A 70,035-nucleotide genomic window follows, 5' to 3' on the forward strand; every position below is an offset into this window, starting at 1 on the left:
GGACCCCTATTACTGTAGGGGCAGGCATGTTCTGGCACCTGCGTCTCCCTCACCTTGCTTCTCTAAGGAGCGCAGTCACCAGCCTGCAGTATCCCTGCTCCCCTCCTTGCATGAGACTCTGGAGTCAGCCACACTCTCCTTCTCACACTGACTCATCTCTGTGATCAAAGAGAAGTCATCTCCTAGAAGACAGTCTCCAAGAAAGAGCTTTCTTCTTCCTCATTAGCACCTGTAATCAGTTTTTACCACTGTTGCTGAGAGGGAAGATCCTGGGAAGGACATGCAGCAAAGGGGTGCTTGCTGCAGAGGTGGAAGGCCACGTGAGCTTGGGGTGGGGGGAACGTACTGAATAACTGTTTTGGGGAGGAAGATACAAATGTTTATGTTTATGTTGGGAACAGGTATGTAAATAGGAATGTTTCTGAGGGAGCCCCTTGTCTGCTGCATTGCTCTGTTTCTTAACAAAACAGCCCCCTGACTCCATATGCTCTGGTGTGCATGTCTGCTACACAAGGGAGGCATTGCTGTCAGTGAATTGGTTAATACCAGTGGCAGGGACAGGGATGCAGGCAAGCACTCAGGCTGCCAGCATTTATACCTCCTGGCATCAGCACTGGCAATGCTTGTGGAGGACTGGGGAGGACACCAAAATAGTTTCCATTCTCTCTGCTGTGGGAACGAGTCTTCTGGGTAACAAACACTCCTTGTTCTACACAGAGCTCTGCAGCTGAGATTGTCTTCTTCCTCGCTGCTGCTCCCCAACTGTCACAGCTGAATGGGCTGCAGACATCTGCTTGAGCCTGCCTTAATTAATGCTGACAATACAATGGGACTGGCCATATGGGGGTCTGCACTCTAATGGGAGTTGTGGCAGTGTGCTCTCCCCCTTCCCCCCCCCCACGGCTCCTGCTCAAGCCATAACCATCAGTGGGAGGTGTGATGAGTTGCACCTGGACTTTGGGGGATGGCTGGCAACATAACCAAAACACTGTCTGGAGTGGGGGCCTAGACATCACCAGCAAGGGCTCCAACCACACCGCCCAAGTCACAGAAGGCAAAGGCAGGGGCTATGAGAAAGAAGAACCGCCCACTGTAGGGGAAGATCAGGTTCGAGGCCATCTGAGGAACCTGAAGGCACGTAAGTCCATGGGACCTGATGAAACCCATCCGCGGGTCCTGAGGGAGCTGGCGGATGAAGTCGCTAAGCTGCTTTCCATTATCTTTGAAAAGTCGTGGCAGTCTGGTGAAGGGGACTGACTGGAAAAGGGGAAACATAACCCCCATTTTCAGAAAGGGAAAAAAGGAAGACCCAGGGAACTACAGGCCGGTCAGTGTCACCTCTGTGCCTGGCAAGATCATGGAGCAGATCATAGAATCATAGAATCATAGAATTGTTGAGGTTGGAAGGGACCTTTAAGATCATCGAGTCCAACCTTTAGCCTACCCTGACAAGAGCCACTTCTAAACCATGTCCCTCAGTGCCCCATCTACCCTTTTTTTAAACACCTCCAGGGATGGTGAATCCACCACCTCCCTGGGCAGCCTATTCCAATGTTTAATAACCCTTTCAGTGAAAAAATGTCTCCTAATATCTAATCTAAACCTCCCCTGACGTAACTTGAACCCATTTCCCCTCGTCCTATCACTTGTCACCAGGGAGAAGAGGTCAGCCCCCATCTCTCTACAACCTCCTTTCAGGTAGTTGTAGAGGGTGATAAGGTCTCCCCTCAGCCTCCTCTTCTCCAGGCTAAACACCCCCAGCTCCCTCAGTCGTTCTTCATAAGGTTTGTCCTCCAGACCCCTCACCAGCTTTGTAGCCCTTCTCTGGACACGCTCCAACACCTCAATGTCCCTCTTGTAGCGAGGGGCCCAAAACTGAACACAGTACTCGAGGTGGGGCCTCACCAGTGCTGAGTACAGGGGGATGATCACTTCCCTAGTCCCGCTCACCACACTATTCCTGATACAGGCTAGGATGCTGTTGGCCTTCTTGGCCCCCTGGGCACACTGCTGGCTCATATTCAGCCGGCTGTCAACCAACACTCCCAAGTCCTTTTCTGTCGAGCTGCTTTCAAGCCACTCTGCCCCAATCCTGTAGCGCTGCATGGGGTTGTTGTGTCCCAAGTGCAGGACCCGGCATTTGGCCTTGTTGAACCTCATACCATTGGTCTCAGCCCATCGGTCCAGCCTGTCCAGATCCCTCTGCAGAGCCAACCTACCCTCAAGCAGATCAACACGCCCGCCCAGTTTAGTGTCATCTGCGAACTTACTGAGGGTGCATTCGATCCCTTCATCCAGATCATTGATAAAGATATTAAAGAGAACCGGCCCCAGCACCGAGCCCTGGGGGACACCACTTGTGACTGGACACCAACTGGATTTAACTCCATTTACCACCACTCTCTGGGCACGGCCATCCAGCCAGTTCTTTTACCCAGTGAAGAGTACACCTGTCCAGGCCATGAGCAGCCAGTTTCTCCAGGAGGATGCTGTGGGAAACAGTGTCAAAAGCTTTGCAAAAATCCAAGTAGATAACATCCACAGCTTTTCCCTCATCCACTAAGTGGGTCACCTTATCATAGAAGGATATTAGGTTTGATAGGCATGACCTGCCCTTCACAAACCCATGCTGACTGGGCCTGATCACCCTGTTCTCCTGCATGTGCCGTGTAATGGCACTGAGGAGGATCTGTTCCATGACCTTCCCAGGCACCGAGGTCAGACTGACTGGCCTGTAGTTCCCCGGATCCTCCTTCCGGCCCTTCTTGTGGATGGGTGTCACATTTGCTAACCTCCAGTCAGCTGGGACCTCCCCGGTTGTCCAGGACTGCTCATAAATGATACCAAGTGGCCTGGCGAGCACCTCCGCCAGCTCTTTCAATACCCTTGGGTGGATCCCATCCGGCCCCATAGATTTGTGCACCTCCAGGTGCTGAAGCAGGTCCCTCACCATTTCCCTTTGGATTAGAGGGGCTTCATTCTGCTCCCCATCCCTGTCTTCTAGCTCAGGGGTCTGGGTGCTCAGGGAACAACTGGTCCTACTGCTGAAGACTGAGGCAAAGACTTCATTAAGTACCTCAGCCTTTTCCTCATCCTTGGTCACTATGTTGCCGGCCCCATCTACTAGAGGACAGAGATAATCCTTAGTCCTCTTCCTATTGCTAATATATTTATAGAAGCTTTTTTTGTTGTCCTTGACAACAGAAGCCAGGTTAAGCTCCAGCTGGGCTTTGGCCCTCCTGATTTTTTCCCTACATAGCTTAACTACCTCTTTGTAGTCGTCTTGAGTGGCCTGCCCTTCCTTCCAGAGGCCATAGATCCTCTTTTTTTCCCTAAGTTGCAACACTAGCTCCCTGTTTAGCCAGGCCGGCCTTTTTCCCCGACGGCTTGTCTTCTGGCATATGGGGACAGCCTGCTCCTGCGCCTTTAAGACTTCCTTCTTGAAAATCATCCAGGCTTCCTGGGCTCCTTTGCCCTGGAGGACTGCCTCCCAGGGGACTTTGTCAACCAGGCTCCTGAAAAGCCCGAAGTCCGCCCTCCGGAAGTCCAAGGTAGCAGTTCTGCTGACCCCTCTCCTTGCTTCTCGCAGAATCGAAAACTCTATCATTTCATGGTCACTGTTCCCAAGACAGCCTCCAACCTTCACATCCCCCACAAGACCTTCCCTATTTACAAACAACAGATCCAGCAGGGCACCTTCCCTAGTTGGCTCTCTCACTAGCTGTGTCAGGAAGTTATCCCCAGCACATTCCAGGAACCTTCTAGACTGTTCCCTCCCTGCTGTATTGTATTCCCAGCAGATGTCCGGCAAATTGAAGTCCCCCACGAGGACAAGAGCTCGCGATCTTGAGACTTCTCCCAGCCGTTTATAGAATATTTCATCTGCCTCCTCATCCTGATTGGGCGGTCTATACCAGACTCCTACTACGATATCTGCCTTGTTAGCCCTGCCCCTGATTCTTACCCAGAAACATTCAGTCTCATTATCACCATCATTAAGTTCAAAGCATTCATAACACTCCTTAGAGAGATCCTCCTGGATCCTCCTGGAATCTCTGCTAAGGCACATGGAAAATAAGGAGGTGATTGGTGGCAGCCAACATGGCTTCACCAAGGGCAAATCGTGCCTGACAAATTTGCTGGCCTTCTGCGATGTTGCCACAGCATTGGTGGATAAGGGGAGAGCAACCGACGTCATCTACCTGGACTTATGCAAAGCGTTTGACACTGTCCCGCACGACATCCTGGTCTCTAAATTGGAAAGGCATGGATTTGATGGATGGACCACTTGGTGGATAAGGAACTGGCTAGATGTCTGCACTCAAAGGATTGCGGTCAATGGCTCAATGTCCAAGTGGAAACCAGTGACGACTGGCGTTCCTCAGGGGTCGGTACTGGGACCAGTGCTGTTTAACATGTTTGTCGGCGACATGGACAGTGGGATTGAGTGCACCCTCAGCAAGTTTGCCGACGACACCAAGCTGTGTGGCACGGTCAACACAATGGAGGGAAGGGATGCCATCCAGAGGGACCTGGACAGGCTTGAGAGGTGGGCCCGTGCCAACCTCATGAAGTTCAACCAGGCCAAGTGCAAGGTCCTGCACCTGGGTCACGGCAATCCCAGGCACAAATACAGGCTGGGCAGAGAATGGCTTGAGAGCAGCCCTGAGGAGAAGGACTTGGGGGTGCTGGTGGACGAGAAGCTCAACACGAGCCGGCAACGTGCGCTCGCAGCCCAGAAAGCCAACAGCATCCTGGGCTGCATCAAAAGAAGCGTGGCCAGCAGATCGAGGGAGGTGATTCTGCCCCTCTACTCTGCTCTGGTGAGACCCCACCTGGAGTACTGCGTCCAGCTATGGAGTCCTCAACACAAGAAGGACATGGACCTGTTGGAACGGGTCCAGCGGAGGGCCACGAAGATGATCAGAGGGCTGGAGCCCCTCTGCTGTGGGGACAGGCTGAGAGAGTTGGGGTTGTTCAGCCTGGAGAAGAGAAGGCTCCGGGGAGACCTTATAGCGGCCTTCCAGTACCTGAAGGGGGCCTACAGGAGAGATGGGGAGGGGCTCTGTCTCAGGGAGTGTAGCGATAGGATGAGGGGTAATGGTTTTAAACTGAAAGAGGGGAGATTTAGATGAGATATTAGGAAGAAATTCTTTCCTGTGAGGGTGGTGAGGCACTGGCCCAGGTTGCCCAGGGAAGTTGTGGATGCCCCATCCCTGGAAGTGTTCAAGACCAGGCTGGATGGGGCTTTGAGCATCCTGGTCTAGTGGGAGGTGTCCCTGCCCAGGGCAGGGGGCTTGGAACTAGATGATCTTTAAGGTCCCTTCCAACCCTGTTCAATGAAATACCCTCTGCTTTCCTGTGAGTCATGCTGGTTGACATAGCTTTCAGGTCTGTCCTTGGAAACTGTTCATGATATTCTGGCTCAGCTGTAGGGTTCCCCCCTTCAATGATAGCTCTCTCTATCAGCTTTCTGGGGCTGCAGACCCCCAGGGCCTTGTGCTCACCCCTAGTGCTGCCTGTCCTGCCCTGTGTGCGTGCCCATCCCACCTCTCCCTGACTGTCCTGACTCCATGTACATCCCCATCCCACCTCTCCCTGCCTGTCTTGCCCAAATGTGCATTCCCACCTCAGCTTTCCCAGCCTGTCCCCAAGGCAGCTTGGCAGTTTGCTGGTGCTCAGGTGCATCCTCCCTTTCCAGTCTCCTATAGCAGCCTCTGAGAAGCGTTGCTTCAGCCCTGGCAGGCATCCAGGGGCCATGGCCACAGCCTTTGCCCTGATGATGAGCCAGGTCCCGATGACCTGGGCCGAGAAATCCAAGGGGACCTGCCAGGACCCCCTAGCACTTGGCACCAGCAGGTCTCTGCCTCTCAGCTGGTGCATGTCCCTCAGGTTGCTGTGTGCATTTGAACTCCCACTGCACCCTTAATCTCCCCCCCACCCCTAGCCACACTGTCACCCCATGCCTTTACCTCCCCCACTGATGGGATCCACAGACACCCCCATCACCCCAGAGCAGACCCCCCCCATACCATGAAGCTGTGTTCCTTTCCGCTTCCCACATGTCGGATGATCTTCTCACAGGGTTCATCTCCAGAGCCCAGCACTTCTTTGCTAAGACCTACTCCAAGATCTGCAAGGAGGCCAGGAGCAACTTTGCCAAGCAGCATCTGAGAGCTGCCTGCAAGGAGTAGGAGTGGAGGACACGGCCACTGCTCCAGGACCCTGCACAGGAAGGTGATGGGAGATGGGCAGGACCGAGTGTGCATCTCACTGATGGTCCAGAGCTGCCCCTGGCCTCGCTCTGTGCCTCAGGGCATGTGAGGTGGGCGCTGGTGCTGAGGTGGGCACTGGTTCTGGGGCTGGCAACTGCTGTGCCCACAGAGGGCAGGGGGATGTGGGGCTGGCCCTGGCAGGCAGCCTGCCACTGGGAGGTTGGGAAGGGACCTCGGCTGGTGCAGTAACGAGGTCAAGGACCTGCACTGTTTGCTAGAGCGAAGGGTTGCTGGGTTTGGGCTCGGGGAAGCACCGAGGAGGGGTCATGCAGACAGCGTGACCATCCTACCTGCTCCCATCTGCTCTGGAGGTGCTCACAAGGCTGTGGGCCAGCACTCATCCCTCTCTCCATCTCCACCCACAGCACCCACTTTTCTGCTGCCGTGTCCCAGACAAAGGGGTGCCGAGGGATGCTGAGCTCCCTGTGCCTGGGGCTGGCTGAGCTGCCCTTCCCAGGCCAGGGTCAGCTCCAGGGCATGGCAGCACCTCTCCCTGCTCAGCCTGGCCCTGGCAGTACTCACAGTCCCATGTCCCCATCAGGATTCCACAGCTGACCCTCTGGGACCAGGCCACCATCAGGGCCACCCAAGACACAGCAGCAGCGCTGGCAGCACTGCCCCATACACATTGCCAGATGCTTTCCAGCCATGCAGGCTTCACAGGTTTCGTGCCCCATGCTCAGTTCCTGATCGGGACAGGCTATTTGATAACCACCAACTGGACTCTGCTTGAGTTTAGCCAGATGACCCTGAAGAAGACTTCAGCAGCTGCAAACCCCGTAGCAGTGACCCCAAATTCAGCCTCTCACACCCTAATTGCCCCACTACGGTCCCCCCTGCATCCAAGGCTTGTGGCGGTGTGCTCTCCCCCTTCCCCTCCCCCCCCCGGCTCCTGCTCAAGCCATAACCATCAGCGGGAGGTGTGATGAGCTGCACCTGGACTTTGGGGGATGGCTGGCAATACAGTCAAAACACTGTCTGGAGTAGGGGCCTAGACATCTTGTTCCCATGGGAATATGACTATAGGTCAATTATCTTACTCCATAAATAGCGGACAGCCCAAGAGCCCTTTGAGCTCTCCTGCACGGCAGCGGGCTGCACGCCAGGATCTCCCCTTGAGTGGGGACGCTCGCTTAAGGTTCTGCTCCTCGAGGCTGAGAGATTCCTTGCCGCAGCAGATTCTCGGTAAGTGACTGATAGCATGCTAAACTTTGAAATCTTAGCTGAGTGAGATAAGGATTGATTGCGCATATAGAATCCTTTAGACACAAACCGTTGACCAAGTCTGGGACTAGGAGTGGATCCAGCCGCCCCTAGGCTCCTCTCTGAGAAGGAGTTTAGAAAGCCAGGGGGTCCTTTCTGAACCTCGTGACTCAACGGGAGGGTCTCCCTGACAGCTTGTCTGACCCTGGCCTCTGTGCAGTAAATAACCAAGTGTGCCCTGGCATCGAATCTCGTAAAACACTGTCGCATTCACTGCTAACTTTGTTAAATCGCTGTTTTATATTAATAAATATTTCACTGCTTCTCTCTTACAAGTGAAGTTAATCACTCTGCCCACGGCAGGAGTATGTTGTTGTGACTGCTAATAGTTTCATTTACTGCAGCTTGGGTGGAACAGAGACTGCCAGGACTATTTCTGCTTGCTGTAATATCCAAGCGTGGAGGTACATCTCTCGCTCCTGCATCATCTCTGGAGCTTGTCCTTGCTGCTTGAATGGGACAAGGTTGTGGTGTAGGTCCCAAGCATCCTAGGAAAGGCAAGCAGTGGCCTGAGAAGTGTGAAATATGACAGATGGGGCATGTGCATTGGCTTCCTGGGAAGGACCTGCAGAGGTTGAGCTTTGCGACGGGCTGATGGATCATTTCCAGTGTTTGGGAGGTGAGAAGAAGAGCTGTGTCTTTGATGCTGGCTCCAGTACGTTGCTAATGGGTCGCACAGCCCACAGACAGCCCAAGGCCCTTTCTCTTTTCTCACTGTAAGGGTCTCTCTGTGCTGGGGGGAATCCTGGACTCCTGCCTCTGGAGCCCTTGGTAGCTCTTGGTGGGAGCTATCTACCAGTCACTGGATTTTCAGTCAGAAATCTGATTTGAACATTACCCAAAGAGATTTTTTAAAGATTTCTAGTGGTCTGGGATCCGAGACAATTGGCAGCCACTTCCAGTAATGAATCTAACATTTTTCTGTCACAGCTTGTTATGTTGGTCTCTCCAGAGGCAGAAGCTTCTGCAAAGTGTTGTATTGTCCAGGATATTGTATTTGTTTTATTTGGTTTCTGCTTTGAGTGCATCATGTCATAGAGCAAAAACTACTCAGGTGTGTTCTTAATTTCTTTGAACTGTGTGTCTGTGTGGCATTTCTACATATTCTCTGACTTGCCCGCTCCTCACAGAGCCTCAGTTTAGGAGATGGAGTTTGGTTTGGGCTTGTAGGGATTGCCAGCATAGACCTTTTTCCAATGTGGACACTCCATTTTCTGAGCTCTTCTTAGCTCAGAGCAGGGCAGTGGCTGTAGGAGCAGCAATGGCACCTCAGCCCTCCCAGAGGGGTTAGATGGCAAAGTACAATAATGTGAATGGTCCCTCCAGGATGGTTGTCTCAAGGGAGCTGCTCTAGCACTAGGAACATCTCCCCTGGCACAGCCTGGAGCACAGTTGAGTTTCTGGGGTGTGTGGTCATGCCCAGACTTGTGACAGAAAAACAAAAGTAGCCACATGCATTCCTTGGCAAAGCTACCTGTGCCCTGCGAGGAACTGTGCTGACTTGCCTATGGAGCAGGTTGCAGCTGCCTTTGGTGAAAAGGGGGTTATGGAAAAATCCTTTCACATGGCCCCAGGATAGCAAGAGAGCCTGGGCTTTTGCAGGTGGTGATCCCTTGTTTCAGGAAGGAAGATCTGCCATGGATTGCTTTGCAGAGATGCCCAGGTTATGGGCAGCACTTTAATCACAAGCTGTAGTTAATAGTTGCTGGGATCTTGCTTTGCGAATCCCTTTGACAGCATGGACTTCAGACATCCTATCCCTGCTAGGTGTGTTCAGCACTGGGGGAAAGTGCTGGTGGTTGCATCTCATTCTGGGGGTGGCTGCATTTCAGGGATGCTGTGTAGATTCTGTTGGTGAAGCACTTTAGGACAAGGCACTACAGAAATGTAAAAGAAGCTTCAAGAAGCTTCTTGTAGTCTTCCTGATTTCTTAGTAATAAGTCCTCCCATCCTCCTCCTCCTCCTGTGCATTGCTTTGCAGACTATAATTTTATCTCCAAGGGCTCTGGCTGCCATTATCAACTGTAGGAACATAGCACTTCAGTTACTTTTGCTTTCCTTTGCAAAGCCAGGAGAAGAGATCAGACAGCTTGCAATCACGCAGCATCTGAAACCAAAGCTCATCACAGAATAAGATGCTGCAGCTCTATTTTACAGCATAGGCTTTAGTCTGTATATTTCTCCTCATGCTACCTTCCTGATTTCACAGTTCCTGTAAGAATCAATCCACCATCTTCCAGCTCGACTTGTTCTCCCCCCTCCTCTCCTTCTCTGCTCCCTCCCATCCCCTGCCTTGTCTGAGGTACCGCAGGGACTGATTGCAAGCCGGAGTGGCAATGCTGTGGGCATGCTTGCTCCTTCACATGCAGCAACGTCACAACAGCAGCAGCAGCAGGAGCATTGGAGATGTGATTGCGCAGACCCTCTGCATTGCCAGGGATGCAGCTGTGAAAAAAGAATAAAATAAAAAATTGACTCTGTGTTTCCCATGGAGCCCACTGGAATCTGAGTGCTCAGCAGTGCCGGAGCAGAGCGTGTTCAGTGAAAGGAGACAGGGAACAGAGGATCTGTGGAAAGGTGAGACGGAGAAATGATCGGGGTGGGCATTAGTCATACTGATGGTTTTCAGGACATTCATTGTCCTGCAAAGTGGATGGTTTGTTTTTGTAGAGATTGCCAGATACCCAATGAAGCTTAAAGATTTTAGGATTGCTTTGTTTCTTCAGAGGTTGTGTTGCTTTGGAGCTGCTGTGATTAAAATTGATGGAAGAGAATGAGGAGGCTGGTATTACTGTGCAGAATGTGTGTTTGTCCATTGTAGCTACGAAATAGTGGTTGTCATGTCTGGGGCTGGTTGTGCAGAGGCAAGCTGTGCTTCGCTTCGACAATGCAGTCGCACAGCTCTCCGTTGTGTCTGCCATGACAGCTGAGCCTACACGGATTGTTTTGGTCCCACAAACTACCTATGCTCTCTGTGCATCCCTGGTAGTGATGCTGCTGTGCAGCTCAAAAGCTGTTTTGACAGACAGCGCTTCCATGAAAAGTCAGAAACAAGACACAGAGGAAAGGCTGCTGTCAGTGTGGCTTGTAGCTTTTTTTTTCTTTTTTTTTTTTTTTAAATACTGGTAAATCAATTGCTCAAAAAGTGTTAGGATAAAATAGTGTGGCAGGTAAAACCCTGCTCTTCTGCTAAGAGATACGCTGAGCTCTGTGCAGCCTGGAGTCCTTTGTGTTGCCCAGGGCACGTCTGTGCTGACTGTGTAAATTAATGCTTTCTCCTTGCCTCTTTTTCACAGATCAGATGAGAAAGGTTATCTAGGAATGGAGGAATTACTACTTTTAATTACTGAGATGAGTGTTCCAGGCTGGGTACCAGTTACTAGAGCTTAATTACATGTTCTTTTTATAGCCAAATCCCTCTTTTCCCTCCCCGCCTTCCTTCTCTCCCCCACCCTCTGCACAAATCCTTCCATCAAATTGCATCTGCAAACACAAAGGGAGAAGGGCTTGAACAAAGAGAAGGATATATGTGGAATACGGATATAGATGCTGGAGAGGCAATGTTCAGGATGGCAGTCAGTGAGAACAATAAGGCAAAGATAAAAGAATGAGATTTTTCTATGTGTGATACAGTGATGTAGCTGTAGGGGGATGTACACATGGGAATGTAGTAACAAAAGGAGATAGTCAAATAGAAGATGCAATCTTTTGGGGTTATGGAAAATGCTGAGCATGTGAGGTTACAATTGCAGGTGTTTGGGGGGAATGTGGTGTTAATGGGAGTTATATTAACATTGGCTGTTGAGGAACAGATCATACAGGGACTGTATTGATGGGTGTTGTAAAGGTGTATGGAGTATGGGGGAAATAGAGATCTACTTTTTTACCTCCAGACATCTAGAGCCTTGTATACTGGTGGTATTAATGAGCAAGCTTGGCAGGTCTAACCTAGTCACAAAAGCTTTCTGTAGTTTGCCAGTGACCCAAGAATAATTCAGATAAAGCATTTTTAGGCCTGTCAGGAGCAACAGGATGGTAGGAAAAATATAGATTAAAATGGTAAATGTTTGGCAGAGCTGAAGAGTAACGTTGGAGCAGGAGGCAGGTGTGAGGGGCATTGAAGAGCTAGAGGAACAGGGGGTTGTGGGTCAGAGACCAGCAGTAGACGGCACAGGGGAGTAAAATCAGGGTTGTCATTGTCAGGGAATGTAAATATATCATTTTTACCGTCATTCTCCAGCTTCTCGCTGTGTTCCCTGGGATGGTCAGTGCTCTGTGCAGCCCCAAGAGGTTTGCAGATGTGGGAGTGATCCTCAGCACAGACTTTTCTGCAGCAGTTTTCTGAAGGAACCATTTTGCTGCTTCAGATTCTCAGACGGTTGCTCCTTCTACATCCCTATGCAGTGGCAAGGCTCTCCAGCCTTTACACCTGGTGAAGAAGATAAACCCAGAGTTTCAGTGCAGGGTGCTGGGTGGGAAGGACAGGGCTTCCAGCAAAACCACAGAGCAGAGTGCATTCTGCTCACAGCTCTGTGACAATGTCCTGGAAGCACCATAGGGCTTCCTGAACTGCAGCTTCTTCTCATCCCTATCTCACCCTGGGACCTGGGAACCCTCTCTGTCTCTCCAGGTCTTTGTCCTATTCAGCCCAATGGGAGCAGGTAGCAGGATATGCTCCTGTAGGTGTGAGAAGTGGGGACTGTACAGCGAGACACATGCTACCAGACTGCATTTTGTGGTGCTGCTGCAGAACAGGCTCCTTCAGGAGGTTGGTGGGGAATAACAACAACACGTGTGTGTTTGTAGGTGCATCATGGGCTGGAGGACAGGACATACAACAGTACATATCTATGCAGCGTACACATATTTGTATTGGGGTGTGGAAGAAAAATTGCATATAGTTTGTCTGTACAATGCTTACCTAAAGGAATAAAAACGTGATGCAGCCTGCTTCACTGCATGGGATGGGAACACTCCCCAGGCTGTGCCTAGCTAGTAGGTGTCAACTCTTACAAGACCATCTATTAAGCAGTGAGAGTGCACAGATAATCTCTGCCCTGAGATGCTTAAAAGATGGGCAAGAGCTTCTGGCAACTGGAGCTGACCGAAATGATTCACAGGAAGGAGATAAAATTGCTGCCATGTGTCGTCTTCGCTGAATCAATGCAGAATGCAGGGGACAAAGTGCAGCTGGATCTCTGGATACAAGGGACTCTGGACCTGCATTGCAGAAAGTGCAGGTGGCCCAGGAGAATATGCCATTGACTCAGAAATGGCCTGCCCATGGCTCCATTACTACCTCTCAGGTGTCTGAGGCTGTAATAGCAAACAAAAAATGAGTTCTCTGTCCCAGAGACCCTAATCTTCTTCCAGTCTAATGCTCCTGGTGAGTCAAGACCTCACTCTGGTATTCCTGATAGCCAGACAGTAACCCACCTTTAGTAACCCCATGCTATGTTTTTCCCTATTTTTCATTTATTTCCCAGTCAACTTATTATTTTCCAATGTTTTGTATTGTGTGTAGTATTAAGGGCAGGTGAACAGATCTAATGTGGGTCACTTCCCTTCCTCTTTCACAACAGGTACAGGTTTACCTTTATTATTTGTCACCTACACGTCTTCCCCTCCTTCCTCTCTCTTTCTTCATGGATATTTTTATCAAAAGCCCTGTTGCCAGCTGCAATCATGCGACTACGCATAGAATCATAGAATTGCCTAGGTTGGAAGGGACCTTTCAGATCATCTAGTCCAACCATCAACCTAACTCTGACAAAAACCAGCACTAAACCATATCTCTAAGCACTATGTCTACTTGTCTTTTAAATACCTCCAGGGATGGTGCCTCAACCACTTCCCTGGGCAGCCTGTTCCAATGCTTGATAACCCTTTCAGTGTCAAAATTTTTCCTAATATCCAGTCTAAACCTCCCCTGGTGCAACTTGAGGCCATTTCCTCTTGTCCTATTGCCTGTTCCTTGGGAGGAGAGACTGACCCCCACCTCTCTACAGCCTCCTTTCAGGTAGTCGTAGAGAGCGATGAGGTCTCCCCTCGTCCAGATCATTGATCAAGATATTAAAGAGAACCAGCCCCAATACCGAGCCCTGGGGAACACCGCTCGAGACCGGCCGCCAAGTGGATTGAACTCCATTCACCACCACTCTCTGGGCCCGGCCCTCCAGCCAGTTTTTCACCCAGCAAAGAGTACTCCCATCCAAGCCATGGGCAGCCAGTTTCTCCAGGAGGATGCTGTGGGAAACCGTGTCAAAGGCCTTACTAAAGTCCAGGCAAACAACATCCACGGCCTTTCCCTCATCCACCAAGCGGGTCACCCTGTCATAGGAGGAGATCAGGTTTGTCAAGCAGGACCTGCCTTTCATGAACCCATGCTGACTGGGCCTGATCGCCTGGTTGTCCTGCATGTGCCACATAATGGCACTCAGGATGATCTGTTCCATGACCTTCCCAGGCACCGAGGTCAGGCTGACAGGCCTGTAGTTCCCCCGATCCTCCTTGCGGCCCTTCTTGTGGATGGGCGTCACACTTGCTAGACGCCAGTCAACTGGGACCTCCCAGGTTTGCCAGGACTGCTGGTAAATGATGAAAAGTGGCTCAGTGAGCACTTCCGCCAGCTCCCTCAGTACCCTTTGGTGGATCCCATCCGGCCCCATAGACTTGTGCATGTCCAGGTGTTGGAGCAGGTCCCTCACCATCTCCCTCTGGATTACGGGGGCTTCATTCTGCTCCCCGCCCCTATCTGCTAGCTCAGGGGGCTGGGTACTCAGGGAACAACCGACTCTACTACTAAAGTCTGAGGCAAAGCGGCATTAAGTACCTCAGCCTTGTCCTCATCCTTTGTCACCATGTTACCGCCTTCATCTGATAAAGGATGGAGATTCTCCTCAGTCCTCCTTTTATTACTAATATATTTATAGAAGCTCTTTTTATTGTTCTTAACATCGAAAGCCAGGTTAAGTTCTAGTTGGGCTTTGGCCCTTCTAATTTTTTCCCTTCATAGCCTCACAACATCTTTGTAGCCTTCCTGAGTGACCTGCCCCTTCTTCCAAAGGCCATAAACTCTCCTTTTTTCCCTGAGTTGTATCCATAGCTCTCTGTTCAGCCAGGCCGGTCTTTTTCCCCAATGGCTTGTTTTTCGGCACATGGGGACAGTCTGCTCCTGCGCCTTTAAGACTTCCTTCTTGAAAAACTTCCAGCCTTCCTGGACTCCTCTGCCCTTCAGGACTGCCTCCCAAGGGACTCTGTCAAGCAGGCTCCTGAAAAGACCAAAGTCTGCCCTCCAGAAGTCCATGGTGGCAGTTCTGCTGACCCCACCTCCTTGCTTCTCTGAGAATTGAAAACTCTATCATTTCATGGGCGCTGTCCCCAAGATGGCTTCCAACCATCACATCCCCCACAAGTCCTTCTCTGTTCACAAACAGCAGGTCCAGCAGGGCTGCTTCCCTAGTTGGCTCCCTCACCAGCTGCGTCAGGAAGTTATCCCCAACACACTCCAGGATCCTCCTGGACTGTTCCCTCTCAGCTGTATTGTGTTCCCAGCTGATATCTGGTAGGTTGAAGTCTCCCACCAGGACAAGGGCCAGTGATCTTGAGACTTCTTCCAGCTGCTTGTAGAATATTTCATCTACTCCTACATCCTGGTTGGGGGGTCTATAACAGACTCCCACCATGATATCTGCCTTGTTGGCCCTCCCCCTGATTCTCGCCCATAAACACTCAACCCTATTGTTACCATCATTAAGCTCTTGACATTCATAACACTCCCTAACATACAGGGCCACCCCACCTCCTCTCCTTCCTTGCCTGTCCCTTCTGAAGAGTTTGTAGCCATCTAATGCAGCACTCCAGTCGTGCGAGTCATCCCACCACATTTACGTGATGGCAACTACATCATAGCTTTCCTGCTGCACAATGGCTTCCAGCTCCTCCTGTTTGTTGCCCATGCTGTGTACATTAGTGTAGAAGCACTTCAGTTGGGCTATTGTTTCTGCCCCTGTTTTGTTGCGAGAAGCCTTAATTCCTACCTGTGAGATTTCCATCTCACTCAGCCTATCATCTCTGCTGGCAAGCCCCTCATCCCTGACCTGAGCAGCTCCTTGCTGTCATGTGTGCAAGGGCTGTGATTGATCATCACATGCTGCAGATTCCATTTTGAACGCATCATAGTCCTATATAGTTCTGGGATGTAATGATACATTAATAATGAATGGGCTTAGTCAGACTGTCCTGGAAACCACTGTAAAAAGCACTGGCCCAGGCAGCATCTTGCTGTGGAGAGAAAAGGGAAGTGGTCTTTTCAGGAATCACTGTTTTCTCAGGACCACAAGAGGAACTAGCCTGAACTGAGGCAGAAATTTAGGAAGTATTTAGCCTTTCTGTCTCGTGGCAGCCCCCTTTAAACACCGGGTGCTGGAATATTTACCCTGGGACCAGACAGACCACCCTCACTATACTCCCTGTTCTCTGAGGCAGGGGAGGGGAACTAGAGGTTTAGGATGTGTCAAACAACTAGTATTTCTTTTTACACCTTTTCTTTCATTAAACGTGCTGGATGATTTAATAAAGCATTTAATGAAGGCGTGAATTTGGCAAAGATGTATTAGATGGTGAGGAATGAATGTCCAAACAAATACCACTAGCTAGTCCCACCCTACAACAACTTACAGGCTTCCTGCATCCTCACATCCATCCTCTTCTTACTCACCCAGATCGTTCAGTCCCATCCCCAGTACACTCATCCTGTGCCCTTCGACCCATCCTATTCACTCACGCTGCTCCCTGAATGTCCTCCAGCTTGCTGGAATTTTCCTGTTGAGTTTTTTAAAAACCATTCAGTACTTTCTGGAAGCTTTTGGAGTGGCAAATCTGGGGCAGGGATGAACTGCATTACTAGGATCCTGGAAACTGGTGCTGGAACCAGTGAGCCCTGAGATCCCTCACACTGCCTGTCCTGTTGAATGTCAGAAGAGTGGCTTTCAGTTTGGACTCTTCTCCCAGCCCTTTTGCATGGAGGTAGACTTACAGGGAGTAAACTGAATCTCTCCCTGTGGAGAAAAGGAGATGTCTGTATTGTGCCCATGTCTGCAAGCTCACACAAACCATTGCTTTTTGCAGCATTTCTGCTCGTGCTTGTTTTGTAGAGCTGTGTTGGTTTCTTTAAGCATGTTAATGCAAATGCTCCATAGGGCTCAGGGATTTACATGGAACAACCCTCAAAGAACAAGCAGCTCCAATACAAAAGGATTTTTGCTGATTCATCTATGAAACTGAATGCCCAGATTTTAACTCTGTTTTTCCATCTTTCACTCTTGAGTGACTTGATGGATCTTGGTCCATCTGAGGAAGATGATGATGACAGTGAAACCATAGCCATTCAGAAAGAGGCAGCAAGAATCCTCACAATTAAAGGTTTACATTGGGCATTCAATTTCATAGATGAAGTGTCTGAGATTTGTAGGAACAGTAATTTGTTCAGAAAAGCCACCCTCCAAAAAGCTAGCATTGCCTCCAGCTGGCAGTTCTGATGATCTTGCTCCTGCCTCTTCATTCTCCGTGCTATATGTGCAATCTTTTTTGTATTTAAATCACATTTATTTCTTAAATCTCTGCATGCCTCCCCCACTATTGCATTACATTTTATGAGGAAACTTGTGTCATTGCGTGTTGAACCCAGTTGTCCCACGTGTGCAGCTGAGAGTGCTGAACAGAGCAGGATATTAAGCAATCAGCGATGGACCTCCAAAAGCGTGGCCAGAGCGGTAACAGATAGCAGGGTATCCCTGGTAGTATGTGACTGACACACCTAACGCATCAGCACTTGTAGGCAAGGCTGGTGTTTGCACCAGCCCTCTCTTAATTGAAGCAGAGCCTTGCAGGCCAGTTTGGAGCTGCCTCTGATAGCTTCTGCATCTTCTCAGCAACGTTGCAGAGGCAGGAGGCTGTACTCCAGAAGCCATGAAGCTGCACCAACCACCCTTAAATCAGCACATCCACAGTCTTTGAGGGTAGGAAAGAGGAAAGAGAATTTTGACATTTGCAATCAAAATGGCTGTTGTACTGATGTGTCTAGAGTCATTGTGCTCCCTGCGTGCCTCCCTGCCTTGCACTGCCACAACACATTTTTCTGGGCAGGGATCATTGCTAGATGCTATGTTTGCTGATGTGTGTATAGGGTTGAGCAGTATTCAGCACACTGTGGGCTCGCGCTATTGCAAATGATAAATAAGAATGAACTGATTTGGCAAAAAATATTTAGGTACAGACTTCCTATCTCCACATCTGGAAGCTTCCTCTTGCAGAGGAGTGTGAGGGCTTTACAAGGAATTGATCAAAGCCAGCAGAATCTGAAACTACTCTGCTTGATGGGTTTTATGCGCCAGCATCAATCCCAGCCTACCAGATCCTAAATAGAAGAGGGACGATCCTTCTACAGTCTTCCAGAATCAGGGAGGGAGAGCCAAGGGACAGTATGGCCACGGAGGGTGCTCTGGTGTTGGGAACTGAATAATCCCTATGTTGACAGTGCCACCGCCTAACCTCTCTGCATCCCTGAGACAGGAGGAAGCCAGGAGAGGTGTCCCAAGGGAGAAAGATGCATCTAAGGCAGAAAAAGCATGGGTCTGCTGCAGCATCTGTGATAGCCAGTGAATCACAGTCCACCCGGGGAGCCTGTGCTGCCACTGAAACCAAATAGCTGGGCAGAGTTGCATGTTGCAGCCAGAGTTCTGGAGAGACAACTGGGAAATGGCGGTGTGTCAGCTCTCTTGACATTTTACTGTCAAATGTAAAAGTGTGCCTGTGCAAAGCTTGTTGTTCCACAGCATCTGCACCAATGTGAAGTGCATGTTGCTCAGCAGGGTTTGTCATCAGATCGGTGCTGGAAGCTGACTTCAAGCAGCCATTTCCCAGAGGCAGCATAGACCAGGTGCTTCAGCAGTGAAGCATGCTGTCATCACAGAATCACAGAATGGTAGGGGTTGGAAGGAACCTTCGGAGATCATCTAGTCCAACCCCCCTGCCAAAGCAGGTTCACCTAGAGCAGGTTGGACAGGCAGGTTTTGAAGATCTCCAGAGAAGGAGACTCCACAACCTCTCTGGGCAGCCTGTGCCAGGGCTCTGTTACCCTCAAAGTAAAGAAGTGCCTCCTCATGTTGAGATTGAATTTCATCTGTTCCAGTTTGTGCCCATTGCCCCTTGTCCTGTCGCCAGGCACCACTGAGAAGAGTCTGGACCCATCCTCTTGACACCCACCCTTTAGATATTTATAAGCATTGATGAGGTCCCCTCTCAGTTTTCTCTTCTCCAGGCTAAACAGCCCCAGGGCTCTCAGCCTTTCCTCATAAGAGAGGTGCTCCATTCCCTTGATCATCTTCCTAGCCTTCTGCTGTACCGTCTCCAGCAGTTCCCTGTCCTTGAACTGGGGAACCCATAAATGGACACAGTACTCCAGATGTCGCCTCTCCAGGGCAGAGTAGAGGGGGAGGATGATCTCCCTCGACCTGCTGGTCTTGGTTTTGAAGACTGGAGTGACACTGGCTTTCCTCCAGTCCCCAGGCACCTCGCCTGTTCTCCAGGACCTTTCAAAGCTGATGGAGAGTGGCTTCGCAATAACATCCACCAGCTCCCTCAGCACTCGTGGGTGTTTCCCATCGGGGCCTGTGGATTTGCGGGTGTTGAGTTTGCCTAAATGATCTCTAACCTGATCCTCCTCAACCAAGGGAGAGTCTTCCTTTCTCCAGACTTTTTCTCTTACCTCCAGGGTCTGGGATTCCTGGGGACCGGCCTTAGCAGTAAAGACTGAAGCAAAGAAGGCATTCAGTAACTCCGTCTTCTCCGCATCCTCCATCACCATGGCTCCTGTCTCATTCAACAGTGGGCCCGCATTTTCCCTAGTCTTCCTTTTGCTACTGATATACTTGAAGAAGCCCTTCTTATTGTCCTTGACATCCCTTGCCAGGTTTAATTCCAAGTGGGCCTTAGCCTTTCTCGTTGCATCCCCGCATGCTCTGACAACGTTCCTATACTTCTCCCAAGTGGCCAGTCCCTTTTTCCACATTCTGTAAACTTCCTTCTTCCATCTGAGTTTTTCCAGAAGCTCCTTGCTCATCCATCCAGGTCTCCTGCTTCCTTTGCTTGATTTCTTACTCATAGGGATGCACTGATCTTGATCTTGGAGGAGGTGATGCTTGGATATTAACCAGCTCTCTTGGACCCCCCTACCTTCTAGAGCCTTATCCCATGGGATTCCTCCAAGTAGGTCTTTGAAGAGGCAGAAGAGTCAGCTCTCCTGAAGTCCAGGGTTGTAATTCTACTTTTTGCCCTTCTTCTTCCACGCAGGATCCTGAACTCCACCATCTCACGGTCACTGCAGCCAAGGCTACCCCCAACCTTCACATCCCCAACCAGACCTTCTTTGTTAGTACAAGGTCCAGCAGCACACCTCTCCTCGTTGGTTCCTTTACCACCTGTGTCAAGAAGTTATCGTCAATGCTCTGCAGAAACCTCCTGGACTGTGCGTGTCTGGCTGTGTTGCCTTTCCAGCAAATGTCAGGGTAGTTGAAGTCCCTCATGAGAACCAGAGCCTGTGATCGTGAGGCTATTCCCAGCCACCTGACGTGACCAAACCATGACACTGACTTAACAGATCATCAACGTGCACACCGTGTGTCATGGTCTGTATTCTCAAAATGATGCTTTTCAAGCAGTTGTATTGTGGTGACACTCAAAGTATAGCAAAGCCTTATGGAAAGATGTGATTAAGTGTTACAATCAACTACAGAGGCAGTAAGAAAGGCAGGGGAAGTCTGAATGAGTAGATAGGCACTGGGGGACCAGGGCCAGTTTTTTTTTTCCCATAGTCCTGGGGGGTGGATGAGACAGGATAAATAGGAGCTCCTACTCCTATGTGTACCATCAATGGTGCGCAAGGTTCAAAATGGGACATGGACACTGACCCAGCTGTTGAACGCCACTTCCAGCATGTGTGTGTAAAATTCAGTAAAATTACTGAACAGAAAATTGTTTCTGTTTTACCTCAAACCAGGACAGTGTGTGCCAGGCACAGAGCTGCTGTTATCCACGGTGATTCTTGAACAATGTGATCTTGGGAATCCCTGATGTAAAGGATCTTCTCCCAGGAACTGGGCTGAGGACAGACTCATTCCTTTCAGCCTCTGCAGCAGAGACTGTGGGAAAGGAGACAAAGGCTTGGAAGACAAAGGAGTCACTGAAAGTGGAGTGAAGGTGATATAGGACTGTCGTGGTTTGGCCTCAGACAGCAACAAAGAACCACGTGCTGCTCTCTTGAGCTTCCCCAATATGGGGAAGAATCAGAAGAAAAAGGCAAAACTCTTGGGTTGAGACAAAGGCAGTTTAACAGAACAGCAAAAGGAACAAGAAAACAACAACAATAACACAGACAGAGGAATGTACAAACATGATTAGGGAACCACTGCTCACTGACCAGAGACCAGACCCCAGACCCGGGATGCCCCAGCCCACACCAAGCCACGACTTCCTGCCCCCTCCCCCGGCAGCTCAGACTGGGCCAGAGCCTGCAGAAAATTAACCCTATCCCCACCGGAACCAGGACAAGGCATTAGGGAGACTATAGGTTGGGGGAGAGTTTAGGGTCACATGGTCTTCCAGGTGGATGTGGTCCAAGTGGACCAGGTGGCCTCTCTACTTGCGAGCCTAATCCTGGGTGAAACATCCCAGCAGAAGCAGGTATGAGGGTGTGTGAGCTGATGCAGGCAGGGCACAGGAACAACCACAAAACCACGGATAAAAGGCAAAGAACAAATTTAATCTTGATACCTCATGGATTGGGGAATCTCCGAAGCAGCACCTGGGCAGAGGCATGCAAGCAGGGGACGCAGGCACCACAGAGCAAGAGAGTCCTTATTAGCAAGAGACTCCTCGTTAGCAAGAGAGTGAGAGAGCGAGAGCGTGCAGACTCCCTGTTCTTGCTGGTATTTCAAGGGTTCAAGCAGGCCTAGTTTTCCCACTGTGCTTTGATCTTCTTCCACAACAGGCCAGGATTCTCAAGCGGCTAGATAAGGTGTCTCTGAGTCCATCACAGACTTACAGTATCTAAGTGCAGATGTTCTACTTGCAAGCACCCGAGACTGAACAACAATTAGTGTGATATGTGTTTTCCAGCACCCCAGGTGCGAGTCATTTGAGCATATTTACAATCCTCCTCACGAATCTTCTGTTACTTTCCCACAAAGGGTGTGTGTGCCCCCCATGTAGGTCTCATGACGATCTCTCATAGAGTCTACAACAAAGCTTGTCTGCTCGCTGATGCTGGTGTTATCATTAACTTGTACATCATTGTGTGTTTACTATACACACCAGGTCCGTTTCTATCTTTCTATTTTTTTTCCAGCATTATCCTGTGTCTGTGAGAAGCACTATTATGCATGGGAGGAAAGCACTTCTTTTAATCTTTTTTTTTTTTAGCATCTTTTAATTGCTATTCTTATGCCACAAAGCTGGAAGAACTGAAGTTCTTGATCTTTCTGTGGAGCTGTCTCATTGCTTACACTGTTATTCTGATTTCACTTATCCCACATTTCTTAATTTCCCTTCTGGGCTCCCACATGCCTTTGCAGCTCTGCTCCAAATCCATTATCATCCCAGTATGCAGTGTCAGGGTGCTGTGAGCACTGAGGATGCCTGGATGAGATATGGGATGTGGATTGCTGACCAAGGGTTTTTGGGCCAGGGTTTTCAGAATAAGGGATTGATCTATGAGCCCTAGATCATTTTCTAATCCCTCAGGATCATCATGGATCATTGTCTTTTGTGGTTTCTCCCTCTCCTTACTGCCTTAGCTGCCCTCCAATGTACTTCTCTGCATTGGCTTCTCTGATGTGTAGCAGGGAAGGCAAGAGGGAAAACCCATTCCAGACTGTCCTGGAGGTGCTTGCAGGTTGGACCTCTGGGTTAGATGGGGAAGGAGGAATGAACATGTTCTCTGCTCTTCCATATCAAATGCTGGTGAATATCTTCCTCTAGCTTTATGACAACCTGATATTTACTGAACAATGAGGGAGTTGGGCTCTTAGTGTCCTGCTTGTACAGTTCCTGGGACTGTGGGCTGTGGCAGTGGTACTGTTGTGAAGTTCTCATGTCCCACTCTCAGGAAAGAGGGGGGGTACGTGACTCAGATTCGTAAATCCCCAACGGCGTGGACTAAGGTGAGATAAATCTCAAGGTCCGTATACAAACATTTATTAGTTTCCCAAAATGATTATCAAGTCCATGATAACTGGTTAGGTATATAACAAATTATGGCAAGTGGTGAGGTATGCATTGTGTTACTTAACAACAGGTATAGGACAACTTATGGCAAGTGGTACTTAAGGTCATTACTTAACAACTCTAACCATTACTTAACAATTCTAAGAGAAAAGAGAAACTGAGGGAAAGAGAAAGGAAAAGACAGAGAAAAAGAGATCACTGGTCCTGGTTCCAGTGTCTTTTTCAGGGAATCTTCCCAGGCATAATCTTATTCTTTCTTGGAAAAATCTTCGGAGGTACGGTCTTCTTTCTTGGAAAAATCTTCCGAGGCATGGTCTTCTTTCTTGGGAAGAATCTTCCCAGGCACTACCTTCTTCTTCTGTTTCTTCTTTGTTCCCCCCCTCATTTTCCCCTTTTCTGTTTGCTGAATTAGCACGGTCCACCCCCCTTGCCGAGGACAGCCTCGTCTCAGGTTTCTCCCTTCTCCCCAGGTGACGTGTAGCATGTGGAGAGTGGAGAGTGGAGAGTGGAGAGACGAGTGCCATAGTCATACATGTTTAGCATGATCTCTATAATCTTCATTAGCATATGCAGGGTGTGCGCTTTCATATGCATTTCGCAGATAATGAAGCAAAGGTCACTCATCGGACGCAACGGCCTTGAGAACTGAGAACTAGCGAGCTCACCACACGAGTGGCAGAACTATCCTGTCTTCACAAGACAGTTCTCCCACGCTTTCAGGCGCCAGAAGTGTTAGCCTTATCAGTTCTTTGAAGGCCAGGCCTGCATTATTTATTTCCTTGCGAGTGTTTGAGGCATTCCATTGAAGGCTTGGAGGGCCTTCTGCCCCTCCTCAGGGAAGTTACAGTCCATCTCTTACACCAACTCTCCAGCCTGTCTAGGTCTCTCTGTATGGTGGCACAGCCTTCTGTGGGAGCTTCCCATGAGCCTTCTTTCTCATGGGACATTCAGGAGCATCCGTATGGATGCCCTGTAGCCTGGACTCGCACAAAGAAGGACCATCACAGGCCAGCCAGAGACTTGACTTCCCCCATGGCCGGGGTGAAGCAGCATCCACCCTCCCTCCCCATTGCCTCCCACCTGGGAACCTGCCTCCCCATCCGGCTTGTCTCATGGCCCTGGGTACGTGAGATTTCAACTGGCCAAAGGGGAATGGGCCAGGCTAAGTGGGGATTCCCCACAGGAGGTTGTTGCATGAGGTAGGACCTTCCCTTTGCCCCCAAGTCAGCTGTGGCACTGCTGTAGATCTGCTCAGGATCTTCCCCTTGCCTTGATCCTGGGCTGGAAATGCATGTGACTTTATGCATGTATTTATACAACAAAGGGCAGCTGCTCCCTGGGCTCTGGGCACTGTGCCATCCCCACCACTCACACTGACTTACCAGGACACAGTGCCCTTCTCCCCCCTTCTCCTCCACCTGCCCAGCCTTTGTGGGGAACAGCATCACACCACAACAAGCCTTGGTCAGAGGCTGAAGGCTAGGGGAGCCAGCAGGGCTTGTGGGGCCAGCATATGGGATTGGGTGGAGCATTTGAACAGGAGCAATGCAGAGGCTTGTGCAATGAAGGAGCGGCAGGGCAAAGGATTTGTTTAGGAGATAGAGAGCTGCTCCACTCAGGCAGTGAGAGAGACCACAGGCACAATATGCCACCCCTGCCAGAGGGTAGAAAGAGTGATGTTGGTATGAAACATGGGAGCAGAAAGAACAGGTCAGAAGTATTGGTCTTGGTGCAGAGAGCCTTCCCTGAAAGTGGCACCTTCAGGCAGCAGGGTTTGGGGGGAAGCTAGTCTGGCCTGAGATGTCACTCCAAATCTTACAATTCCCACCTCCTGGGCTTAGCCAGGTTCCCTGTCCAACAACCAGGGTGGGATGTGCTGAAGATGGCCCTGGGGATGGGAGCAGGAACGGCTGGACCAGATGTTGAACTGCTTGGAGGTCAGAGCTGGAAACCCCATTTCTGAGCACATCTTCCTCAAACCAAAATGCAACATCCCGCATCCCTCCAGCCTTACTCCACCCTGCTCCCAGCTGTGACCTGCTTATGTCCAATTTTGTGTGCTAAAAATATCTTTCTGGGCAGTCAGCAAGTGCACAGACAGATGGAAGAGGGTTGCAGTCTGAGAGCGAAGGGGAGTGAGGGTGTATTTGGGAGACGTGTGGGCTGCAGCACAAGGTCAGACAGGCCTGGGCAGGCTGGGAACGGGGCCGTAGGCTGGCTGGTACTGCAGAGGGACACGCGTCAAGGTGGCAGTGCCAGGGCAGAGAGTCTTGCTTGGCTTGGGTTCATGCTTCTGAGGAGAGGGGCATGGCGGGGGGGCATGCACAGATGGACTCAGAAAGGTGGGGAGATGCTCACTATATAAAGCAAGCAGCAGGTCCTGCTCCCTCCCCTGGAAAGAGGTTGCTGTAGCAGTCAGAGCAAAGGGGAAGGAGGGATGGTTATCCAACCCCCAGGGCCTGCCACAGCTCTGCCCAGCACCCAGGATTGACCCCTGTACCCTGCTGGGGTCTTCACCCTCACACCTCCGCTCTCAGCTCACCTGTCCTGGGGGAGGCCAGGCCACGGGTAGAGTTTGCGGCTCCATAAGCTACCTTGGGAGCAGAGATGGCAGCCTTGGATGGCCAGTGCCACAAGAGGGAGTCCCTGCCCCGGCTGCTGCCACCAACCGGGTGACAGCAAAGATGCCCTAATGCCACCCCTCTCCCAGGCCAGCACAGCTCCCTGCAGACCTCCTAGATGTTTTGCTGGGCCCAAGGAAGACTGTGATTACCCGTCATGCCCAAGCTGTCACCCTGGAGGGATCCCTCTTCACCCCAGCTCTATTGGGGCTCCCTTTACCCTCCTTCTGCCCATAGGTCTGGGGTTCTCCCCCCAGCTCTGGGGGAGATGTGCTGTAGGGGACTGGGATGTCTGGGTTTTATCATCACCTCGGGAAGGGACTGGGGGGGTTCCTAAGGTCAGGGTGGCATGGTGCACTGGCATTTGTCCCCCTGACGGTGCTGCAAGATCCCTGCGTGGTAGAAGGTGCAGGGCTGGTGGGGTTGGGAAGGTTGCTAGACGGGTGAGGAAGACCCCACAGCAGGGCTTGGGGCTGGGCTCTGGCCGGGATCCAGCGGGCATTTTCCAGCTCTCCCTGCCAGAAGAGCCTCTGGGCTCCGGCAGCACAGGCTGCAGCCCTGACTGAGGCAGACACTGCATCTTGGAGATGAAGCAGCAACATGTGGGGAGCCAGCCCCCCAGATCACACGGGGTCACATGCTGGTGCTGTGCAGGAAGAAGATCCCTGCCCAGCCATCCCAGGGCTGGGTCTGACCGGGTTATCCTCCCCAGGCCTGATCTTGACACACACCCCCCACGCACACCTGTGGGATGACATCCCAACCTGGCCTCAGCCCACCCCTATCCCTATGGCTGTGTCTGATGATCTGTAGGTACGCCCCACACTGAGGCCCCTCAAAGACAGGTATGGGATAGGGACAGGGGTAAGCCCCAAATATATTTCTGTTATTTGTGAGGTCTGACACAGGAATAGACTTTACTGTAGGGGAACATGGTAGATATGTTAGCAATGCTTTCCACGAAGCCTGATCCTCAAAAGCTACTCCTTTCCTTGTGGTTTTGTGGATGGTTTTGAGCCCTCAGTGTTCTTCCCTATCAGAAATAAAACTGATTGTAAATTGCAGGTGGTTTGGGGTTTTCTCTCTTCAGTCCAACGGTCTGAGTCCTGTTATTTCATTGATGATCAAATTGGACCTTCAGGAAACAGTCCATCAATCATGTTTAGGATGATTAAATCAACTACCTTGAGGCCTCAGCCTGACTGAGAGGAAGGTATGTAGCTTGCTGTCTTTATTATGGGCAAAATGTACACATCTGCTGTATGCTATAGCAGGAAATCTGTATTAGAAAGCATTTAAGATGTGTTGAGATGACTCTATGAGACTTAGTCCTGCTGCAAGGACTAGAGCAGTGTATGCAGAGTACGCACAGCCCACACATGATGTACTCTTGGAAGCCTAGAGAATGGTCTCACAGAGCTAGAGCTCATCACCTCCCATAGATCATGCCATGTCGAGTTTGTATTCATGAGTCCTTGCACCTTTGCTGGCTTCACAGGGACAAAAAAAGTGCCTGGTTTCCAAAGCCCAGGAAACTGCCAAGGAAACAGGGAGGACGTGACAGTGCTGCTGCTCCTCTTGCTGCAAGTTTGCTAGAAGGCTTTACCCCATTAAGCTCACAAAAGCTGTATGGAAGACAGCTGGACTTGGTGTACTGATGTTCCTGAATAGATCTTAGGAGAGACCTAGCTTCCAGAAACCCATCAGTGTTGCTCCTCTACTGGGGTAATACAGATAGATACACCAAGCACTGTCCTGTAGTGCTGAGCATAGTGGTTCCTGGGAAGGGATCTGCCATGGAGCTCTGGGCCAACTGGCCCCAGTCAGGTGGCGAAGAACATCCTGGGTGACAGCACCCATTCCCAGAACACCGATTGTGTTGGACTGTAGAGCAATCACTCTCCTCTGTCCAGAGAAGCAGAGAGAGAGAGGACGTATAAACCACAGAGTTGAAAGAACGTCTGCCCAGGAGAGCTGCAACAGCACAGGGAGCCAGGACTCATGGAAGCTTGAGGCCACGCAACAGTGTGTGAGCTGGAAAGGAGCTCAGAGAAGAGCTTGGTGGTGGTCTCTTCAGGGACAGGAGACTGGAGGAGTGTGAGCGAGCCAGCCTTGGGGTTATGGACCAAAATGAGGAGTACCCAGGGAATTCCCTCCCATACACAAAGACCCTGCCTGACCTAGCCAGGGACAGGAAGGTCTTCTCCATCCAGCTCCAAGAAGACCCTCTTACCCCCAGTACTTTGTACACTGTCCACCTCGAGGTGCTTCACATCCTAGAAGCCACTGAGAAAGTGGAGCTCAGAGCAGGGTAGAAGGAAAGGTTTGGAGGAGAAACCAAATGAGCCAAATCTGGCTGGTTCAGGAGCTTGTCAGATCTGGAAGGTGGGGTTCAACAGCAGGATTGTTGCAGCTGGGTCAGTTCAAGGTAGTAAGTAGCGAGATTTCAAGGCAAAAGGGATGCATGATGAGAACACCCTGGGGTGGGCTCGGGCAGCTGAACCAGGGGTGTTTTACTCAATATCTACCACTGGATCTGGAGGGAGAGAGGAGTGAGGAAGACCTGAGAAGGTTTTGGAGGTGTTTGTGGGAGCAGGGCTATGGGGGCCTGAGGCAGTGTCATGGTCAGTCTGACTTGGGTGCCTGGGAAGGTTATGGAACAGATCATCTTGAGTACCATCACGCGGCACATGCAAGACAGCAGGGTGATCAGGCCCAGTCAACATGGGTTCATGAAAGGCAGGTCCTGCTTGACTAACCTGATCTCCTTCTATTGCAAGGTGACCCGCTTGGTGGATGAGGGAAAGGCTGTGGATGTTGTTTACCTGGGGGGACATGTTTGTCCTACATTGTGCTTTCCCTGAAGAAGGAGAACTCGGGACCTTGTGCTCAGGTACTTGTGCTGACGAGGACCAGTCTGTTTAGGTCATGAAGTCTCCAGTCAAACCAATGATGCTTTAAATAGTCACTGCCTTTCCTGAGACGTGACTTCCTTTGTGTTTTTGTCTCTCTCTAGGTATCTGAATTCCCCCATGAGAAGTGTCCTCCCAGCCTCTCATGCGCGCCCCTACCTGTCCATGGGTAGCACCAGCTTAACTGATGTCCTGAAGAGCGTTCCTCACCATGGATAGTTCACCCAAACTGGCTGGCGAGACACTGATTGTCCATCACATTCCCTTGGTGCATTGCCAGCTCCCTGATAGACAGTGCTGCTCTGTGAGCAAAAGGACCGACTCCTTCTGCCAGCCAGAGCTAGGCCTTACACAGACCTCTGCCCTTCTGGGCAGAAACCTTTCACAAACTGACTCCTTGGTGTACAGCAGCTTTCTCCAGGCCTCCGAAACCTCAGCAGAGGCCTCAGACAGCAAAGGTGGCAAAGCGAGGGACTTGATTGTCCGTAGTATCAGTAAGCAACATAACCCTTTCCTGCTGAATGAGGGTGAAGACCTCAGCATCTTTGGGGATGACTTGGGTCAAAAATCTTTCCACCTTCACAACTCCCTTGTGGCTGGAAAACCTCCCTTTCATCTGCATGAGTTGGCCTTGCCCCCTTTCCACCTCCATGACTCCAATCACATTGTGAAATCCTGGAACATGGCCAGCCAGTCCGGTGTGGTAGACGGGCAAGAGGACAAAATCAGCAGTGATGACGTCCAGAAGAGGAACAATGCAAACCAGTGCCACCAGGCCTCAGAATGCATGGAGCTGGATGAATGCAGCTGCCATTGTGGCAGCTTCTCCTTCGATGGTGGCAACCAGGAGTGGAACCAGAACACGGGTGAATCGCCGGGGAATCAGGATGCCCTGCACAGACAGACATGCAGCTGTTCCAGGTCAGAGCTCCAGCATTGTCACTGCTACAGTTCATCAAGTCAGTCCGAAGTGATTGACCAAAAGATGGGCTACATAAGTGACTCTTCCTGCAACAGCTCCGATGGAGTGCTGGTGAACTTCAGTGCTCTCTACAACAAAGTGAACGGCCATTCTCAATCTAACCTGAATTCAGCCAACCTGTCCTTTGACTCTTCCTTCTGCAGCCACTCAGACACAGGAGCTTTTTACTTGGATTTGCATTCATCGCCCACAGAATCCAAAATGTCTTGTGGGTCACATCACCCGGAGAGTTCGGGGAAGGTGTGTGGGTGTCAACACTCCTCCTCACCTGTCCTTGATGCTAACTGTAACTCCTGCCACCTCCACTGTGAGCCTTGTACTTTGGAGAGCTCAGATCTCACTGCCTGCTTCCGAAGCCAAGCACGGCTTGTTGTGGCTACTCAGAATTATTATAAGTTAGTCACGTGTGACTTGTCTTCCCAGTCATCCCCCAGCCCAGCAGGATCTTCCATAACTAGCTGCTCGGAAGACCATACCAAAGGTAGCCCAGCCCAGCCCACTGAATACTATCTGTTTAGAAGACCTGACCTGAGACAAGAAGAAAGTAATGTGGAGTGCAGTGAAGAGGAGGCAAAGGGAGAAGCCACCCAGAACATGATTAAGGGTCAGGTCTATGTGAATGTGTCACCACCTAACCTCAACACAAGCTGTCAGCGCTCCAGGAGCTATGATCAGAACCTGGATAGGAGTCCTAGCAGCAGGCTGGGCTCTTTGGAGCGCATGGTGAGCTGTCCAGTCAAGCTGAGTGAAAGTCCAGCAATACCCATCCAGAATTCCCCCCCAAAGCGAGTGACATCTTTTGCTGAACTGGCTAAAGGCAGGAAAAAGAACGGCACCCCCCTGCCACTCCAGTCCAGTGGCGATTCCTCCTTGGAGTTCTCACCTATCCCCGAGAATCAGCGAGATTGCCCAACCTTCCTTGAAGAAAGAGCTCGCCGCAGCCAGGGTCTTCCACCCATGCCCTTTGTCCACAGCCTGAAACAGAGCTGCGAGGGCTTCTGTTTGAATCACGCTTTTGGGGACAGCCAGGCTTTGTGTCCCACCAAAGACTCAGGCTCCAGTGAGATCGTCCCCAGTGGGCATGGGGAAGGTGAGCAAGCCTCTCTCTCCCTGCTGATGGAGGCAGATGCCAGCTTCTCAGGTAGCTCTGCCAGTGGCCACGGACAAAGAGACGTTAGAGCCCAAGCAGATGGTAAGGAGCCCAACTAGGCAGAATGGAGAAGTAAAAATAAAGTCTGCTTTTTGGGACATGAGGGGAGCAGCAGAGGAACCTGCATGGTGATGGGAGACCAGTGCCTGTGCAGTTTTGTTTCCTGGTCTGCCACTCCTTGGGACAAAGCCCTGCTGTGCTTATTTCAGACCCAGATCAGTGCAAGTGTCCTGTCCTTGTATTTCTAAAGCCTTTTGAGGTTTTGTGCAAACCTCTCATATTGTATAAGGGAGGTCATGGCATTAGCACTTAGGGTCTGTGCAGCTTGGAGAATTGTCTCCCTTCCAGGGCGTTGTACTCCCCCAGTCCATGAGAGCCACCTGCCTTTAGCTCCCAAGACAGAGATTTGAAGATGCTCAGCAGAGCCATGTTCCCAGCAGACGAAGGGAAGGGAACCGTTGAGGAGTTTTTAGCCTTTCGTCTTTGGAGCCACATGGGGCAGAGGTGGGGAGGGAAGAGGCATAGCCAGCAGTCTCCTCTCAGTGCAGGGTCAGGGAGCTCACACAGTCTCTGCCAGGACTTACAACATGAGTCCTGCAGAGATTAGAGAAGCTGTGTGTCTGCTGGAATATCCTGGCCATATCCTCCACAGAGCATTGGATTGCAGCAAAGGTTCCTCTGGAGGGTAATTGTCCCAGCTCCCTCTGCAGGAAAGTCTGTAATACATTAATTGCTTTCCACCTCGATATTGCCGTTACATGTCCTGGTGAGGAAGCTGCGTGACAGTCCCATCAGAGGTACGCGACCATTTCTCCAGCATGGCAGGAGACCTCCATCTCTGCCCTAGACAGTTCTTGTACCTGTTTCACAGGTAAGAGCCTATCTAAAATGGGGCTCTGACCAGACTGCTGCGGTAGATAGCCCCTAACATGCCAAGGACTTGACTGTCTCCATTTAATGCCCTGAAAATTTCTTGTGAGAGATAGGAAGAACATGTCATTCATTGCCATGGAAGGTGTGTGAGAGATTTTGGCCTTTGGAGCAAGAGGTTTTGGTGTATTGTCCTGTTTGTTTATTGAGCCTTGAATATGCACTCGGTGTGGGATGGCAGGGAAGGCAGGTCTCTGCTGGGAGAAGGCAGCTGTGGGAGCAGCCCTCTTGGTTTGCAGAGGGAGTGCTTGGAAGCAGCAAGAGCTGCTCAGGGAGTGGAAGGAGGGGGCAGGCAGGAGCTCTCAGGGCAATATATACCAGCAGTTCCTGCACCCCCTGCTGCGGTCCCTTCCTCTGCACTGTGGCAGCAAGACAGGCATTAGTGCTGTGTGGAAAGCTCCTGCTGCAGCTGGAGATAGAGGCAGAGCTGCCTCATGCCAGCTGAGAGCAGCATGACCCCTAGAGTGTCTGAGACCCTCTAGGGTCTAGCATGAAGGGGTCTGAGGGTCTAGAGGGTCTAGGGTCTGAGAAGGGACGAGAGGGAAAGCAAGACCTGCTAAAGACTAGCTATAGGGAGAGAGGCCTGGCACACCCCACAGGCAGAAAGTAACACCAGGGCTCTGCTTGGGATGGGTCCTTTGTCCCAGGATTTGCTGTGGGCTGGAGAAGTGGTGGGGAAGGCAAGCCAGAAGCTGCCATGCCATGCTGGGATGCGGTGTAGCGATCAGGGATCCCAGTCAGACCCGTGTGTGCATCCAGTGCTGTGTGTGTTGTGCACTGTGTGCACAGCGTGTCACGCTTCAGCTGTGTGCCTCAGGATATTGTGGCCCCACCAGGAGCTGCAGGCATGCATGTGTAGGAGATCACCCCAGCACATACCCTTAGGAAATCCCTGACAGTCATTTGCTGAAGCAGACCTGCCTTTTCCAGGGTTGGAAGCTCTTCTTATTCTGCTGTCGGCCTGATTCGGTTAGGAACGGCCTGCTTGGGTCTGGTACAGGCAGGGGGAAGAAGGGAGCTGTGTGCTCAGAGGGGGAACAGTTACAGGAGAAAGAGGAGGGAGGGAGAAGAGGAAGCAAGCGGCTTTTCCGACAGCACTGTGCAATGTGGGATGCAGAGCTGCGGTGCTATTGCATGTAATGCTTGTGCTCCGTTGGGTGAGTCGGGTTAAGAAATCTTTCTGTACCACAGTGCATTGGGCCATGTCTTTGTGGTACTGCCTGGATGGAGGCAGGCTGAGGGCAGGCGCTTGGGGCCATGGCTTGTGCTGTCCTGGGAGCAAGGGATGGGGAAAGGATGGGAATCTGGTGACCCTATCAGGAGAGAGAAGCCCCCAGTGCAGTGCCCTACTCTTACAGACAGCTGTCAACAGCTGGAAACTCTGCATTTGGGGCCACATGTCTTTACCCTGCCAGCTCATGATGTGTGTAACCCATTCAGACCTGAACTACTCTGCTTGTGTCCCTGGCCTCTAGCTCATCCTCTTCCCGCAGCTGAGAGCAGGGTCCCTTTTGCCTGTGATCTGATAGGCTGACGATGACTGTCCCTCTGCCCATCCTTACACTCTGTCCCCCTTTCTCTCCCTGAAGGTGGTGGCACAGACAGCAAACCTGTGGTACGCTACAGCAAGGACCAGCGTCCCACGACTCTGCCCATCCAGCCCTTTGCTTTCCAGCACCATTTCAGCAAGCCACCCAAGGCCCGTGCTCTGCACAGCCATTTTGCCTCCAGCCTTTCCCAACTCTACAACTTGTCCAGCAACTGGCCTTCCATCCAGCAGATCTCCTCCAATTCACGGTCCTCATCCTCGGCCACCTCGGCAGAGCAGTCAGCATCAGCGGGGAGCCAAGCCCACAGCACGCTCCTGACCCAACGCTCAGTGGATGGAGCTGCCTCCTGCAATGGTGGCTGCATTAAGAAACCTGCCCCCGAGACAACCCGTCCATCCCCCCTGGGGAGTTACTCTCCTGCGCAATGCAACGTGCCTTTCTTTCAAAGCGTGGACTCCTCTTCCTCACCCACCACAGAGAGGTCTGGAGAAAGTCAGCCTCCCATGAGCAGATCCTGCCCCATCTCTGCCAGCCTCCTTCCTATGAGGCCTTCCCCTGCTGTCAGTGCCACGCAGCCCTCCCAAGCCAACAAAGCTGATGCCCTGAGGCAAAAGGAGAACCCCAAACCTGTTCCCAAGAAGGAGGCATCGCTGCAGCCAAGCCCACCACTCTCCGAGTACCGACTCCACAGTGAGTCCTTCCTGCCCCTCTCGGTGGACAGTATGCCCGTGAGCAGAGTGGGAGGCCATGCAGATCCCCACTGGAGGAGTGGCAGTGAGACCAGCAGCTCTGGTTCCCTCAGCAGCATGGGAATGCGGCCCCTCAGTGGTAGGTTCCCATCTGCCAGGACATGCTAGTCTGGAACATCTCCTGCTCCCTATAGTACCACCCTCCCTTATAGCTGCAGCCCGGGGCAAAATTGCATCTGGGTGCTGCAGCACCCAACAGCTCCCATCATCACTCTGCCTGCAAAAGAAAGTCGTATGCTAAGAGCATGTCTGTCCAGTCCTGACTTCTACACTGTGTCTCTGGAGAGGGCAGCATGGGGCTGCTGATCTTACAGCACCCCACACCAGGTGCTTGTACCCCAAACCTGCTCCCTCTTTGCCTGCAGCCATGAGGCTGCCCAGGCTCCTGCCCTGCTCTGCCAGGCTGTGGCCTCCACCTCCCTTCATGTATGTATGTGAACGTCCTGAAACACTGCTGGACTTTTAACTAACTTGCTGTCTCTCTTTCTCTGTCCTTCCTCTTTCTCATCCTTTCTCTCTCTGTTTCTCCTCCATGTCCTCCTGTCTGCTCACATCCTCCTGTCTGGTGCTGCGGTGTTATAGCAAACCACCTCTCCCCCCAAGCGTTGAAGTGGCAGGAGTACAGGCGGAGGAACCCTCTGGGTCTGGACCGCGTTTCAGGGCTGCCCGGCTTAGCAGGCAGCCTAGACAAGAGGCAGCAAGAGCCCCGGCCGAACCCCATCTTTGAGCTTCCTGGCACGCTCAACACTAGCCATTTCCACTGCAAGCTGAACGGTGTGCACCACCTTTCTGCTGGGGGGGTCTTGGGAGATGACCTTGGGGCTCAGGTTCAGTATCTCAGCTATGCCTGGCTTCATCACTGCTCTGCCTGCTCTGCTCTGCATCTGCTCACAGTGGGGCTGAGGGGTACAAGACGAAGGTGAAAATTGCCTCACTGATGGGTACACCCTGTGTGGAGCCTCCCTTCTCCACAAGGTGAGAGTAGTCAGGTCCAGCTCTGGGCTGGATTGAAGGGGAAAGTGAATGGCCCAAGAGCCAGCTCAGACCTCAGCAAGTGCTCCTGGACTGTGTCCAGCTTGTAGTTCATGTCTCATACAGGAGTTGTGTCCCTTGGAGATCTCATGTCTGTGCCCCACAGTGTCTGCCCATCTGCCCCAACCCTGGCAGCATGCTAGGTGCTGGTCTGTAGCTCTCATGGGGCAGCTGGCAACACTGTAGGGCTCTGTCTTCTCCATGCTCTGCCCTTAAGGTCTTCTCTGTCCTCCAAAACCTGTGTAGGAAGGGCTGAGAGTGGCAGGCTGCTTTTGGCTGAACCTTTGAGAGTCCTCCAGGAGGAGCAGAGGGGTCTGTCTGTGGGAAGGAGAGCATTCTTGAGGCCAGCCCCAAGTCATGGAGTGAATTCCCCAAAACTCTACATCTCACTGCCAACCCAAACAGTTTCTTCATACCTCTTTCACGGGAAGATGCCTAGCCCAGAGCTGGGGAATCAACCAGATGGAAATCGAGCACATGAAAGAGCTCCTGCAAAAGTCACCCCTTGAAAATAGAGACCATCTCAGGGGATAGGCAGAAAGCATGTAGTTTGTTGCCTGTGGATGCCTGTGTGTGACAAGTAGGGATTCTCTCTGTGCTCTACTTTTGACCCCACTTGCTGGGGCTATCTGCACAGCAGCCCTGAGAGTCTGGTGCAGCAAGGTTTTCCTTAGCACCAGCTCATGAGGGTGAACCTTTCACAGTATCTTCCAGTGCCCATGGGCCCCCAGTCAAGCTGGAGCCAGATGATGGGTGGGCTGCGGGGTTGAACTCTACAGGCTCATGTTGCAAACCATTGCTGGAAGAGCAACAAGCCTTGCTGTCTTGGACAGGCTGGTGTGAGGACTCCTGCTGGTGCAGGTTGCTTCTGGGAAAAGCAAACAATGTGGGAGAGGCTTTGGTATAAGGGTTTGGGGCTGATCCTTCTCCTCCCTGTCTTGGCCCTGCAGGGCAGTCTATGAGGCAACTACAGCTTACCTACACTGACTTCTTCCCTGACTACTTCTCACTAGCAGAGAACCCCCCTGCTGAGTTCTGCCTCTCCCCAGATGGCAACACAGAGTCCATCTCCATCGACCTGCTGCAGAAGAAGGGTGAGTCCGTGCGTCTCATGTCAGTGGAGGAGGGTGTGGCATAGCACAGCATAAGGCAAATAGTGCTTCTCTCTGTCTCATCTCTGTAGACATAATGGTTTCTTTCCTTGCCCTTCTCTGCGTAGCATCGTAACTACACGTCCCCCTGGACTGATGTCTGTTTCCACGGCAGGTTCTTGTGTTCTCTGCACCATGCCACGTGCCAGAGTATGTTTGAGTTGCTTGTCCCAGGAAGTATGATTAGAAAGGATCTTAAGTCCACAAGAAAGGGCAGAGAGAGCAGGCAGGCACAGGAGTATGACCCTGAGGCAGGGCATGCTGCCACCCCTGTCTCAGTATACATGGGTAGATCTGTGAATCTGTGTGATGTTGCAGATGTGCTAGCCTGAGATTTTGTAATTTAGGTAAAAGGTCTGTTGGGTCCTCCATGGTAAAGTGTTTATGTAAAAGGGCGGGAGAAAGGATTCCAAAGCAGGACAAGATATGGCTGTGATGAGACCCATGGTAGAGGCAAGCTTTGGGGACTGGGTTGTTGACAGCTGTCTCGGTATCATGTCAGAGGCAAGGGATGTGCAGAACGGTTCCCATGCCTTTGCCAGCTATGTGTTGGTGATTACCAGATGGCAGCCTTCTCCTCTATTCCACTTTTGTTCTTGCATCATACCGATGCAGATGTCAGCTTACCCACCACTGGCTTGTTACTGAAAGTCATTACATAGTTTCACAGAATCACAGAATCAGAGAATGGTAGGGGTTGGAAGGGACCTCTGGAGATCATCTAGACCAACCCCCCTGCCAGAGCAGGGTCACCTAGAGCAGGTTGCACAGGAACGCGTCCAGGTGGGTTTTGAATGTCTCCAGAGTTGGAGACTCCACCACCTCTCTGGGCAGCCTGTGCCAGTGCTCTGCCACCCTCAAAGTAAAGAAGTGCCTCCTCATGTTGGGATGGAACTTCCTATGCTCAAGTTTGTGCCCGTTACCCCTTGTCCTGTCGCCGGGCACCAATGAGAAGAGCCTGGCCCCATCCTCCTGACACCCACCCTTTCAGTATTTATGAGCGTTGATAAGGTCCCCCCTCAGCCTTCTTTTTTCCAGACTGAAGAGACCCAAGTCCCTCAGCCTTTCTTCATAAGAGAGGTGTTCCAGTCCCCTCATCATCCTGGTAGCCCTTGATGTTTGCCAAATGCATGGCTTCTGCCATGCCACCCTGTAAGATAAAAGCAGCTAAAGACTCATTGCCTCAGACCCCATCTCTGCTCCCTCAAGGGATGGTGCGTGGAGGTGATGGTCCATGTCCCTTGGGAACACTGACAGGGTGTCTTACGCTTCAGCCACTTCTAAAGGTTGTCATACTGTTGGGCTGATATGTGAGTGTTGGAACCAGAAGGGATAGATTTGGTGAGGAGTTAGGAGGGGTTCTGCATGCTTTTGGCAGAGACTCGACATGAGCTGATCACGTCGCCAGAGAAGGCATGTGTGCTGACATGGGCTTGAAATGCCCTGCCCGATTTCTTCATGAAGTGTTTGGTCAGGGTCTGTCCTAGAAGCCCCTCAGGCAGCTCTTTGACTCTGTCTTTCCCTCTAGGTCTGGTGAAGGCAATCAACACTGCTGTTGACCTGATTGTGGCTCACTTTGGAACCAGCAGGGATCCAGGGGTGAAGGTAAATCTTGCTTTCAGTATGGCTTCTCAACATCATGAGTGACATGGAGAGGATGGAGAAAGATTGCCTCTCCATTCTCTTCCAGTTAAAAAACTACAGGGTATCCAATGAAGCTAGTAGTACCAAGAACAAAACAAACAAAGGCAATGGTACATCATGCAGTAGATAGTAAATCTGTGACAATTCTTGCTGTATGATGCTGGGCGTGCTAAAAGGTTATGTGAATTTAAGGGAAGATCAGAAAAATACAGGGAAGAGAAATTCATTGAGTCAACTAAACACATAGGAATCATGTCCAGCTTAGGTAGTCTCTGAGTTGAAAGTAGTTGTAGGCTGGGAGAGTATTAAGGGGAATTATTATGTATGTTTGCTTTGGTTTGACTCTTTCTTATGTACTTTCTCATGGCTCTTTATAAGAGAGAATATCAGGCCAGCTCAGGCCAACTGGACTTCTGGTCTGATGCGGTACACCAGCTCTTTTTTCTCATATAGCGGAGAGCTGTGTTTCCCTCCTCCACCCATCCAGCAATTCTGTTCTGGCACTGATGCCAGGGCACAGCGCAGTGTCCCCAGTCCCTTGATGTCTCACAGGGCTCCATAATGATAAAAAAGTGCATCAGTCATTGCCCATCTGGGGCAGTTGGGCTTCCCCTATAGCCCTTAACACGAACCCACTAGCTTCAGAGTTCATCAAGGTTTCCCATGGGGTTGGCTGTCTTTGGCCTGTGCTCCCCTCATCTCCCATTTTTGGGGAGAGCAGGCAGAGCAAGCTCACTTCTGTTTGCACCAGTCAGTGTTTGCAGTCCTGTGACACTCAGCATCTTTGTGGTGCCTCCTCTCAAAGCTGAATGCTCTGCTTCAGTCGCAGGGACTCTGGGGCAGCAATGTGACACCATTTGGACATGACAACTGCCCTGGAGTGCCATCCCCAAGGAGAAACCTGACTGGGACAGATTCCAAGCCCATTCAATCTTATCTCAGAGCCCAGGGTAATTTGCCCCTAATTACAATTGTTGCTGATGCAGAGATTGCTGTGCAGCATAACTGGAGCTGTTTGGATTTCCACAGCTTTTGAAAGCTTCACCGTGAGTTTCCTGTTGGTTTGGGGAATAATCGCAACATTCCCCCATTACTTTACTTGCCAGACAGCACTGTGGTTTTGATCTGGGATTTCATTATGTGTCAGTGTGCCAAGGGCTGAGCATTCACCTGTCAAAAGGCAGCACCTGTCCCTGATGCTCCCAAAGCTCAATGAATCTGGCAGGATTATTCCTGACCCAGAAGTTCAAGTCTCAGTTCAGGACCTTCGTGGACCTGTGCCAACTGGCCAGTGTAATTCCAGCTCAGCTGGTAAAATCTGTGCCCTGAACACAACTGCCTGGGACCACTGATGTGATGTGCAAGATCTGGGGCTGACCCTTTTGGATAGACCCCTTGGCAGCTCAAGGACTGTATGCAGCAGAATATGTCCCTGCTCTGTTGATGCTGGGCTCTTACATGCTTCCTCACCTCAACCTGGGCTCTGTCCATCCATTTTGCCCTCGCCCTGTTTATTTATAGTAATTCCTAGGAATCATAGCTCAGCATGTCACTGAGTTAAGTACCCTCGGTACTGGAAGTTCCTATGTCGCTTGCTGCTTCCTACTTCAAAAATAGCAACAAGAAAATCTACAGCAGCAGAAAAAGCTCCTACTCTCTTCTTCCTCCAGCAGGAAAGCCTTGTTATACCCTTAGGGAGAACTGGGCATCCCTTCTAACTGGGATATCCTCTTCTCAAGCTGGGATATTCTTTTCCCAAGCTGTTGCCTCATCCCAGCCTGGGGCAGACCTTGCAGGGATCAACCCAGAATTGGTGTATGAGGCAGCAAGGGTGAAGGGGAAGAGCCTGCCTGTTCAAGGAGCTGCTGAGCATCATTGTAGCCTGGATATTGCCTGCTGGGTATCTGTAGTAGGCAAGTGGGACTGGACTGTTCGCATGCGTCCGTACCTTATAGAGCAGTTACTCAACCCTCTCCCTGTTGCCTGTTCTCCCTTAGGCCAAACTTGGGAATAGCTCCGTGAGCCCCAACGTGGGGCATCTCATCCTGAAATACCTGTGCCCTGCTGTCCAGGACATCCTGAGTGACGGGCTCAAGGCTTATGTCCTGGACATGATCATTGGCCAGAGGAGAAACATCCCCTGGAGCGTGGTGGAGGCATCCACCCAGCTAGGTATGGAGGGTGTGCAGCGATGCCCATTGCTCTGCGGTACTCCTGTGTTGTGGCTGGGAGGTGCTAGGAAGGTTGACTATAAGGATGGGGATGCAGAATAATACCTGTCTCCCTGTGCGGAACAAGGTGCACCTTGACCTGCTCTTGCAAGGTGGGAGAGCCACTGCTCTATTCTGTCCAAATATTTATTGTAATTTTTCCTGAAATTTCTAAATTGTCCTATAACAGACCCTAGCAATGAAAAAAAAAAAAAAGACAGAAATAAACCCTAAAAGAATGCCCTTTTCCCTCCTCTAAGTTTCCAGGGTGTTTCTAGACCTTCATCTTTAGTCCTGCACAGCTACGGTATAAGGCAGAACTGTGCTCTAGCCTGGTCTGTAAGAAAATTTGCACACACGGCTCATTTGGCTCAAGCATGCCCGCATCACCTGCACCCTCTGCTAGTACCAGTCTGCACCCTGGATTGTGGCAGTGGCTACCATCCAGGAGAACTCCTTTCTGAGGTTACAGATGGCAGGGCCACACTGATTTCTGCATCATGAAGAGCTTACATCCAGGGCTGGGAAGCCTCCTAGCCTGTTTGTGGCAAACCTCCAACTCTGGGGTTATCTCTGTGATTGCAGATACCCCAAATTATAACCACTCACCATAATATTCTGTTTACCTGCTGATTTTGAGCTGAAGGCCGTGATTGTCCCTGAAGTGTGGGAGACAGGTCTCTGGGGTACTTTCATCCATTGAAACTCTCCCAAAGTTTTGGAGTGGCAGTTTGGGACAGACCACAACTTCACCCCTTGTGAAGTCTAACTGTTGGGATGGAGCGAGCTCATCTTGATGATTGGTGGAGGGGCAATGCACATATGGGCATGGGCACCCAGCCAACTTCTGTCTTTGCCTTGATGCTCCTTCCCGTGATGCCGTTTTGGCTTTGCTGACCACAACTAATCTCAACATTTCACTTCTCTCCATAGGCCCCTCTACCAAGTTGCTGCACAGCCTAAATAGCAAGATCAGCCAGTACACAGAGCTCACCAACCACACCATGAGGTTCAATGCATTCATCTTTGGCCTCCTCAAGTAAGCAGGCTCCCCGGGCTGACTGCATGTCACTGTCCAGGGCTGGCAGCAGGTGCTGGTCCTTGACTGCAAGCAGGCACAGTTGCCAATGAAAAGACTTAAGGAACCTGGGAAGCCACTCCCCAGCTGTGGGTGAGGGAAGGAAGAAGCTGTGAGCCTCAGGGAACTCCAGAAGGATCAAAACCTACCCCTACCAGGCCAGAACTGAGAAGGGCTGGCTGTAGCCCACTGAAGAACATTGTCAGCTTGTTTTAGCCCCAAAACATTAGGAGGGAAGAGTCTGTCTGTCAGGGTTCATATAGGGATAGACATAACATATGCATAAATTACTCCTGAAAATCCCTGCTTAAATCACTGCTTCCTGGAGCTGCAGTGAATCCCAGTGCATGAGGCTTTGAAGGAGTCCTGGTTCAGGACTCAAGGCTGACCCTCCCAGATTGGATAAGGAGTGTGCACACTACACTCTGTGTTGAACAGAAGGCGGCCGCGATAAAGGGATGAATGGTGTTAGGATGGTATTTCCCTTCTCCTCTCCGGTGGTCAGCAAGAGCTCTGACAGTGGCAACAGAGTCCCCAATATCCCCAAATGTTGGGGGACCCCTACAAGCAGGAGCAAGCTCTGCCCTGCTCTCCCCACCCAGGATGGCTCAGCTCTCCCCTGCTGGCACAGGTTACCAGCATATTTTGGGCCAAGCCTGCAGCAATGGTCTCATGTTTGTAGATGATTTACCTCTCATGAGCCCTTCTCAGCAAAGCTAAGCTCTGCCAAGAGCATAGGAGCTAAATGGTGAGGAAACTGGATGGAAACATGGTTGTTAGGGGTTATGGTTATACAGTGCCTCATGTAAAGCAAACTGGCTCTGTGACAGGCTGGCCGGCTGTGGTCAGTGCATGCTGATGGAAGTGAACGACTGTCCTTTCACTAGGTCTTGAGGTTCACAGGGATATGCTGTGTAAATGCCCTTTTCCAGCCACGCTGCTTCTTCTTGTAGAACAGCTAGGATGAAGGGAGTGAATTGATTTTCACTTTTTCTTTCCTTCCCTGCTTGTTTTCCCTTCCTGCAGTATCCGGTCCTTGGAGTTCTGGTTCAACCACCTCTACGACCATGAAGGTAAGAGCCTAAGGGCTGCGGGCTGCAGTGGGGGCCAAATTCTGCACAATATAGAGCACAGATCTAAGCTCTGAGGCACGCATGTCTCTTGTTGGTCTCTCAGCCTAGGCTGCTCCCCTCTGCTCCCAATGTACGTGTTGCTGGAGGGCTGCTCAGCTAAAGGGAGTGAGGTGGAAGTCAAAGCTCCGTGCAGCTCCCTCCACCTGAGCTGTGGCGAGCCTGGCCAGCCATGTCCTTCCCAGCTGCAGCTAGTACCCAAGGTTATCACCCCCAATGCAGATCCTTGAACCTACCTGCAGGAGACCAGATCCAACCCTCCTCAAATTTCTGCATTCCCTGCCCAGTGCCTGAGAGCTTCATCTGTCTGGAGGTGCGCACACTTAGATGAAACCCTTCAAGCATGGGAAATGGAAATGAAAACCTTCTGACAAATTAAAAGCAGATTTTACTGGATGTACCTGTTTTTTTCAACTAGAAATGTTTCTGGAATGTACAGATAACCCAGCAGCAATGGCCAAGCTGCCAGATGCTTAGAAGCAGCATGACTAAGTGTTAAGTGCACAGTGAGACAGACACCCTTGACCTGCTGGATCCTTTGGGAGTGCTTCTGGCTCAGCCTGTGCTCAGCCCAGGGCCCCATGCACTGCAAGAAGTCCAGCCCAGTATCTTCTGGCAGGTTTGGGGGCTGACAGCAGACATTTCTCGGGTCTGTGTGTGCAGTCAGCACTTCTCTCTGGAGCGGACAGGAAAATAGACTTGCCTTTGTACTGAGCAGTGTGGCAAGAGAAAGCACCCTGTTTTTCTGGAGCAGAAGACAACCATCTGTTTCAAGCCATCATTAAGAGCTGGAAGTGTGAGCAATAGCTAGGGCTGTCAGGATGCAGAAGGCTAGGCAAAGGGGTTGGAGATAAGGTGCAAGTCCTGTCTATGGTGTAAGATTGTTATCTCACTGGAGCCAAACAGCCACAAATCCTGTTCCAAACTCTCTCCCTGGGAGTGAGACCTGACAACAAAGCTGGTGGGGGAGGGCACTGCAGATGTGGTCAAATTAAGTGAAAGATGAATGCTGCAGGTAGAAATGCTAGTTCATTTTGTTAGGATCCACAGTTCAGCCCAGCCAGATCCCTGGAAAGACTGTAACCTGCAGGAGCAGGCTGTCCCCATGTCCCCATGTGCCGAAAAACAAGCCATTGGGGAAAAAGACCGGCCTGGCTGAACAGAGAGCTATGGATACAACTCAGGGAAAAAAGGAGAGTTTATGGCCTTTGGAAGAAGGGGCAGGTCACTCAGGAAGGCTACAAAGATGTTGTGAGGCTATGAAGGGAAAAAATTAGAAGGGCCAAAGCCCAACTAGAACTTAACCTGGCTTTCGATGTTAAGAACAATAAAAAGAGCTTCTATAAATATATTAGTAATAAAAGGAGGACTGAGGAGAATCTCCATCCTTTATCAGATGAAGGCGGTAACATGGTGACAAAGGATGAGGACAAGGCTGAGGTACTTAATGCCGCTTTGCCTCAGACTTTAGTAGTAGAGTCGGTTGTTCCCTGAGTACCCAGCCCCCTGAGCTAGCAGATAGGGGCGGGGAGCAGAATGAAGCCCCCGTAATCCAGAGGGAGATGGTGAGGGACCTGCTCCAACACCTGGACATGCACAAGTCTATGGGGCCGGATGGGATCCACCAAAGGGTACTGAGGGAGCTGGTGGAAGTGCTCACCGAGCCACTTTTCATCATTTACCAGCAGTCCTGGCAAACCGGGGAGGTCCCAGTTGACTGGCGTCTAGCAAGTGTGACGCCCGTCCACAAGAAGGGCCAGAAGGAGGATCGGGGGAACTACAGGCCTGTCAGCCTGACCTCGGTGCCTGGGAAGGTCATGGAACAGATCATCCTGAGTGCCATTATGTGGCACATGCAGGACAACCAGGCGATCAGGCCCAGTCAGCATGGGTTCATGAAAGGCAGGTCCTGCTTGACAAACCTGATCTCCTCCTATGACAGGGTGACCCGCTTGGTGGATGAGGGAAAGGCCGTGGATGTTGTTTGCCTGGACTTTAGTAAGGCCTTTGACACGGTTTCCCACAGCATCCTCCTGGAGAAACTGGCTGCCCATGGCTTGGATGGGAGTACTCTTTGCTGGGTTAAAAACTGGCTGGAGGGCCGGGCCCAGAGAGTGGTGGTGAATGGAGTTCAATCCAGTTGGCGGCCGGTCTCGAGCGGTGTTCCCCAGGGCTCGGTATTGGGGCTGGTTCTCTTTAATATCTTGATCAATGATCTGGAGGAGGGGATCGAGTGCACCCTCAGTAAGTTTGCAGATGACACCAAGTTGGGTGGGAGTGTCCACCTGCTTGAGGGCAGGAAGGCTTTGCAGAGGGATCTGGACAGGCTGGATCGATGGGCCGAGGCCAATGGTATGAGGTTCAACATGGCCAAGTGCCGGGTCCTGCACTTGGGTCACAACAACCCCATGCAGCGCTACAGGCTTGGGGCAGAGTGGCTGGAGAGCTGCCCGGCAGAAAAGGACCTGGGGGCGTTGGTTGACTGCCGGCTGACTATGAGCCAGCAGTGTGCCCAGGTGGCCGAGAAGGCCGACAGCATCCTGGCCTGTATCAGGAAGAGCATGGTGAGTTGGACTAGGGAAGTGATTGTCTCCCCGTACTGGGCACTGGTGAGGCCCCACCTCGAGTACTGTGTCCAGTTTTGGACCCCTCACCGCAAAAAAGACCTTGAGGTGCTGGAGCGGGTCCAGAGAAGGGCAACGAAGCTCGTGAGGGGTCTGGAGAACAAGCCTTATGAGGAGCGGCTGAGGGAGCTGGGGGTGTTCAGCCTGGAGAAGAGGAGGCTGAGGGGAGACCTTCTCGCTCTCTACAACTACCTGAAAGGAGGCTGTAGAGAGGTGGGGGTTGGTCTCTCCTCCCAAGGAACAGGCAATAGGACAAGAGGAAACGGCCTCAAGTTGCACCAGGGGAGGTTTAGACTGGATATTAGGAAAAATTTTGACACTGAAAGGGTTATCAAGCATTGGAACAGGCTGCCCAGGGAAGTGGTTGAGGCACCATCCCTGGAGGTATTTAAAAGACGAGTAGACATAGTGCTTAGAGATATGGTTTAGTGCTGGTTTTTGTCAGAGTTAGGTTGATGGTTGGACTAGATGATCTGAAAGGTCCCTTCCAACCTAGGCAATTCTATGATTCTATGTATTCAGCTGTCCTCGACACCTTTCTCTCTGCAGGGGACTGGTACTGGCCAGATTTGCAGCTCTTGTTCATCTCCAGGAGGTGGGGAAGAGAATCTTAATGTGTGCCAACCCTCTTTGATGCTCTTTATTTGCACCCTACTCACATGGCATTTGTGGCAGAGGTCATCCTGGTGGACAGTCTGACAGGCAGGTCCTGGCTGCAGGCATGACTGGAAGCAGGACCTGGGCCAGTTTGTCCAGAGCTCACAGAACATCTGGTGCTCCCTGACCCAGTGCTGAGCCTCACACTGCAGCCACAGCTGTGACCAAAAACTATTGTCCAACTCCTTTCCCCATAGCTTCAGCAGCTTCTTGGCGGCTTGACAAAGGTGGCAAGGGTCTTTCATCTAATTAAATGTCTCTTGCCCTACAGATATCATCCTGTCACACTACCAGCCGATAGGCTTCTTGTGCCTGTCTCATAGTGTGTGTCAGCCTCTTTTTGAGGAGCTCCTGCTCCTGCTCCAGCCTCTCTCCCTGCTACCCTTCAACCTAGACCTCCTTTTTGAGCATCACCTGATGCAAATGGGCAAAGAGCAGCAGCAGCAAAAGGAGCTGCTGCGTGTGAAGCAGGACCTGCTGCTTTCCACACACTCCACCCTGCAGCTAATGCGGACACGGGGCAGCAGTGATGATCCTTACGACTGCAGCACTGCCCCTGAAGCATGCAAAGTGGGTGCCAGAGATGATGACATCTCACCAGGCCACAGCCCCCAGCAAGCTGCGAGTGAGAGGGTCAAGGGGGTGGGGGCTCCCAACAGGGAGGAAGAGCGGAGGAAGGTGCGAGAGAGCACGTGGGAGGAGAAGGACAAGCAAACAGGCTGGTGGTACCAGCTCATGCAGAGCTCTCAGATTTACATCGAGGGCTCGTCTGAAGTCTCGAAGTTCATCTGCTATGAGAAGAAGAAGGCAGCTTTGAATGCTGTGCCCAGGTCAGCAGAGACCCGCAAGGCACCACCCCCCCGCGAAGGGGTGGTGGAGGGTGCAGAGGCTGAGTGTACCTTGGAGGAGAGGCCCAAGGCTGCCAGCAAGCCAAGTCCTAAAGCTGCGGAAGAGCCCTTGGAAAAGCCCCAGCAGGTACCCATCGGCGAAGAGGTGAAAGAATGGAGCAGGCCCTTCTGGATGGGCAGCCCCCCAGACTCAGTGCTTACAGAGCTGAAGCACAGCAAGGAAAAGGAGACTGGGACTCAGCAAAGAGTGGGAGTAGCAGTAGCAGCCCCCCAGGAGGAGAGCAGCATCAGTGCATCAAAGGGCAGCCAGCCCATCGAGTGGGGACACTTGTTTGGGTCCAGGAAGGTGCAAAAAGAGCCCAGGCAGCCTAACAGGTAAGGATGGGGCCGGGGAGGGCTGGTTAACCTGGGGTTGCAGCAGTGCAGGTGGAAGTCAGGTCAATAGCCGACCACTGGGCTACACCATGGTGGTACATCAGAGGCAATGTGTGAACAGAGAGATCTGTCACCCCTGCCCAGCCCTGCCTGCCTGCTCACACCACCGTTTCCCTCCTCAACTCCTACCCTTGCTCAATCTTCTGCCTGAGCTCTACCACTGCCTTGGCTCCTAAGCCCCCTCTCCACAGGAAGGGCCCCTGCTGCACTGCCCCCATCCCTCCCAAAAACACGTACTAAGTGAGAGCAAAACATGGAGCCATCCCCGTTGCTCACAACGGGTGAGGAGGAGGCGTGAAGTTGCCCCGTGTGGCTGGGCCCTCCCCGCATTGCCTCTCCATCTGTACCCTTCTTGCTTGTATGGCCACTGGAAATGTCCTTCCCAGTCTAGGCCACGGTGTGTCTGCAGGATGCTGAGACCTCCCTGCCAGGAGACAGTGCACTTTGTGCATGGATCCAGACCTCTAAGGCATGACCTTGCCATGAGAGCAGCTGCTTCTTGCCCCCCGGGTACACTTCCCTGCCACTACCTGCTTCTATCTCCTTCTTGCAGGTTGCCCTCCGGCTGGCTGAGCTTGGACAAGTCCATGTTCCAGCTGGTGGCCCAGATGGTCGGAGCAAGCATGTGGCAAGAAGCAGTCCCTGAGCCAGAGCCCCCCCGGCCAGAGCCACCTGAAGTGCCCCCCGAGGCATGGCCAGCCTGGGGCCTGTCTGCCCACCCTCCCTGGTGAGCGGTGCCACGTGGCCGTCCTGCAAGTGCTGGGACATGGTGGGTTGGGGTTGGCACGGCTCTGCCTGTTGCGGTTCACCTGGTCCCCTTTGTACTCATGGACCAGGAGACGAATCAGGGCAGTGACACAGCTTGTGCATCCGTCCACCCCAACTCTGCAATCTGTAGGCAATGGGGAGCTGGGGGGCAGTTGAGATCCTGGCTGGGGAGGGAGGCAGGGGGTGTTTTCCTCGCTCCTCTGTGCCTGTGGTGGTCCCTGGGCTTCAATGGAGTGTGTGTGCTGTGGCAAGTTAACCCTTCCTCCCCTCCCTCTGCCTGCAGTGAAGTGAAAGCTCTTTGCCATCACATTGCCACCGAGGCAGGACAGCTGAGCTTCAACAAGGGGGACATCCTGCAGGTCATCTCCAAGGTGGATGGTGACTGGCTGCAGTGCAGCCTCGACTCCAAGAAGGGACTGGTGCCCATCATGTACGTCACCCACCTGGAGGACGAGGACTATTGACGTGGCTGGGAGGCCAAACACAGTACCGTGAGCTGCTGAGGCTCATCTGGGGAAGCCCACCCTGCCAGAGAAACAGACACAGCTTCTTGCTAGTTTCTTACCGTTACAGAATGCAGTAACCGTAGGTGGTTCCTTCTTGCTCCTCCTTGTGCAGCTGCCAAAGGCTGACTTGTCCCCTGGGGCCTTCTGCAAGCCACACCAGGGACCGTCTGAGCCCCCTCCACTCCATGCCATCTCCAGCACCCGTAGGCCATAGACTCGTACACAGCAGGAACCCAAGAAGCTCCTGCCAGGGCAGTGCTGCCCCACTGCATGGCTCAGTTTCATGCTGGAGGGTGCAGGATGCTGGCCATCCCCTCCCCAGGGATGGCAGTGCAGTCTGCAGCCTTCAGCATCCCTGGCATCATCAGCCGCAGGGGTGGAAAGGAGCACCATGTGTTGGCAAGGTCTCTGCAAGGCTGGGCTGATGGGTTGCGTTGCAGCTTGAAGGGAGGCTGCAAGGTAGGCTCCTCCACACTGGAGCAGCCCTGTCCTGACATGTAATAGTGGTGCCTGGTGGATTGTAGCGGGCCAAGTGGCCTGGCACTACCACACTGCAGGGCCTGGGGCCGTGCCTGGCCACAGCCAGGGGAGGAGGACAGGGTACGTGTGTGCGTGCGGAGCAAAGGGGTGCGTGGAATCATGACGAAGGAGCATGGATGTTCAGTGTTACATAGGTCCAGGATGGGTAGAGCCACCCTGTGTGGAGATGGATGCTTTGGGGGGTGTCCCTGTGCCCTCCATGCTGAGCAGGAAGCCAGTGCCTAGGATGCCCTGGGATGCTCAGTGAAGAGTGGGTAGGAGGTGAGGGGGTGAGGGCAGGGTCCCTGACTGGGCTAAGGGTGCTCTTTGGAGTTGGGAGCAGCGCTCCCAGCAGGTAGAGCAGGGGGGTGATCCCAGAGGGAGCCGGGGAGATGGGGAGGGAGGGGTGGTGCTCCCCTTGGCATAGGGTTTCTGGTCTTGCTGAGCAGTGTCGTGGGGTGGGGAGGGGGCGAGTGTTGCGTATGAGCACAAGGGGGGGGTCCTGGGGTCCTCGGTAGAGGCAATGCCAGTCAACCCCTTCCTTGCCATGTTCATGCTGCCCGCTGTGCGTCGAGTGGGGAAAAGTGTTAATGAAAGGCCATGCCAGCATTTGGTGCCTTGGCCGGGTTGACGCTACTTGCAGCATCGTGCCTCGGCTGGCTTCCCCATGGCGAGGGGCCCTGGTCTTGCAAGGTTACCACCTGCTTGTACATTGCTTAGCAGACGTTGCACCATATTTAATTTGTATTTCCCTGTTAGAACAAAGTGTCTCGCATTTATTTATTTATTTATGATGCATATTAATAAAAAAGGTGCTGATTGAGCTCCCTGCTACACAGCCTTGTGATTTCAGACCATCCCTGGGAAGGATCTGAGGAGTACCTGTGCTGGGACACTGCACTGCAGGCTTTGTCCTGCCTCCGGCCACAGCCAACACCAGACCTTCAGAAGGAGATAGATTGTCCCTAACTATCCTTGGCTCATGGCAGACCATGGGAGAAGGAAGGAGACAGACCCACACCTGGCCAAGAGTAGTTGATTCACTCCCCATATGGTCCAGTCAAAGTGCAGGACCAGAGGTCCTTTCCTCATCCCTCTGGTGTATTCCCAGACCCAGGCTGGATGTGGCTGCCCCTGCCTGGATATTTCTCTTCTCTGCTGTCCTGCATGAGCCCATGTTGTTTTGACCCTTTCCAGCTCTGGCAGTATTTGGCCTCAGGCCACAGGCTCAGAGGCTCTGCCAAGACTTGAGGCAGTGTTGCATGAAAAGGGGCCAAGCGGTTTTGGCAGAAGATAAACCCCCTTGCGTTCTAACACTCCTCACCGAGGTGGGAGGCCAGGTGCGGTAGGTTTAAATTCTGAGCGATGCCCAATCCAGCACTATCAGCCCAGTCGCGTTTAATGTGTATGAAACTGTTACGATTTGGATACACTAATAGTGGACTGCACCTTCAGTCTAGTCGTGCTCCTGAACTAGCACGGCCACTCTCCAGTCTTTGGTCGCGTTCAGTGAGAAACCGAAACGGCTAGCTACTGAAACAGTGCAGTTTATTTGAACAACAGATATACAGGTTCTTAGGATTGCCGGTGATAAATACACTGTCTGCAAAGCACGTGCAAATGAAAGGATTGTTAAGTACACAAAACGCGCGACAAAGTTATAAACGATACAGCCTGGCTATAAATGTAGGAAAGAGAGTCTCTAGGGAGATTTCTAAGTTCCCCAAGGAAGCACTCGGTATAGTCTGAGTCTTACCCAAAGGTGTCCCTATGAGGGGGAAGAAAGGCTCAGCCCGTCGACTGGTCCCGGAAGTCAGTGATGGAGTTCTCCTCGACTTGTTCGCGATGGTGTCTTCCCCGATATCCCCCCTCTCTCAGGCTATTTTTATACTTTTTTTTTATCTTCAAAGTGGAGTTATGCAGAATAAATCTTACGAGGAGCGATTGAAGGAGCTGGGACTGTTTAGTTTGAGGAAGAGGACGCTGAGGGGAGACCTCATCGCTCTCTACAACTACTTGAAAGGACATTGTAGAGAGGTTGGTGCTGGTCTCTTCTCACAGGTAATTAGCGATAGAACAAGAGGGAATGGCTTCAAGCTGCAGCAGGGGAGGTTTAGGCTGGACATTAGGAAAAAGTTCTTCCCAGAAAGAGTGGTCAGACACTGGAATAGGCTGCCCAGGGAGGTGGTGGAGTCACCATCCCTGGATGTGTTTGAGAGTCGTTTAGATGTGGTGTTGGGGGATATGGTGTAGGGGAGACCTTTGTAGAGTGGGGTTGATGGTTGGACTCGATGATCCCAAGGATCTTTTCCAACCTAAATGATTCTATGATTCTATGAGGAGTGGTCGCACCTTGGGGGCGGGTAGCCTCCGGGACGGAGGTGTGTTTTGGTACATTGTAATGAGCAAAGTTCACACAAAGGACAGCATTTCATCAACATTTGACGAAATGTTGGCTCGGGTAGCGTGTAGGCCGCTTATGTGTTCCGTAGTACCATCTCGTCCCCATATCTGCTATTCGTCACAAGGGAAGGCCATGGAACAAGCGCGTTCCGTTCCATCCCTCGTGTAGTTTCGCAAACAACCTTGTACAGGGAATCGCAGATGTGGCATTCTTCGTGTGCCAGCTGCGGCTGTATTCTACCTCAGAAGCCTCTTGATTTTATGACTTTCCTTAATGTGTGAACAATGCTGTACTTTTGTATTCTTGGCCAATTTAGTAATTATTCCACAGGCAGGGAAGAAGGAGCTGGCCATTAGAGGCACCACTCCTGAGCATCTCATAAACCTGTCCCATCTTTTGTTCTTGCTGAAAATGGGTTGCTTTGACCTGTCAGTTCATACTGGGGGGGTCTACATCACATCATCAGATGGTGCTATGTCTCGGGGAGGCAGCGTTGTTCGGGGTTCCTTGTCTTTATTCCTTGTGCATGCTCGTGGGGGCCAAAGCAGGTTTCAGACGGGAGTTATAGAATCATAGAATGATAGAACGTGTTGGGTTGGAAGGGACCTTTAAAGGCCATCTAGTCCAAGCCCCCTGCAGCAAGCAGGGACATCTTCAACTAGATCAGGTTGCTCAGAGCCTCATCCAGCCTGGCCTTGAATGTCTCCAGGGATGGGGCCTCCACCACCTCTCCGGGCAACCTGTTCCAGTGCCTCACCACCCTCATTGGAAAGAACTTCTCCCTAATGGCTAATCTAAACCTGCCCTACTCTAGTTTAAACCCATTGCCCCTCATCCTATCGCTACATGCCCTTGCAAACAGCCCCTCCCCAGCTTTCCTGTAGGCCCCCTTCAGGTACTGGAAGGCCGCTATAAGGTCTCCCCGGAGCCTTCTCTTCTCCAGGCTGAACAACCCCAACTCTCTCAGCCTGTCCTCATAGGAGAGGGGCTCCAGCCCTCTGATCATCTTTGTAGCCCTCCTCTGGACCCCCTCCAACAGGTCCATGTCTTTCTTGTGCTGAGGGCTCCAGAGCTGGACACGGTACTCCCGGTGGGGTCTCACCAGAGCAGAGTAGAGGGGCAGAATCACCTCCCTCGATCTGCTGGCCACGCTTCTTTTGATGCAGCCCAGGATGCAATTGGCCTTCTGGGCTGCAAGCACACACTGTTGGCTCATGTCCAGCTTTTCATCCACCAGTACCCCCAAGTCCTTTTCCGCAGGGCTGCTCTCTATCACATCATCCCCCGGCCTGTATTGATAACGAGGATTGTCCCGACCCAAGTGTAGGACCTTGCACTTTAAAGGTCCCTTCCAACCCAACACATTCTATGATTCTATATTGATAATGAGGATTGTTCGCACCATTTCAGTCTGGCATCTGCTTCACCAGGGTGCTCAGGGCATTGTGAGTAAGGTGTCCGTAGGTGCGGTGTGGTGGGTTGACCTTGGCTGGATGCCAGGTGCCCACCAAGCCACTCTTCACTCCCCCTCCTCAACTGGACGGGGGGAAGAAAATAAGATGAAAAAAACTCATGGGTCGAGATAAAGGCAGTTTAATAAAGAAAAGCAAAGGCCACGCACAGAAGCAAAGGAAAAAAAAAAATTATTCTCTACTTCCCATCAGCAGGCGGTGTCCAGCCACTTCCTGGGAAGTAGGGCCTCAGTGCACGTAGTGGTTGCTCCAGAAGACAAACACCTTAACAACAAATGCCCCCCCCCTCCTCCTTTCTCTTAACTTTTATTGCCGAACACAACGTCATATGGTATGGAATATTGCTTTGGTCAGTTTGGGTCAGCTGTTCTGGCTATGTCCCCTCTAAACCTCTTGCCCGCCTCCAGCCTACTGGCCTTTGGGAGTGGGGGGGGGCGTTTGGAGAGACAGCCTTGATGCTGTGGGAGCACTGCTCAGCAATAGCCAAAACATTGGTGTGTTATCAGCACCTTTCTAGCTACAAATATAAAGCACAGCACTATGAGGGCTGCTATAGAGAAAGTTAACTCCATCCCAGCCAGACCCAATACATGTGGCCAAACTGGAACTTGTAACCTGTGGGCAGTGGGAGGAAGTCCTGAGTAGCACGGCAAGGAGACGTGAAGGATGGGTTGTGCATCTGGGACCCAGAGCCTGGGACAACCTGGCCATGAGGCTCAGTGGCTGCAGATCACTCACAAGGAAGGGCTCCAGGGTTTTTAAACTTAGACTAGCATGAGCGTTGCGTTGGACCTCCAAGTGCAGCAGGAATGAGCCCATCCATTCCCTTTACACCTTGGTAGCCCTCAGGAGAAGGGAAAAGCTCTGCTTGAGGCTCCAGCCTGGAGGCTCCAGCCCCGCACCACGCTGGAGCTTGTTGCATCCATGTGGACAAATGGTCTGCAGTGGTGGACTGAGTCAAAACGGTTGGAAAAAAAAACAGAAATGAAGCAGCATAAGCCCCTGTCCTAGCTTAGAGAGGCACGGAGCAGCCAGGGCTTGCACATGGGCTGCTTTAATAAACCTCTTAGAGGGGATGGTGGTCACAGCTGTTTACAAATTGCATGGGGCCAGGCTGCTCTCCCCACGTGCGCAGGCTGGCTCAAATGGGGAAGGGGACTGTGTGCTGCCAAACTGCTGAGTGCTGAGTAAGCCCCGGCGCAGGAGCGAGGATTTCCAGCTGCCTGCGCTACTGACGCTGACACTGAGTGGCTCTCAGCTGAGTTCAGCAACAGGGATGGGTGCTCACTGCCAGGGCAGCCTTGTCGCGGGCAGAGTGGTTAACTTCACTTGTAAGATGAGGAGAAATAACTGGACTCCAGACGATCCAACGTGAATCAACAGAAGCCGTTTATTAAGCACAGATCATCATCTTTTATACCCTGCGTTGTAGCCGTACACGCGACTCGCTTATTTCTGATTAGCTCGTTACACTGTCCACGCGCTGTCCATGCAGTTCGTTCACACATCAGATTGGTTACAAGAATTCGCATAGTCAATTGCTTAGTCATTAGCACAACATGTTTTCTACCTTCTCAGTTCCCGTTTTTCCCATGTACTAATTCCATCTTCTACCACCTGTTTTGCTCTTAATCTAATCTCTCATAGTAGGGAGGCTGGCTCACATGGCCATTTTCTCTCAGACACATTCCTATAGTAAGAGAGAAGCAGTGAAATATTTATTAATATAAAACAGCGATTTAACAAAGTCAGTAGTGAATGCGACAGTGTTTTACGAGATTCGATGCCAGGGCACACTTGGTTATTTACTGCACAGAGGCCAGGGTCAGACAAGCTGTCAGGGAGACCCTCCCGTTGAGTCACGAGGTTCAGAAAGGACCCCCTGGCTTTCTAAACTCCTTCTCAGAGAGGAGCCTAGGGGCGGCTGGATCCACTCCTAGTCCCAGACTTGGTCAACGGTTTGTGTCTAAAGGATTCTATATGCGCAATCAATCCTTATCTCACTCAGCTAAGATTTCAAAGTTTAGCATGCTATCAGTCACTTACCGAGAATCTGCTGCGGCAAGGAATCTCTCAGCCTCGAGGAGCAGAACCTTAAGCGAGCGTCCCCACTCAAGGGGAGATCCTGGCGTGCAGCCCGCTGCCGTGCAGGAGAGCTCAAAGGGCTCTTGGGCTGTCCGCTATTTATGGAGTAAGATAATTGACCTATAGTCATATTCCCATGGGAACAAGATGTCTAGGCCCCCACTCCAGACAGTGTTTTGACTGTATTGCCAGCCATCCCCCAAAGTCCAGGTGCAGCTCATCACACCTCCCACTGATGGTTATGGCTTGAGCAGGAGCCGGGGGGGGGGAGGGGAAGGGGGAGAGCACACCGCCACAAGCCTTGGATGCAGGGGGGACCGTAGTGGGGCAATTAGGGTGTGAGAGGCTGAATTTGGGGTCACTGCTACGGGGTTTGCAGCTGCTGAAGTCTTCTTCAGGGTCATCTGGCTAAACTCAAGCAGAGTCCAGTTGGTGGTTATCAAATAGCCTGTCCCGATCAGGAACTGAGCATGGGGCACGAAACCTGTGAAGCCTGCATGGCTGGAAAGCATCTGGCAATGTGTATGGGGCAGTGCTGCCAGCGCTGCTGCTGTGTCTTGGGTGGCCCTGATGGTGGCCTGGTCCCAGAGGGTCAGCTGTGGAATCCTGATGGGGACATGGGACTGTGAGTACTGCCAGGGCCAGGCTGAGCAGGGAGAGGTGCTGCCATGCCCTGGAGCTGACCCTGGCCTGGGAAGGGCAGCTCAGCCAGCCCCAGGCACAGGGAGCTCAGCATCCCTCGGCACCCCTTTGTCTGGGACACGGCAGCAGAAAAGTGGGTGCTGTGGGTGGAGATGGAGAGAGGGATGAGTGCTGGCCCACAGCCTTGTGAGCACCTCCAGAGCAGATGGGAGCAGGTAGGATGGTCACGCTGTCTGCATGACCCCTCCTCGGTGCTTCCCCGAGCCCAAACCCAGCAACCCTTCGCTCTAGCAAACAGTGCAGGTCCTTGACCTCGTTACTGCACCAGCCGAGGTCCCTTCCCAACCTCCCGGTGGCAGGCTGCCTGCCAGGGCCAGCCCCACATCCCCCTGCCCTCTGTGGGCACAGCAGTTGCCAGCCCCAGAACCAGTGCCCACCTCAGCACCAGCGCCCACCTCACATGCCCTGAGGCACAGAGCGAGGCCAGGGGCAGCTCTGGACCATCAGTGAGATGCACGCTCGGTCCTGCCCATCTCCCATCACCTTCCTGTGCAGGGTCCTGGAGCAGTGGCCGTGTCCTCCACTCCTACTCCTTGCAGGCAGCTCTCAGATGCTGCTTGGCAAAGTTGCTCCTGGCCTCCTTGCAGATCTTGGAGTAGGTCTTAGCAAAGAAGTGCTGGGCTCTGGAGATGAACCCTGTGAGAAGATCATTCGACATGTGGGAAGCGGAAAGGAACACAGCTTCATGGTATGGGGGGGGTCTGCTCTGGGGTGATGGGGGTGTCTGTGGATCCCATCAGTGGGGGAGGTAAAGGCATGGGGTGACAGTGTGGCTAGGGGTGGGGGGGAGATTAAGGGTGCAGTGGGAGTTCAAATGCACACAGCAACCTGAGGGACATGCACCAGCTGAGAGGCAGAGACCTGCTGGTGCCAAGTGCTAGGGGGTCCTGGCAGGTCCCCTTGGATTTCTCGGCCCAGGTCATCGGGACCTGGCTCATCATCAGGGCAAAGGCTGTGGCCATGGCCCCTGGATGCCTGCCAGGGCTGAAGCAACGCTTCTCAGAGGCTGCTATAGGAGACTGGAAAGGGAGGATGCACCTGAGCACCAGCAAACTGCCAAGCTGCCTTGGGGACAGGCTGGGAAAGCTGAGGTGGGAATGCACATTTGGGCAAGACAGGCAGGGAGAGGTGGGATGGGGATGTACATGGAGTCAGGACAGTCAGGGAGAGGTGGGATGGGCACGCACACAGGGCAGGACAGGCAGCACTAGGGGTGAGCACAAGGCCCTGGGGGTCTGCAGCCCCAGAAAGCTGATAGAGAGAGCTATCATTGAAGGGGGGAACCCTACAGCTGAGCCAGAATATCATGAACAGTTTCCAAGGACAGACCTGAAAGCTATGTCAACCAGCATGACTCACAGGAAAGCAGAGGGTATTTCATTGAACAGGGTTGGAAGGGACCTTAAAGATCATCTAGTTCCAAGCCCCCTGCCCTGGGCAGGGACACCTCCCACTAGACCAGGATGCTCAAAGCCCCATCCAGCCTGGTCTTGAACACTTCCAGGGATGGGGCATCCACAACTTCCCTGGGCAACCTGGGCCAGTGCCTCACCACCCTCACAGGAAAGAATTTCTTCCTAATATCTCATCTAAATCTCCCCTCTTTCAGTTTAAAACCATTACCCCTCGTCCTATCGCTACACTCCCTGAGACAGAGCCCCTCCCCATCTCTCCTGTAGGCCCCCTTCAGGTACTGGAAGGCCGCTATAAGGTCTCCCCGGAGCCTTCTCTTCTCCAGGCTGAACAACCCCAACTCTCTCAGCCTGTCCCCACAGCAGAGGGGCTCCAGCCCTCTGATCATCTTCGTGGCCCTCCGCTGGACCCGTTCCAACAGGTCCATGTCCTTCTTGTGTTGAGGACTCCATAGCTGGATGCAGTACTCCAGGTGGGGTCTCACCAGAGCAGAGTAGAGGGGCAGAATCACCTCCCTCGACCTGCTGGCCATACTTCTTTTGATGCAGCCCAGGATGCTGTTGGCTTTCTGGGCTGCGAGCGCACGTTGCCGGCTCGTGTTGAGCTTCTCGTCCACCAGCACCCCCAAGTCCTTCTCCTCAGGGCTGCTCTCAAGCCATTCTCTGCCCAGCCTGTATTTGTGCCTGGGATTGCCGTGACCCAGGTGCAGGACCTTGCACCTGGCCTGGTTGAACTTCATAAGGTTGGCACGGGCCCACCTCTCAAGCCTGTCCAGGTCCCTCTGGATGGCATCCCTTCCCTCCATTGTGTTGACCGTGCCACACAGCTTGGTGTCGTCGGCAAACTTGCTGAGGGTGCACTCAATCCCACTGTCCATGTCGCCGACAAACATGTTAAACAGCACTGGTCCCAGTACCGACCCCTGAGGAACGCCAGTCGTCACTGGTTTCCACTTGGACATTGAGCCATTGACCGCAATCCTTTGAGTGCAGACATCTAGCCAGTTCCTTATCCACCAAGTGGTCCATCCATCAAATCCATGCCTTTCCAATTTAGAGACCAGGATGTCGTGCGGGACAGTGTCAAATGCTTTGCATAAGTCCAGGTAGATGACGTCGGTTGCTCTCCCCTCTCCAGCAGTTCCCTGTCCTTGAAGGGATCAGAGCCAGCCAGCACGGGTTTAGGAAAGGGAGGTCCTGCTTAACCAACCTGATCTCTTCCTATGACCATGTGACCCGCCTTCTGGACGTGGGGAAGGCTGTGGACGTTGTCTATCTGGACTTTGGTAAGGCCTTTGACACCGTCCCCCACAGCATTCTCCTGGAGAAGCTGGCGAATCATGGCACAGACAAGTGTACTCTTCGCTGGGTTAAAAACTGGCTGGATGGCCGTGCCCAGAGAGTTGGGATTAATGGGGTGAAATCCTCTTGGTGGCCGGTCACCAGTGGTGTCCCTCAGGGCTCAGTTTTGGGGCCGGTTTTGTTTAATATCTTTATCAATGATCTGGATGAGGGGACTGAGTGCGCCCTCAGTAAGTCTGCAGACGACACCAAACTAGGTGGGAGTGTCGATCTGCTTGAGGGTAGGAAGGCTCTACAGAGGGACCTGGACAGGCTGGATCGATGGGCCAAGGCCAACTGTGTGAGGTTTAATAAGGCCAAGTGCTGGGTCCTGCATTTCGGTCACCACCCACCCAGGAGAGCAGACTTTGGCCTCTTGAGGGACCTGCTTGGCAGGGTAACATGGGAAAAAGCACTGGAGGGGAGAGGGGCCCAAGAAAGCTGGTTAGTATTCAAGGATCACCTCCTCCAAGCTCAGGAGCGGTGCATCCCAAGAAAGAAGTCATCAGGCAAAAAAGCCAGGAGGCCTGCATGGATGATCAAGGAGCTCCTGGACAAGCTCAAAAGCAAAAAGGAGGCCTGCAGAGGGTGGAAGCAAGGACAGGTAGACTGGGTGGAATACAGAGAAACTGTCCGAGTGGCCAGAGACCAGATTAGGCAAGCTAAAGCCCAGACAGAATTAAATCTGGCCAGGGACATCAAGGAAGGATTGCAAGAAAAAATTCTATAAGTATGTCAGGGATAAAGGTAAGACTAGGGAAGATGTGGGCCCTCTCCGGAAGGAAACGGGAGACCTGGTCACCCAGGATATGGAGAAGGCTGAGGTGCTGAATGACTTTTTCGCCTCGGTCTTCACCAGCAAGGGCTCCAACCACACCGCCCAAGTCACAGAAGGCAAAGGCAGGGGCTATGAGAAAGAAGAACCGCCCACTGTAGGGGAAGATCAGGTTCGAGGCCGTCTGAGGAACCTGAAGGTGCGTAAGTCCATGGGACCTGATGAAACCCATCCGCGGGTCCTGAGGGAGCTGGCGGATGAAGTCGCTAAGCCGCTTTCCATTATCTTTGAAAAGTCGTGGCAGTCTGGTGAAGGGGACTGACTGGAAAAGGGGAAACATAACCCCCATTTTCAGAAAGGGAAAAAAGGAAGACCCAGGGAACTACAGGCCGGTCAGTGTCACCTCTGTGCCTGGCAAGATCATGGAGCAGATCCTCCTGGAATCTCTGCTAAGGCACATGGAAAATAAGGAGGTGATTGGTGGCAGCCAACATGGCTTCACCAAGGGCAAATCGTGCCTGACAAATTTGCTGGCCTTCTGCGATGTTGCCACAGCATTGGTGGATAAGGGGAGAGCAACCGACGTCATCTACCTGGACTTATGCAAAGCGTTTGACACTGTCCCGCACGACATCCTGGTCTCTAAATTGGAAAGGCATGGATTTGATGGATGGACCACTTGGTGGATAAGGAACTGGCTAGATGTCTGCACTCAAAGGATTGCGGTCAATGGCTCAATGTCCAAGTGGAAACCAGTGACGACTGGCGTTCCTCAGGGGTCGGTACTGGGACCAGTGCTGTTTAACATGTTTGTCGGCGACATGGACAGTGGGATTGAGTGCACCCTCAGCAAGTTTGCCGACGACACCAAGCTGTGTGGCACGGTCAACACAATGGAGGGAAGGGATGCCATCCAGAGGGACCTGGACAGGCTTGAGAGGTGGGCCCGTGCCAACCTCATGAAGTTCAACCAGGCCAGGTGCAAGGTCCTGCACCTGGGTCACGGCAATCCCAGGCACAAATACAGGCTGGGCAGAGAATGGCTTGAGAGCAGCCCTGAGGAGAAGGACTTGGGGGTGCTGGTGGACGAGAAGCTCAACACGAGCCGGCAACGTGCGCTCGCAGCCCAGAAAGCCAACAGCATCCTGGGCTGCATCAAAAGAAGTATGGCCAGCAGGTCGAGGGAGGTGATTCTGCCCCTCTACTCTGCTCTGGTGAGACCCCACCTGGAGTACTGCGTCCAGCTATGGAGTCCTCAACACAAGAAGGACATGGACCTGTTGGAACGGGTCCAGCGGAGGGCCACGAAGATGATCAGAGGGCTGGAGCCCCTCTGCTGTGGGGACAGGCTGAGAGAGTTGGGGTTGTTCAGCCTGGAGAAGAGAAGGCTCCGGGGAGACCTTATAGCAGCCTTCCAGTACCTGAAGGGGGCCTACAGGAGGGATGGGGAGGGGCTCTGTCTCAGGGAGTGTAGCGATAGGACGAGGGGTAATGGTTTTAAACTGAAAGAGGGGAGATTTAGATGAGATATTAGGAAGAAATTCTTTCCTGTGAGGGTGGTGAGGCACTGGCCCAGGTTGCCCAGGGAAGTTGTGGATGCCCCATCCCTGGAAGTGTTCAAGACCAGGCTGGATGGGGCTTTGAGCATCCTGGTCTAGTGGGAGGTGTCCCTGCCCAGGGCAGGGGGCTTGGAACTAGATGATCTTTAAGGTCCCTTCCAACCCTGTTCAATGAAATACCCTCTGCTTTCCTGTGAGTCATGCTGGTTGACATAGCTTTCAGGTCTGTCCTTGGAAACTGTTCATGATATTCTGGCTCAGCTGTAGGGTTCCCCCCTTCAATGATAGCTCTCTCTATCAGCTTTCTGGGGCTGCAGACCCCCAGGGCCTTGTGCTCACCCCTAGTGCTGCCTGTCCTGCCCTGTGTGCGTGCCCATCCCACCTCTCCCTGACTGTCCTGACTCCATGTACATCCCCATCCCACCTCTCCCTGCCTGTCTTGCCCAAATGTGCATTCCCACCTCAGCTTTCCCAGCCTGTCCCCAAGGCAGCTTGGCAGTTTGCTGGTGCTCAGGTGCATCCTCCCTTTCCAGTCTCCTATAGCAGCCTCTGAGAAGCGTTGCTTCAGCCCTGGCAGGCATCCAGGGGCCATGGCCACAGCCTTTGCCCTGATGATGAGCCAGGTCCCGATGACCTGGGCCGAGAAATCCAAGGGGACCTGCCAGGACCCCCTAGCACTTGGCACCAGCAGGTCTCTGCCTCTCAGCTGGTGCATGTCCCTCAGGTTGCTGTGTGCATTTGAACTCCCACTGCACCCTTAATCTCCCCCCCACCCCTAGCCACACTGTCACCCCATGCCTTTACCTCCCCCACTGATGGGATCCACAGACACCCCCATCACCCCAGAGCAGACCCCCCCCATACCATGAAGCTGTGTTCCTTTCCGCTTCCCACATGTCGGATGATCTTCTCACAGGGTTCATCTCCAGAGCCCAGCACTTCTTTGCTAAGACCTACTCCAAGATCTGCAAGGAGGCCAGGAGCAACTTTGCCAAGCAGCATCTGAGAGCTGCCTGCAAGGAGTAGGAGTGGAGGACACGGCCACTGCTCCAGGACCCTGCACAGGAAGGTGATGGGAGATGGGCAGGACCGAGTGTGCATCTCACTGATGGTCCAGAGCTGCCCCTGGCCTCGCTCTGTGCCTCAGGGCATGTGAGGTGGGCGCTGGTGCTGAGGTGGGCACTGGTTCTGGGGCTGGCAACTGCTGTGCCCACAGAGGGCAGGGGGATGTGGGGCTGGCCCTGGCAGGCAGCCTGCCACTGGGAGGTTGGGAAGGGACCTCGGCTGGTGCAGTAACGAGGTCAAGGACCTGCACTGTTTGCTAGAGCGAAGGGTTGCTGGGTTTGGGCTCGGGGAAGCACCGAGGAGGGGTCATGCAGACAGCGTGACCATCCTACCTGCTCCCATCTGCTCTGGAGGTGCTCACAAGGCTGTGGGCCAGCACTCATCCCTCTCTCCATCTCCACCCACAGCACCCACTTTTCTGCTGCCGTGTCCCAGACAAAGGGGTGCCGAGGGATGCTGAGCTCCCTGTGCCTGGGGCTGGCTGAGCTGCCCTTCCCAGGCCAGGGTCAGCTCCAGGGCATGGCAGCACCTCTCCCTGCTCAGCCTGGCCCTGGCAGTACTCACAGTCCCATGTCCCCATCAGGATTCCACAGCTGACCCTCTGGGACCAGGCCACCATCAGGGCCACCCAAGACACAGCAGCAGCGCTGGCAGCACTGCCCCATACACATTGCCAGATGCTTTCCAGCCATGCAGGCTTCACAGGTTTCGTGCCCCATGCTCAGTTCCTGATCGGGACAGGCTATTTGATAACCACCAACTGGACTCTGCTTGAGTTTAGCCAGATGACCCTGAAGAAGACTTCAGCAGCTGCAAACCCCGTAGCAGTGACCCCAAATTCAGCCTCTCACACCCTAATTGCCCCACTACGGTCCCCCCTGCATCCAAGGCTTGTGGCGGTGTGCTCTCCCCCTTCCCCTCCCCCCCCCCGGCTCCTGCTCAAGCCATAACCATCAGTGGGAGGTGTGATGAGCTGCACCTGGACTTTGGGGGATGGCTGGCAATACAGTCAAAACACTGTCTGGAGTGGGGGCCTAGACATCTTGTTCCCATGGGAATATGACTATAGGTCAATTATCTTACTCCATAAATAGCGGACAGCCCAAGAGCCCTTTGAGCTCTCCTGCACGGCAGCGGGCTGCACGCCAGGATCTCCCCTTGAGTGGGGACGCTCGCTTAAGGTTCTGCTCCTCGAGGCTGAGAGATTCCTTGCCACAGCAGATTCTCGGTAAGTGACTGATAGCATGCTAAACTTTGAAATCTTAGCTGAGTGAGATAAGGATTGATTGCGCATATAGAATCCTTTAGACACAAACCGTTGACCAAGTCTGGGACTAGGAGTGGATCCAGCCGCCCCTAGGCTCCTCTCTGAGAAGGAGTTTAGAAAGCCAGGGGGTCCTTTCTGAACCTCGTGACTCAACGGGAGGGTCTCCCTGACAGCTTGTCTGACCCTGGCCTCTGTGCAGTAAATAACCAAGTGTGCCCTGGCATCGAATCTCGTAAAACACTGTCGCATTCACTACTGACTTTGTTAAATCGCTGTTTTATATTAATAAATATTTCACTGCTTCTCTCTTACTATAGGAATGTGTCTGAGAGAAAATGGCCATGTGAGCCAGCCTCCCTACTATGAGAGATTAGATTAAGAGCAAAACAGGTGGTAGAAGATGGAATTAGTACATGGGAAAAACGGGAACTGAGAAGGTAGAAAACATGTTGTGCTAATGACTAAGCAATTGACTATGCGAATTCTTGTAACCAATCTGATGTGTGAACGAACTGCATGGACAGCGCGTGGACAGTGTAACGAGCTAATCAGAAATAAGCGAGTCGCGTGTACGGCTACAACGCAGGGTATAAAAGATGATGATCTGTGCTTAATAAACGGCTTCTGTTGATTCACGTTGGATCGTCTGGAGTCCAGTTATTTCTCCTCATCTTACAAGTGAAGTTAACCACTCTGCCCGCGACAAGGCTGCCCTGGCAGTGAGCACCCATCCCTGTTGCTGAACTCAGCTGAGAGCCACTCAGTGTCAGCGTCAGTAGCGCAGGCAGCTGGAAATCCTCGCTCCTGCGCCGGGGCTTACTCAGCACTCAGCAGTTTGGCAGCACACAGTCCCCTTCCCCATTTGAGCCAGCCTGCGCACGTGGGGAGAGCAGCCTGGCCCCATGCAATTTGTAAACAGCTGTGACCACCATCCCCTCTAAGAGGTTTATTAAAGCAGCCCATGTGCAAGCCCTGGCTGCTCCGTGCCTCTCTAAGCTAGGACAGGGGCTTATGCTGCTTCATTTCTGTTTTTTTTTCCAACCGTTTTGACTCAGTCCACCACTGCAGACCATTTGTCCACATGGATGCAACAAGCTCCAGCGTGGTGCGGGGCTGGAGCCTCCAGGCTGGAGCCTCAAGCAGAGCTTTTCCCTTCTCCTGAGGGCTACCAAGGTGTAAAGGGAATGGATGGGCTCATTCCTGCTGCACTTGGAGGTCCAACGCAACGCTCATGCTAGTCTAAGTTTAAAAACCCTGGAGCCCTTCCTTGTGAGTGATCTGCAGCCACTGAGCCTCATGGCCAGGTTGTCCCAGGCTCTGGGTCCCAGATGCACAACCCATCCTTCACGTCTCCTTGCCGTGCTACTCAGGACTTCCTCCCACTGCCCACAGGTTACAAGTTCCAGTTTGGCCACATGTATTGGGTCTGGCTGGGATGGAGTTAACTTTCTCTATAGCAGCCCTCATAGTGCTGTGCTTTATATTTGTAGCTAGAAAGGTGCTGATAACACACCAATGTTTTGGCTATTGCTGAGCAGTGCTCCCACAGCATCAAGGCTGTCTCTCCAAACGCCCCCCCCCACTCCCAAAGGCCAGTAGGCTGGAGGCGGGCAAGAGGTTTAGAGGGGACATAGCCAGAACAGCTGACCCAAACTGACCAAAGCAATATTCCATACCATATGACGTTGTGTTCGGCAATAAAAGTTAAGAGAAAGGAGGAGGGGGGGGGCATTTGTTGTTAAGGTGTTTGTCTTCTGGAGCAACCACTACGTGCACTGAGGCCCTACTTCCCAGGAAGTGGCTGGACACCGCCTGCTGATGGGAAGTAGAGAATAATTTTTTTTTTTCCTTTGCTTCTGTGCGTGGCCTTTGCTTTTCTTTATTAAACTGCCTTTATCTCGACCCATGAGTTTTTTTCATCTTATTTTCTTCCCCCCGTCCAGTTGAGGAGGGGGAGTGAAGAGTGGCTTGGTGGGCACCTGGCATCCAGCCAAGGTCAACCCACCACACCGCACCTACGGACACCTTACTCACAATGCCCTGAGCACCCTGGTGAAGCAGATGCCAGACTGAAATGGTGCGAACAATCCTCATTATCAATATAGAATCATAGAATGTGTTGGGTTGGAAGGGACCTTTAAAGTGCAAGGTCCTACACTTGGGTCGGGACAATCCTCGTTATCAATACAGGCCGGGGGATGATGTGATAGAGAGCAGCCCTGCGGAAAAGGACTTGGGGGTACTGGTAGACGAGAAGCTGGACATGAGCCAACAGTGTGTGCTTGCAGCCCAGAAGGCCAATTGCATCCTGGGCTGCATCAAAAGAAGCGTGGCCAGCAGATCGAGGGAGGTGATTCTGCCCCTCTACTCTGCTCTGGTGAGACCCCACCGGGAGTACCGTGTCCAGCTCTGGAGCCCTCAGCACAAGAAAGACATGGACCTGTTGGAGGGGGTCCAGAGGAGGGCTACAAAGATGATCAGAGGGCTGGAGCCCCTCTCCTATGAGGACAGGCTGAGAGAGTTGGGGTTGTTCAGCCTGGAGAAGAGAAGGCTCCGGGGAGACCTTATAGCGGCCTTCCAGTACCTGAAGGGGGCCTACAGGAAAGCTGGGGAGGGGCTGTTTGCAAGGGCATGTAGCGATAGGATGAGGGGCAATGGGTTTAAACTAGAGTAGGGCAGGTTTAGATTAGCCATTAGGGAGAAGTTCTTTCCAATGAGGGTGGTGAGGCACTGGAACAGGTTGCCCGGAGAGGTGGTGGAGGCCCCATCCCTGGAGACATTCAAGGCCAGGCTGGATGAGGCTCTGAGCAACCTGATCTAGTTGAAGATGTCCCTGCTTGCTGCAGGGGGCTTGAACTAGATGGCCTTTAAAGGTCCCTTCCAACCCAACACATTCTATCATTCTATGATTCTATAACTCCCGTCTGAAACCTGCTTTGGCCCCCACGAGCATGCACAAGGAATAAAGACAAGGAACCCCGAACAACGCTGCCTCCCCGAGACATAGCACCATCTGATGATGTGATGTAGACCCCCCCAGTATGAACTGACAGGTCAAAGCAACCCATTTTCAGCAAGAACAAAAGATGGGACAGGTTTATGAGATGCTCAGGAGTGGTGCCTCTAATGGCCAGCTCCTTCTTCCCTGCCTGTGGAATAATTACTAAATTGGCCAAGAATACAAAAGTACAGCATTGTTCACACATTAAGGAAAGTCATAAAATCAAGAGGCTTCTGAGGTAGAATACAGCCGCAGCTGGCACACGAAGAATGCCACATCTGCGATTCCCTGTACAAGGTTGTTTGCGAAACTACACGAGGGATGGAACGGAACGCGCTTGTTCCATGGCCTTCCCTTGTGACGAATAGCAGATATGGGGACGAGATGGTACTACGGAACACATAAGCGGCCTACACGCTACCCGAGCCAACATTTCGTCAAATGTTGATGAAATGCTGTCCTTTGTGTGAACTTTGCTCATTACAATGTACCAAAACACACCTCCGTCCCGGAGGCTACCCGCCCCCAAGGTGCGACCACTCCTCATAGAATCATAGAATCATTTAGGTTGGAAAAGATCCTTGGGATCATCGAGTCCAACCATCAACCCCACTCTACAAAGGTCTCCCCTACACCATATCCCCCAACACCACATCTAAACGACTCTCAAACACATCCAGGGATGGTGACTCCACCACCTCCCTGGGCAGCCTATTCCAGTGTCTGACCACTCTTTCTGGGAAGAACTTTTTCCTAATGTCCAGCCTAAACCTCCCCTGCTGCAGCTTGAAGCCATTCCCTCTTGTTCTATCGCTAATTACCTGTGAGAAGAGACCAGCACCAACCTCTCTACAATGTCCTTTCAAGTAGTTGTAGAGAGCGATGAGGTCTCCCCTCAGCGTCCTCTTCCTCAAACTAAACAGTCCCAGCTCCTTCAATCGCTCCTCGTAAGATTTATTCTGCATAACTCCACTTTGAAGATAAAAAAAAAGTATAAAAATAGCCTGAGAGAGGGGGGATATCGGGGAAGACACCATCGCGAACAAGTCGAGGAGAACTCCATCACTGACTTCCGGGACCAGTCGACGGGCTGAGCCTTTCTTCCCCCTCATAGGGACGCCTTTGGGTAAGACTCAGACTATACCGAGTGCTTCCTTGGGGAACTTAGAAATCTCCCTAGAGACTCTCTTTCCTACATTTATAGCCAGGCTGTATCGTTTATAACTTTGTCGCGCGTTTTGTGTACTTAACAATCCTTTCATTTGCACGTGCTTTGCAGACAGTGTATTTATCACCGGCAATCCTAAGAACCTGTATATCTGTTGTTCAAATAAACTGCACTGTTTCAGTAGCTAGCCGTTTCGGTTTCTCACTGAACGCGACCAAAGACTGGAGAGTGGCCGTGCTAGTTCAGGAGCACGACTAGACTGAAGGTGCAGTCCACTATTAGTGTATCCAAATCGTAACAGTTTCATACACATTAAACGCGACTGGGCTGATAGTGCTGGATTGGGCATCGCTCAGAATTTAAACCTACCGCACCTGGCCTCCCACCTCGGTGAGGAGTGTTAGAACGCAAGGGGGTTTATCTTCTGCCAAAACCGCTTGGCCCCTTTTCATGCAACACTGCCTCAAGTCTTGGCAGAGCCTCTGAGCCTGTGGCCTGAGGCCAAATACTGCCAGAGCTGGAAAGGGTCAAAACAACATGGGCTCATGCAGGACAGCAGAGAAGAGAAATATCCAGGCAGGGGCAGCCACATCCAGCCTGGGTCTGGGAATACACCAGAGGGATGAGGAAAGGACCTCTGGTCCTGCACTTTGACTGGACCATATGGGGAGTGAATCAACTACTCTTGGCCAGGTGTGGGTCTGTCTCCTTCCTTCTCCCATGGTCTGCCATGAGCCAAGGATAGTTAGGGACAATCTATCTCCTTCTGAAGGTCTGGTGTTGGCTGTGGCCGGAGGCAGGACAAAGCCTGCAGTGCAGTGTCCCAGCACAGGTACTCCTCAGATCCTTCCCAGGGATGGTCTGAAATCACAAGGCTGTGTAGCAGGGAGCTCAATCAGCACCTTTTTTATTAATATGCATCATAAATAAATAAATAAATGCGAGACACTTTGTTCTAACAGGGAAATACAAATTAAATATGGTGCAACGTCTGCTAAGCAATGTACAAGCAGGTGGTAACCTTGCAAGACCAGGGCCCCTCGCCATGGGGAAGCCAGCCGAGGCACGATGCTGCAAGTAGCGTCAACCCGGCCAAGGCACCAAATGCTGGCATGGCCTTTCATTAACACTTTTCCCCACTCGACGCACAGCGGGCAGCATGAACATGGCAAGGAAGGGGTTGACTGGCATTGCCTCTACCGAGGACCCCAGGACCCCCCCCTTGTGCTCATACGCAACACTCGCCCCCTCCCCACCCCACGACACTGCTCAGCAAGACCAGAAACCCTATGCCAAGGGGAGCACCACCCCTCCCTCCCCATCTCCCCGGCTCCCTCTGGGATCACCCCCCTGCTCTACCTGCTGGGAGCGCTGCTCCCAACTCCAAAGAGCACCCTTAGCCCAGTCAGGGACCCTGCCCTCACCCCCTCACCTCCTACCCACTCTTCACTGAGCATCCCAGGGCATCCTAGGCACTGGCTTCCTGCTCAGCATGGAGGGCACAGGGACACCCCCCAAAGCATCCATCTCCACACAGGGTGGCTCTACCCATCCTGGACCTATGTAACACTGAACATCCATGCTCCTTCGTCATGATTCCACGCACCCCTTTGCTCCGCACGCACACACGTACCCTGTCCTCCTCCCCTGGCTGTGGCCAGGCACGGCCCCAGGCCCTGCAGTGTGGTAGTGCCAGGCCACTTGGCCCGCTACAATCCACCAGGCACCACTATTACATGTCAGGACAGGGCTGCTCCAGTGTGGAGGAGCCTACCTTGCAGCCTCCCTTCAAGCTGCAACGCAACCCATCAGCCCAGCCTTGCAGAGACCTTGCCAACACATGGTGCTCCTTTCCACCCCTGCGGCTGATGATGCCAGGGATGCTGAAGGCTGCAGACTGCACTGCCATCCCTGGGGAGGGGATGGCCAGCATCCTGCACCCTCCAGCATGAAACTGAGCCATGCAGTGGGGCAGCACTGCCCTGGCAGGAGCTTCTTGGGTTCCTGCTGTGTACGAGTCTATGGCCTACGGGTGCTGGAGATGGCATGGAGTGGAGGGGGCTCAGACGGTCCCTGGTGTGGCTTGCAGAAGGCCCCAGGGGACAAGTCAGCCTTTGGCAGCTGCACAAGGAGGAGCAAGAAGGAACCACCTACGGTTACTGCATTCTGTAACGGTAAGAAACTAGCAAGAAGCTGTGTCTGTTTCTCTGGCAGGGTGGGCTTCCCCAGATGAGCCTCAGCAGCTCACGGTACTGTGTTTGGCCTCCCAGCCACGTCAATAGTCCTCGTCCTCCAGGTGGGTGACGTACATGATGGGCACCAGTCCCTTCTTGGAGTCGAGGCTGCACTGCAGCCAGTCACCATCCACCTTGGAGATGACCTGCAGGATGTCCCCCTTGTTGAAGCTCAGCTGTCCTGCCTCGGTGGCAATGTGATGGCAAAGAGCTTTCACTTCACTGCAGGCAGAGGGAGGGGAGGAAGGGTTAACTTGCCACAGCACACACACTCCATTGAAGCCCAGGGACCACCACAGGCACAGAGGAGCGAGGAAAACACCCCCTGCCTCCCTCCCCAGCCAGGATCTCAACTGCCCCCCAGCTCCCCATTGCCTACAGATTGCAGAGTTGGGGTGGACGGATGCACAAGCTGTGTCACTGCCCTGATTCGTCTCCTGGTCCATGAGTACAAAGGGGACCAGGTGAACCGCAACAGGCAGAGCCGTGCCAACCCCAACCCACCATGTCCCAGCACTTGCAGGACGGCCACGTGGCACCGCTCACCAGGGAGGGTGGGCAGACAGGCCCCAGGCTGGCCATGCCTCGGGGGGCACTTCAGGTGGCTCTGGCCGGGGGGGCTCTGGCTCAGGGACTGCTTCTTGCCACATGCTTGCTCCGACCATCTGGGCCACCAGCTGGAACATGGACTTGTCCAAGCTCAGCCAGCCGGAGGGCAACCTGCAAGAAGGAGATAGAAGCAGGTAGTGGCAGGGAAGTGTACCCGGGGGGCAAGAAGCAGCTGCTCTCATGGCAAGGTCATGCCTTAGAGGTCTGGATCCATGCACAAAGTGCACTGTCTCCTGGCAGGGAGGTCTCAGCATCCTGCAGACACACCGTGGCCTAGACTGGGAAGGACATTTCCAGTGGCCATACAAGCAAGAAGGGTACAGATGGAGAGGCAATGCGGGGAGGGCCCAGCCACACGGGGCAACTTCACGCCTCCTCCTCACCCGTTGTGAGCAACGGGGATGGCTCCATGTTTTGCTCTCACTTAGTACGTGTTTTTGGGAGGGATGGGGGCAGTGCAGCAGGGGCCCTTCCTGTGGAGAGGGGGCTTAGGAGCCAAGGCAGTGGTAGAGCTCAGGCAGAAGATTGAGCAAGGGTAGGAGTTGAGGAGGGAAACGGTGGTGTGAGCAGGCAGGCAGGGCTGGGCAGGGGTGACAGATCTCTCTGTTCACACATTGCCTCTGAT

The 70,035-nt window shown here is 52.5% G+C and overlaps 2 protein-coding genes across 17 annotated transcripts in view; one reads left to right on the forward strand and one right to left on the reverse strand.

The window, feature by feature from the left end:
- Window positions 1–7,333: 7,333 nt before the first annotated feature.
- LOC141735539 (AP-4 complex accessory subunit RUSC2-like) lies at window positions 7,334–49,139 on the forward strand. Of its 11 annotated transcripts, none has more exons than XM_074568503.1 (14): window positions 7,334–10,115; window positions 26,507–26,654; window positions 28,222–28,334; window positions 28,458–30,527; window positions 33,005–33,793; window positions 34,297–34,488; window positions 35,697–35,840; window positions 37,426–37,502; window positions 39,539–39,713; window positions 40,685–40,790; window positions 41,856–41,902; window positions 45,512–46,463; window positions 47,077–47,250; window positions 47,575–49,139. In XM_074568503.1, the coding sequence occupies exons 4-14, from the start codon at window positions 28,565–28,567 to the stop codon at window positions 47,753–47,755; spliced, it is 4,800 nt and encodes a 1,599-aa protein (XP_074424604.1). In that variant the 5' UTR covers window positions 7,334–10,115; window positions 26,507–26,654; window positions 28,222–28,334; window positions 28,458–28,564; the 3' UTR covers window positions 47,756–49,139. The 11 variants fall into 11 exon arrangements, with proteins under 11 accessions (XP_074424604.1, XP_074424603.1, XP_074424607.1 ...); XM_074568504.1 differs by having other exon boundaries at window positions 8,135–8,157; window positions 26,532–26,654; XM_074568502.1 differs by lacking the exon at window positions 26,507–26,654.
- An 18,319-nt stretch (window positions 49,140–67,458) lies between these two features.
- The window catches only part of LOC141735568 (AP-4 complex accessory subunit RUSC2-like), a 25,453-nt gene continuing 22,876 nt past the window's right edge, over window positions 67,459–70,035 (reverse strand). For all 6 annotated transcript variants that reach the window (XM_074568570.1, XM_074568574.1, XM_074568575.1 and 3 more), the window contains 2 exons: window positions 69,348–69,521; window positions 67,459–69,023 (listed from right to left, as the gene is read on the reverse strand). In XM_074568570.1, the coding sequence (XP_074424671.1) occupies window positions 68,843–69,023; window positions 69,348–69,521 (355 nt within the window). In that variant the 3' untranslated portion in view covers window positions 67,459–68,842. The remainder of the gene's footprint in view (window positions 69,024–69,347; window positions 69,522–70,035) is intronic.

The sequence above is a fragment of the Larus michahellis genome, chromosome W, assembly GCF_964199755.1.
Source record: "Larus michahellis chromosome W, bLarMic1.1, whole genome shotgun sequence".
Lineage (NCBI taxonomy): Eukaryota > Metazoa > Chordata > Aves > Charadriiformes > Laridae > Larus > Larus michahellis.

What these genes read in the sequence shown, in the direction of transcription:
- LOC141735539 (XM_074568503.1), top strand. Translation starts at nt 28,565, where the DNA reads ATGGATAGTTCACCCAAACTGGCTGGCGAGACACTGATTGTCCATCAC. An exon ending in GGGAATGCGGCCCCTCAGTG is followed by an intron (nt 33,794 to 34,296) that starts GTAGGTTCCCAT and finishes GCGGTGTTATAG; the next exon opens with CAAACCACCTCTCCCCCCAA. An exon ending in CGACCTGCTGCAGAAGAAGG is followed by an intron (nt 35,841 to 37,425) that starts GTGAGTCCGTGC and finishes CTTTCCCTCTAG; the next exon opens with GTCTGGTGAAGGCAATCAAC.